General features: G+C 50.0%; 2 protein-coding genes across 5 annotated transcripts; one reads left to right on the plus strand and one right to left on the minus strand.

The window, feature by feature from the left end:
* Positions 1-9,588: 9,588 nt before the first annotated feature.
* Positions 9,589-22,730, minus strand: Gucd1 (guanylyl cyclase domain containing 1). Of its 3 annotated transcripts, none has more exons than XM_045132868.1 (6): positions 22,545-22,730; positions 18,384-18,468; positions 16,862-17,027; positions 14,621-14,712; positions 13,587-13,729; positions 9,589-12,076 (listed from the first exon to the last, which is right to left on the minus strand). In XM_045132868.1, exons 1-6 carry the CDS (start codon positions 22,585-22,587, stop codon positions 11,985-11,987), a joined length of 621 nt encoding a protein of 206 aa, XP_044988803.1. In that variant the 5' UTR covers positions 22,588-22,730; the 3' UTR covers positions 9,589-11,984. The 3 variants fall into 3 exon arrangements, with proteins under 3 accessions (XP_044988803.1, XP_044988804.1, XP_044988802.1); XM_045132869.1 differs by having other exon boundaries at positions 13,587-13,699; positions 22,545-22,729; XM_045132867.1 differs by having other exon boundaries at positions 13,587-13,828; positions 22,545-22,728.
* Positions 22,731-23,464: 734 nt separating this feature from the next.
* Positions 23,465-35,261, plus strand: Snrpd3 (small nuclear ribonucleoprotein D3 polypeptide). 2 transcript variants are annotated; one of them, XM_045132862.1, is made up of 5 exons: positions 23,521-23,603; positions 23,913-24,046; positions 26,230-26,371; positions 32,825-33,017; positions 35,066-35,261. In XM_045132862.1, the coding sequence occupies exons 3-5, from the start codon at positions 26,246-26,248 to the stop codon at positions 35,125-35,127; spliced, it is 381 nt and encodes a 126-aa protein (XP_044988797.1). In that variant the 5' UTR covers positions 23,521-23,603; positions 23,913-24,046; positions 26,230-26,245; the 3' UTR covers positions 35,128-35,261. The 2 variants fall into 2 exon arrangements, with proteins under 2 accessions (XP_004670990.1, XP_044988797.1); XM_004670933.2 differs by lacking the exon at positions 23,913-24,046 and having other exon boundaries at positions 23,465-23,603.
* The last annotated feature ends 19,052 nt before the right edge of the window (positions 35,262-54,313 follow it).

Consider the following 54,313-nt stretch of genomic DNA (forward strand, 5'->3'; position numbering starts at 1 on the left):
GTTATTTAGTTAGTAATTTATTTATTAGAGAGAGAGAGAAGCAGATAAAGAGAACGGGCACACCAGGACCTCTAGCTACTGCAAGCGAAGCCCGGATGTATGAGCCACCACGTGCATCTGGCTTGTGCGGGTTCTGGGGAATCAAACCTGCCTGGATCCTCAGGCTTTGCAGGCAAGCACCTTAACCACTAAGCCATCTTTCCATTCCTGCCTCATTCTCTTTCCTAAAATAAAATCTCTCTTAGCCTTGGCCCCTCCGCTGTGTCTACACCTGTCAGTTCTTTGTCGATCATAACGCAAGGGACTCGAGGACCAGTGGCTTGGGGAGCTCCAGCCACTGTCAAGTGCGAGTGTGCGGCTCTCCAACCCCTAAGCAAGCCCAGCCCCAGCTGAGGAAGGTCCCTTCCCTTCCCAAACCTGTAACAGTAGGAGAGAAGCTGTCCAGAGGAGAAATACAAGGGCTAAGTACATTTCAGCCCCTTTCTCCCTTGGGTGGTTAGCACTAAAATGAGTCATTAGCAAGATAATTCAAGATAAATAACAACAAAAAAATTATTTAAGATTCAGAACATACATATAAAAAATGCAAAGTCAGTGGCTGGAGAGATGGCTTAGCAGTTAAGGAGCTTGCCTGCAAAATCAAAGGACCCCGGTTCGATTCCCCAGAACCCAGGTAAAACAGACTCACATGGTGGCTCATGTGTCTGGAGTTCGTTTGCAGTGGCTGGAGGCCCTGGTGTGTCTATTCTCAATCTCTCTCTCTCATAAATAAATAATAAAACACTCCAAGACAGGAGATGGGTATTTTTTAATGATAATCTCTTTAAAAAAAAAAAAACTATAGTTAATGAAAAACAACAGGAAGTGATCTAAATAAAACCATGCTGAGCATTTCAATAGCTTCCTAACTGGGTGGGTGAGAAAAGTAGAAATTGATCATGCCGCAGTCCTAGAGGCTAGAAGTCCAAGGTCAATTCCTGCAGATGGCTTTGAGGGAGACGCTATCCCAGGCTTCTTGTTTCTAGCGCCTACTGACTGACAATTGGGTGCTCTTTTTTTGTTTTCCCCCAAGGTAGGGTCTCACTCTAGCCCAGACTGACCTGGAATTCACTATGTAGTCTCAAAGTGGCCTCGAACTCACGGCGATCCTCCTACCTCTGCCTCCCGAGTGCTGGAATTAAAGGCGTGTGCCACCACACCTGGCTCTGGGTGCTCTTTAAAAAAAAAGGTTATTGATTTATGCACAAGCAGAGAGAAAGGAGGGATGGAATGGGTCCGCCAGGCCTTCTTGTCACCGCAAACGAACTCCTCTAGATGCATGTTCCACTTTGCCCAGCTGGTTTTACGTGGGTACTGGGGAATCGAACCCAGGCCCAGTAGGCTTTGCAAGCAAGTGCCTTTAACCACTGAGTATTTCTCCAGCCCTCTTTTTTTTTTTTTTCTGATGTAGGGTCTTGCTGTAGCTCAGGCTGACTTGGAAATCACTCTATAGTCTCCTAGCAATCCTCCTACCTCAGCCTCCCAGATGCTGGGACTAGTCTTTTATTTTTTATTTACTGATTAGAGAGAGAGAGAGGAAGAGAGAGAGAGAGAGAGAGAGAGAGAATGGTCACCCCAGGGCCTCCAGCACTGCAAACGACCTCCAGATGCATGTGCCACCACACGCATCTGGCTTACGTGGGATCTGGAGAACCAAACCCGGATCCTTAGGCTTCTCAGGCAAGTGCCTTAACTGCTAAGCCGTCTCTCCAGCCCCCTTGTTCTTTGACAAATGGCAGAGTCGCTTCCCTCTCTGTCTCCATCTTTGCCCCTTCCCCGCCTGTCTGCTCTGTGTCCCAAGTCTGTGTCTTCTTGTGGTAGAAGACCAGCCGGGCTGGGAATAGAGTTCAGTCAGCTGAATGCACGCCTAACATGCACAAGGCCCTGGGTTCAATACTCAGCACCATGTAAAACGAGGCACAGTAGAGCTTGTCTGTAATCCCAGCACTCACAAGGTGGAGGCAGGAGGATCAGAAGTTAAAAGTCATCCCCAGCTACACAAGGCCAACCTGAGTGACATGAGATCCTGTCTCAAAAAAACAAGCAACAACCAATCCTAATCTAGCATGATCTCATCTCCTGTAGTTTAGCACTCTCTTTCTCTACATGTGAGCCTAGAGCTGGGGACATGGTCAGCAATTAAAGGCACTTGCTTGCAAAGCTTCATGGCCCGGGTTTGATTCCCACATAAAGCCAGATGCACAAAATGAGTGGCGCGTGTGTCTGGAGCTCATTTGCAGTGGCAGGTGGCCCTGGCATGCCCATTCATTTATTCTCCTTCTCTCTCTGTCTCTCTTTCTTTCTTCCTCAAGTAAATAAATGAAATATTTAAAAATAAATAAGCGACTCCATCTCCAACTTCTCTCTCTACTTTCTACAAAACTCCAATAGCATCTTTTTTTGTTATTTGTTTTCGAGGTAGGGTTTCACTCTACCTCAGGCAGACCTGGAATTCACTCTGTAGTCTCAAGGTGGCCTTGAACTCACAGTAATCCTCCTACCTCTGCCTCCCAAATGCCGGGATTACGGGCATGTGCCACCATGCCCAGCTTTAAATTAAAATTTTTTTTGAAGTTTTAAATATCTTTATATATTTATTTGTTTGAGAGAGAGAAAAAAGGGCTAGTGAGAGAGAGAATAGGTGCACCAGGACCTCTAGCCACTGCAAACAAACTGCAGACGCATGTGCTACCTTGTGCATCTGGCTTACATGGGACCTGAGGAATCCAACCTGGGTTCTTAGGCTTCACAGGCAAGTGTCTTAACCACTAAGCTATCTCTCTAACCCTCCTTAAAAGTTTTGTCAGCATGGGCTGGAGAGATGACTCAGTAGTTAAGGCACTTGCCTGCGAAGCCAAAGGACCCAGGTTCGATTCCCCAGGACCCACGTAAGCCAGATGCACAGGGAGGCACACGCGTCTGGAGCACATTTGCTGTGACCAGAGGCCCTGGAGCTCTCATTCATTCTCTCTCTGTCTCTTAAGATAAATAAAAATAAGATATTTTTTAAAGATTTTTTTGTTCATGTTTTTTAGGTTGGTTTTTTATCTTATTTTTATTTATTTTGCAGGTGAGCATCTTAACGATTAAACCATCCCTCCAGCTCAGGATATATTTTTTTTTAAGTTTTGTTAGCTTGGCTTAGCAACTCAGAAGTGGGGGAGGTGATAGCAAAATGAGTCCCCTCAATCAAGCCCGTGATTTTCCTTGTGTTAGACTTGTGAATCCTCCTGAGAACTGGGTTTCTGACAAGCACCCACCACCTGTTCTCTGGCTGAAACAAGGTGCATGCTGATGGAAAGGGAGACACCAAGGCATTTGCTCCTAGTCAGGCAGAACTTCCATGTGGACATTGCTTCTGCCCATCTAGAATCTTTTAAAAAATATTATATTTGGGCTGGAGAAGATGGCTTAGTGGTTAAGGCATTTGCCTGCAAAGCCAAAGAACCCTGGTTCGATTCTCCAGGACCCACGTAAGCCAGATGCACAAGGGGGCACACACATCTGGAGTTCATTTGCAGTGGCTGGAGGCCCTGGCACGCCCATTCTCTCTTTCTCTCTATGTGCCTCGTCCTCTCTCTCTCTCAAATAAATAAATAATATTAAAAAATAAATCAATAATAAAAAAGATTATCTTTATTTATTTGCACAAGGAGAAAGAGAGAGACAATGGGCGCGCCAGGGCCTCCAGGCACTGCAAACGAACTCCAGGTGTGCGCACCACTTTGTGCAGCTGGCTTTATGCTGAGTGCTGATGCCTCACCCTCCCCAGCATGGTGACCACAAGTCCACAGAGTGCCAAGCCCAGCTCTGCTCCCAGTTTCGGGTGTAGAGCACAGGCCTGAGGAGGTCAGCCGTCAGGCTGCAGCTCAGGGCTGAGCGTCCACTGAGTTTGGCTGTAAAGGCCCCCACCTGCTCTGACCCTCTCTCACAGTTAGTCCCTCGGGCTAACAGAGGCCATAAAGCTGTCGACGTTGCCAGTCACTGCTCCGCCGCCGCCAATCGATTAACTGCTCCACCGCCAATCGATCACTGTTGTGCCGCCATCAGCCCCTCTGAGTCAGGCATGTCTCTAGAGCTGGCCAAGGAAAGGAGCCCGGCTTCTGGCTTTGAGGGGACATCACACATAGCATCTTCCCACGCCTTTTGTGTTCATGCCGCAAATCCAAACCCAAGAGTCCCAGCAGGAGAAATTTACCTTGGCCTGGTACTTCTCTCTGCTTCTGTTTTACCTGATTCCCCTCCATCCCCGAGGTAGGGTCTTGCTCGAGCTCAGGCTGACCTGGAATTCACTATGAACTCTCAGGGTGACCTCGAACTCCCAGTGATCCTCCTGCCTCTGCCTCCCGAGCGCTGGGATTAAAGGCATTTGCCATCACACATCCCCGCTCCCCCCACCGCCGCCTCTTATTTTTTTTTTCAAGGTAGGGTCCCTTTCATTTTTACTAGCAGCTGTGAAACTCATCAGAGCTGAAGTACTGAAAGTTTCCCTACTAAGTCTAATTGAGTTCTGGCAACGTCGGGAAATCAGTGGTTTAATAATTCAAGGTGTGTGTGTGTGGGGGGGGTCTACCTCTGCAAGCATTGCCAACCCCAAGAACTGTGAGTGCTCTATGTCTATCTTCCCTCAGGATTATAAACTCAAAAGTCCACGTTTTCAACTCGCATGTCACATCCTCCTGGCTCCCAGAGGTGCAGCGCTGGGCGGCAGGGCATTGAGACACTTGTCCCTTGTCCAGTGAGGACAGCCCCTTCCCCCTTGGTCAGTGGCTCGGGGGTCTGGAACGGACGGTGTCGTGCTGCCCCCTAGCGGCGCCTCTTACCTTTCTCTGATTCACAGTTGCTCCTCACCTCTGGAGATGCAAAGAAAGGTAGGCGCTTGAACTTCCCAGCTCTGGACCGCATCCCCCCTTGCTGGTGGCTTCCAGTGGGCAGGGTCTGCCCAGGTCCCACCTGGCACCCAGGAGGAAAGTGGCGACTCTCCTCTGCTCTGTTGTCTGTGGTGTGGGAGTCTGGCTGTGGCTGGGATGTGTGGACCAGTCACTGGTGAGGACACTGCTCCCCAAATGGGGGATCAAATAGGAGTGGGACTGGTCTTGGGGGAGTTGATTGAGAATCAAAGACCAACACCTCTCAGGGGTGAGTTTTAGAAGTGGAGAGCCGGAGCCGGGCGTGGTGGCGCATGCCTTTAATCCCAGCACTTGGGAGGCAGAGGTAGGAGGATCGCTGTCAATTCAAGGCCACCCTGAGACTATACTGTGAATTCCAGGTCAGCCTGGGCTAGAGCAAGGCTCTACCTTGAAAAACAGAAAAAGAAAGAAGGAGAGAGAGAGAGAGAAGGAAAGGAGAGGAAAAGAAAAGAGAGAGGGAGGGAGGAAGAAAAGGATGGCTCAATGGTTAAGGCACTTGATTGCATTCAATTCCCCAACACCCATGTGAAGCGAGATGTACAAAACATCATGTGTGGAATTCCTTCTGATGTGCCAGTTTTGTCTCTGTCTCCTCTCTTTCTCCACAAGTAAACACCCAGCTAGCAGGAGGCACCCATTCCCACCCTGTCGCTCCCTGCTGAGCACAGGCCTTGGGCTCTGCCTCCCTGCGGGCCGGGGGCAGGGCGCCTTAGGTCAGGCCCTGTCCTGGCTGCAGGCCTCCCTAACTTCTCACGTTGGACTTTCATTCCAGGCGCCTTCACACAAATTCATCACAATTCCGTTTGTCCAGAGAATGCAGCCGAATGGTTTCTATAATCCTTTTTTCCTTTCTGGACATTTGCACTTGTCACATGATAAATGTGTGTGTTTCTCGTTCTGCCTGTGACCAGACCGCACAGCCCAGGCCTTGACAATAGTGGGAAACGGGTCACGTGGAGGGACTGGACTGGGGCCCGCCTCTCCCTCCACTCTGCTCAGTTCCCCTGAGCAAGCGCCTTCTGCTCCCAGGCCTTCGCAGTCCCCGTGGTGAAAGTCTTGTCTTTGAGACTAAACACCCTGTGATGTCATCAGTCTGAGAACAGTGTAGCACCCAACATGCTGGGATGAGACTGTGGGAGCCAAGGCTTGAACCCCTAGAAGGACTAATGACTGCCAGGTTGTACTCATGTTCAGCAATGTTTTCCCCATTGCAGCCTCTGTTTATCAGCAAAACATACAGAAAATGATGTGATCGGGCATGGTGGCACACGCCTATAATCCCAGCACTCGGGAGGCAGAGGCAGAAGGATCACCATGAGTTCAAGGCTACTCTGCCCCGAAAAACCAAAAAAAAAAAAAAAAAGAAAGAAAGAAAATGAATGTCCCACTGCGTGACTAAATAGCTTTGCTATGTATAAATGGGAGGAGCTCCGGGCTTGTAGATATGAGCTCTACTTCTTCCTCCCCCACTTACCTGACCATGGGCCATTGGCCATATCCCCCAGGCTAAAAATCTCAAACAGTGCATCGCCCATAAGAGGGTCTCTGAACCCCTGATTCTTTGTGGACCACTCAGATTAATACAGGATTCTACAAGTCAGAAATGGGAGCCAAGGGCTGTGGTTAAGGTGCTTGCCTGCAAAGTCCAAGAGCTCAGGCTCAATTCCCCAGGACCCACGTAAGCCAGATGCACAAGGTGGCTCATGCATCTGAAATTCATTTGCAGTGGCTGACGGCCCTGGTGTGCAAGTACTTTTAACTGCTAAACCATCTCTCAAGCCACAGCCAGCTCTTTTATTTTTATTTTTGTTTATTTTTATTTATTTGAGAGCAAGAGAGAGAAAGTGCATACTAGGGCTTCCAGCCACTGCAAATGAACTCCAGATGTATGTGACACCTTGTGCATCTGGCTTACATGGGTACAAGTCTCGAATTGGGGTCCTTAGGCTTCACAGGCAGGCGCTTAACCGCCAAGCCATCTCTCCAGCCCCACAGCCAGCTCTTTTAGCCAGTATCTCCAAGCACAGTAAGCAGAATGTCTTCTCATTCAATATTTTCTGGAAGCAAGAGCTTCCCAACTTTGATGAGTGTGAATTCATGGCCATGTTGTTAAAAAAAAAAAAAAAATCAAGCCAAGCTTAGTGGTGCGTGCCTTTAATCCCAGAATTTGGGAGGCAGAGGTAGGAGGATCACCATGAGTTCAAGGCTACTCTGAGATGGCATAGTGAATTCCAGGTCAGCCTGGGATAGAGTGAGACCCTACCCCACAAAAATAAAATCATTTTGTGTGTGTGTATGTGTGACAGAGAAAGAGAGAGAGAGAGGAAGGGAAGTATGAGCATGTCAGGGCTCCTTGCCAGTGCCAACAAACTCCAGACCCATGTGGCATATTGTGCATCTGGCTTTTCTCAAGCGTGGGCACTGGTTAACTGAATCCTGGACAGCAGGCTTTGCAAGCAAGTACCTTGAACCAGGGAGCCATCTCCCCAGTCCTCATGACCAGGTTTTTAAAACATTTATTTTATTTTTTATTTAACAGAGAAAGAGGGAGGAGGAGAGAGAGAATGAAAATGAATGGGCGCGCCAGGGCCTCCGGCCACTGCAGATGAACTCTAGACATGTGTAGCGCTGTTATGGAAATGAGGGAGGAAGGGAGGGAGAGGGAAGCGATGGAAGGACGGAGGGAAGGAGTGCGTGACAAGGAGCAGCGTGGACCAGCTTTCCCGCCTTCCCCTAATCTCCATTTGCTTCCATAGTGAGGGGCTTCATGGAGCAGACAGACCTCAAGCTCCGTCAAGAGACCTGAGTTTGAGTTCTCAGTCTTCCCTGCTCCTGGCTGGTGACCCCAAGCGCCCCTCTCCTCTCTGGGTCGAAGACTGCTCTTCTGGCCTTCTTTAGAACCACAGCACAGCTGGTGGCTCCTCCATCCTGCCTGGGAACAGACCTCGCCCCCCAGAGGGGAGGTCATAGTACACAGGGCTGGGTCGGCTGTGTGAACCACCCTGTTACCCATGAACTTCACTGGACTCAGGGCTCAGGCCATTTTTCTATTACAGTCTGAAATTATCCTGTGACCAGCATCGTGCATACATGCCTATCCCGTGGCTGCCCCCTAGTGGCGAGAGGTGGTGGTAAAGGAGTGGGACACCTTCCAGTGAGTTGTTGGCCAGGGAAGTCCCTGATGTCCCCAAAACATTATAGGCCATTGCCAAGGCTCTTGGTTGCCCATCAGAACTAGATGGTAAGACCCTACTGCTGAAGACGCCACATGCCTGGGCTGCAGGTCACTGAGAAATCAAGCTGGAGCTGAGCTGGAAGCCTCCTTCCTACTGACTAGCAGCTGTCAGGATGCTGGAAAGAGCTACGCTGCATACAGCCTTTTTTTTTTTAAATTTTTTTTTCTTTTAAAATTTCAGGGTCTTCTGAATACTTTATTTATTTATTTATTTGAGAGCGACAGACACAGAGAGAAAGACAGATAGAGGGAGAGAGAGAGAATGGGCGCGCCAGGGCTTCCAGCCTCTGCAAACGAACTCCAGACGCGTGCGCCCCCTTGTGCATCTGGCTAACGTGGGACCTGGGGAACCGGGCCTCAAGCCGGGGTCCTTAGGCTTCACAGGCCAAGCGCTTAACTGCTACGCCATCTCTCCAGCCCTGCATACAGCCTTTTAAGAGAGAAAAGTCATCAAGGGTCTTAACCAGCAGAGGACCCTGCAAGCCTACGGCTGGCCAGCCAGGCCAAATATGCCTACTGGTGCAATTGTGGCATGCCTGTCATGGGGGAAACCAACTCTCTGTTTGGACTGGAGGCGTGCTCCATGTCTGATGCTGGGAGGCCATGTGCCCTAGGGGAATAACACCTGCTGTTGTCTGGCTAAATGCATATATTATGCTCACCAAAATGCCCTGTAAGCACTTTTTAATGTCTCTGTTATGTCCATATATTAATGCTACTCCTGCTTTTGGTTAGAGGAGCTTCTCCTTTCACATGGTAGTGACCACGGGGGTGACTCAAAAAAGTCACCACAGGGCTGGAGAAATGGCCTAATGACCCAAGTTCGATTCCCCCAGCACCCACATACCAGATGCACAAAGTGGCACATGTATCTGGAGTCCTTTTGTGGTGGCTAGAGGCCTTGGAGTACCCATTCTGTCTCTCTTCTCTCTCTGCTTGCAAATAAAGTCACCATAGCGCTGAGATGTGATAGTGTTTTCAGCACTTAGTGAGACCTCTCTATCACACCTTCCAAGGCTCAGGGCCCACTGTGGAAGAGGTGGTGGAAAGAATGTAAGAGCCAAAGAAAGGGGAAGAGTGCTTACAATGATGTCATCCACACAAAGTGGCCTTTGTCACTTTGGTACAGACCTAAGTTCATGACCTCACACTGTACACCACTACATACACAGACCTTTGTAATAGGAGGAAAAAATGATAACATCAAAGTAGAAGAGAGGCTGATCTGAAGGAAGGGATTCAATGGAAAGTGGGATTTGGGAGGAGGGAAGTGGGGGTGGGCGTCAGCACGGGTTATTATCTATACTTATAGACCCCCGGTCAGTAAGATGGTTGAACAAAAGAACCTGCTCCCTCCCATGTAATCTTGCTAAAAAATCAGGGAAGGAACCAAGAGCCGGAGGCTGTCACCTTGGAGAGAATTTATTGAGAACAGCTCATTACAAACAAAATATATTTACGTACAAAATCTCTGCTATGTAAAAGATCCCTTTCATCCCCATGGCTGGAGTGGCACAACCACCTACCGTCCCGTGCGACCCACGTGTGCACCGGGCAGCAGCGTGAGGACAGGATGGACGCAGATGGGAGCCGCGTGCACGGCGCCAGTCCCTGAAGTCAAGGCTTTGTCCTGCCCATTTCAAGACTTGTGTCCTGCCTCTGTGACCCTCCTCAGGAGAAGTCTTCTTGCCACTTACAGACAGGTGGCCTCTGACCCTCGACTTGCCCTGAGAAGCTGTCGGTGTCCTGGGACCGAGTATTTCTAAATGGGTGGCTGAGAGACGAGGACGGCTGCTCAGCAGTGTGCCGCGGCTCATGGCGTCCGGCCACCCTGCAGCTGTTCTGAGTTTACCTGGGCCACTCCCGAGGACACCCACGCCCCAGAACTGCTGCGGGGCACTCCTGGGCTGGCGTTCTCTAGGACCCCGGGCCACCCAGCATTAAGGCATTGTCAATGAGACCAGTGCGAAGCCAATACCAGTCTCTGAGATCAGGGGTGGTTGCTGGCTAACAGGCTTCTAGCATTGAGGAGCTGTAAGAGCAGTGTGGGTGGGGGGGTCTGACAGCCCCTGTAGACACAGCCCACTTCTGTCCCTCACAGCTGCGGTGCTCAGGTAGGGGAGGAAGCCACCATCACGTCACACTTCAGGCACTGGGAGACCACGGCCCTGGAAGTACAGGGATTGTGGGTATTCCTGCCTCCCTACCAGAGGCAGCTCATGAGTGGGTTCCTCCTCCACTTCGGGAATGACCATTTCCTTTGTCACTTTGGTGCATATCTGAGTCAACACTTAGTTCCATCACTGTCCTGGGCAAACTGTCCCCAGAGGCCAGCCTCTTCCCCTACAGGGTGAGAGGTGTCTGCCAATAGGACTGCTGGGTAGGCAAGTCCCCTCTGTGATACAGAATTCGGGCTGGCTTACCTGCCTACGAAGAGGTGGCAGTGGTTCCAAAGTACCTGCAATCTACTCTTGCCTCCCCCGAAAGACACAGAGAATCTGTGATCTGGTCTTGTCTCCCCCGAAAGACACACAGTACCTACGATCTGGTCTTCTCTCCCCCGAAAGACAGAGAACCTGTGATCTAGTCTCGTCTCCCCCAAAAGACAGAGAACCTGCGATCTGGTCTTGTCTCCCCCGAAAGACAGAGAACCTGCGATCCGATCTTGTCTCCCCCGAAAGACACACCGTACCTACGATCTGGTCTTGTCTCCCCCGAAAGACACAGAGTACCTACGATCTGATCTTGTCTCCCCCGAAAGACAGAGTACCTGCAATCTGGTCTTGTCTCCCCCAAAAGACAGAGTACCTGCGATCTAGTCTCGTCTCCCCTGAGATGCAAACACCCTTGATACCAAGAGGAACATAAAAGTCAATGTTACTTTGTGTGACTCTGGCCTTGCTCCTGTTCAAGACTGAGAAGACATGGTACCCTGTGCAGAAGGTACTGGGGTGAAAACCAGGCTGGGTGAGAGGCTGCAGGCTGTCCCCTGCCCAGTTTCCAAAGGGCAGGCCCTAGCACCCTTCCTCCAGAGACTGGGGCTCCCACACTTAGGACAGATCCTGCTCTGGGGATTGAGGCTGGTGTCGGGAGGCCTCGGCAGCTCTTTATTCTGGAAGCATTCTCTCTGCTGGGCCCGTCTGAACTGAGGACCAGCCAACTGCCAAAGGCCCTCCTCAGAGCTGGAATACCTGGAAGGCTGAGATGACCCTAGAGCCCCAGGGACCAGGGAGCTTCAGGGCAGAGTGCCTGTGCTGTGTGGTGACAGGGCTTCACACCCAGTCACAGAAACGTCCAGTCACTGGAGGCAGGAGGGCACAGTGGTGCCACCTGCAATGGGACGGTGGTGGTGGTGGTGGGGTCTTCTCAGTGACACTGCAAGAGATCAAGGCGTGGAGTGGCCCAGCACCAGGGGCCTGTTTTGGACTACTGTCTTGATGAGCAGCATCAGGTCAAGCGACTTCTCTCCAGGACTCAGCTCCAAGGCCTGTGGGGAGGCTGGCTCCAGCCCCTCCCCTTGCCTCGGGTCTTGCTGGAAGGCAGCACTTCTGGGCACAGACAGGGTTGGACTCGAGTCTTGAGAGAGGATCCCCCTAGAGGCTCAGGTGGTGGCCCCAGCAACTAGCATGTGTGTGATGTGAGTGAACGGCATGATTGACACACAACACTGGTGGACAAAGCAGGCTTCCTAGGCTTCCTTGGGGCTAGCCAAATGGACTGAGGCGAAAGTTCTGCATGCCTTGCGCCCGGGCATCCTGAGTGGCTGGGGCCTGAGGGCCAGACACCCTAGGCTCCGGCTGTCAGCTGTCCAGGTAGACGAAGAGGATGTCCTCATCTGTCCCGTAGCTGGTCCTGGCCTCCTCAAAGTTACTGATGCTGGTGCTGCACATTCCTGCGCGGGGCCGGGGAGGCAGGGGCGGGGAGGTCGGTGGCTGAGAGAAACACCCACCTCCCAGAACGCCAGAGAGCTAAGTGAGGGCAGACTGTGCTCCACCTACCTGGCCAACCCCACTGGCTCAAGCCCTCCATCTCCAGGAAGGCCTTCCCTGCCTATTCTGGCCTTCATGAGTTTTTATCTATTTAAAAAAAATTTTTTTTTAATTTATTCCCGAGGAGATGAGAGAGAAAGGGCATGGCAGGACTTCTAGCCATTGAACTCCAGATGCATGCTCCTTTTTTGCTTTTTCTTTTCTTTGGTTTTCAGAGTTAGGGTGTCGCTCTAGCCGAGGCTGACCTGGAATTCTCTATGTAGTCTCAGGATGGCCTCGAACTCACGGTGATCCTCCTACCTCTGCCTCCCGAGTGCTGGGATTAAAGGCGTGCACCACCACGCCCAGCTCATTTCAAGTTTTAGAGAAAGGTCAGGTGTGGTGGCACAGGCCTTCAATCCCAGCACTTGAGAGGCCAAGAGGACTGCTTGGAGTTTGAGACCAGTTTGAGACTCACAGCAAATTCCAGGTCAACCTGGGCCAGAGTGAGACCCTGTCTTGAAAAAAAAAATCTATTCAATATTCAATTTTCTAGGAAAAAAAAAAGATTTTACTCTCGTGTGACTATCACCATTATTGGCTTCCACAGAACACCTTTTCTTAATTTCTAGTGCAGTTCTATTTCACAAACCAACTTTCTCCTCACCCATTAAATTCTTAAGAAAGTCTTCAACTCTCTCTCTCTCTCTCTGTATATATGTTGATCTTGAAGGTTTTCTGTAGTAATCCCTAAAAGCTCTCCTAATCCAATATATAAAATACTATTCACAGGGGCTAGAGAGAGATGGCTCATTGGTCAAGGGAGCTTACTTGTGCAAATCCTGATAACCCAGGTACCCGGTACCCACATAATGCCAGATGCACAAAGTGGTACATGCATTTGTAGTTCATTTCCAGTGGCAGGAGGCCTTGGCACACCCTTACTCACTCTGTCTCCTTCTCTCTGTCTCTCTCTTTCTCTCTCATTGTTTCTCTGTCTCTTGTAAATAAATAAACCAGCCAGCATAGGCTTTTTATTTATTTTAAAAAATATTTTAGGGCTGGAGAGATGGCTTAGTGATTAAGGCATTTGCCTGCAAAGCCAGAGGATCCGGGTTTGACTCTCCAGGACCCACGTAAACCAGATGTACAAGGGGGGGGGGGCAGGGAAACGCATGCATCTGGAGTTTGTCTGCAGTGGTTGGAGGCCCTGGTGTGCCCATTCTCTCCCTCCCACTCTCTCTCTGAAATAAATAAATAAAATATATTAAAAAAAAAAAAAAAAAAAGGAGGAGGCAGGAGGAGCAGGGACTTTGGGGAGAAGGCGGGGTGGGGGGGCGCAGGGAGAGAGATCTGGCCGTACCAGACCGAATGGGACGCTGTGGGGTCTGGGCACAGAGGACAGCGAACACAGACCCCTGCCCCTGCACTCACGGTCAGCGTAGGCTGGGTTGTTGTAGAAGATGCAGCCGGTGGCCCTGTTGTAACCACGCAGGACGATGAAGTGGCCCTGGTAGTCGGGGGTACGGCAGAAGCAGCGGTGGCCACTGGGGGTGAGGCAGCAGTACTTGACGGGCCTGGGGCACAGGTCACAGTGCAGCACCCCCGAGTTCACCAGCACAATGGCCACGTGGCCCTGCGCCAGGTGCGCCTGAATGTCCTGCACGCTAACTGCGCTGTGAGCAGGGTGGGGGTCAGTTAGTACCGCTGGGCCTGCTCCCCACCTCTCACGTGTTGGATCCCAGCTGTGCCCAGTCCCCGGGGACCGTCGTATCTGGGGACCTGGCTGGTCACCTCTGGACTCTGAGCCCCCTACAAGTAGGGGTTCGCCTGTCACCACGGCCTAGGTTCAGCCCAGCGCCGAGCCCAGAGCCAGTATGTGCTGGGGGTGGGGGCTGATGGGGGAACCCCGACAGAACATGGAGACTGGTTGGCCCGGTCAGTAAGGACAGGCAAGTCCACTCAAGGCAGACCTGTCGAGACATACACATAGAACCCTATTCCTATGAGTGGGGTCTCCTCGTAAGCCCGGGGAAGAACGCCCCTACTGGGAGGAACCCAGCCCTCCAACGTATGGGGGCGCAGGGGGGCGTTTTGTAAGGTCCCAACAGCCAGGACCAGGCTTCCCTAGATACAGAATCACCTTGACAGCACATTCCTCAGTCTGTCACTTCCAAGCGAGGGCTCCTGTCTTTTGTCACATGCTATCGTGCTATGAACAGTCCCAGAGCCAGCCAGGCTGCCTCGCTCGCCTGCTCCTCCAACCCCTGTTCGAGACCTGCTCTAGGCCACGGCCTGGGCTATACGGCTCACCGACCCCTGCCGTGTGAGTGGAAAAACAAAAACCGCCACCAAGGCTCCAGAGGGCCAAGTCCGGAGTCCCAGCCTCCTTCCAAATGCCACCCTGGGATCTCCCCCGACTGCGTCACCAGAAGGGAGCAGTCCTATGCGGGCAGCACGGGCCTCACCATTTCTCCACCAGCACGTTGTAGGTCTCGGCCTGCGCGAACAGCTGGTTCACCCGGGTCTCCTCGGTGTCGAAGTGCTTCCTATAGAAGGACTAAAGAGAGCAGCGCAAGCTGGAGCCACCCATCCCGGCGGTCCTCGCTCCACTGGGACGAGACAAAGAGCAGGTTAACTGAACAAGTGGGGCTGGAGAGATGGCTCAGCAGTTAAGGCGTTTGCCTGCAAAGCCAAAGGATCCTGGTTCGATTCTCCAGGACCCATGTAAGCCAGACGCACCAGGGGGGCACATGCATCTGGAGTTTGTTTGCAGTGGCTGGAGGCCCTGGTGCGCCCATTCTCTCCCTCTCTCTGCCTCTTTTTATCAAATAAATAAATAAATAGAAAATAGAGGAAGTGGCAGGGAAGCGCCACTACAGAGCAGGTGGCTTGCCCAACGTGCCCAGTAAGAAAGCTAGGGAAGCCAGGCATGGTGGCACACGCTTTTAATCCCAGCACTCAGGAGGTAGAGGTAGGATGATCACCGTGAGCTCAAGGCCACCCTGAGACTTCGTAGTGAATTCCAGGTCAGCCTGGGCTAGAGTGAGAACCTACCTTGAAAAACCTAAAAAACGAAAAAATGAAAAAAAAAAAAAAAAAAAAAAAAGCTACGGGCTGGAGAGATGGCTCAGTGGTTAAGGTGCTTGCCTGCAAAGCCTAAGGTCTCAGGTTTGATTCTCCAGTACCCATATAAGCCAGATGCACATCATGGCACATGCATCTGGAGTTCATCTGCAGTGGCTAGAGGCCCTGGCATGCCCATTCTCTCTTTCTCTATCTACCTCTTTCTCTCTCGGAAGTAAGTAATTTTAAAAACCAAAAAAGAAAGGAAGAAAGCCATGTCTGTGCCTGGCTGGGGTGTGGACAAGACCACACAGAGGCATGAGAGAAGATGCCCAAGGGATGGGTGGGCAATGGGGTTTGGACCAGCTTCGCTTGGTACAGGGGCCTCACATGACCATAGCCTCCCAAGGGAGGACAAAGACAGCCTGCATGCAAGCCTTAAGGCTCAGCAGCCTGCTTCCCCTGGCATGGACAGGTTAAGGGAAGGTTAGGTTGACGGGCACCAGTCACCGTGTGACAGCTTTCCCATCAAGGCGGACAGCCGAGACTCTCTTCTACCAACTTTGTTTGTTTCCCTGTTTTTTTTAAATTTTTTAATTTTTATTAACATTTTCCATGATTATAAAAAAATATCCATGGTAATCCCCTCCCTTCCCTCCCCCCGACACTTTCCCCTTTGAAATACCATTCTCCATCATATTACCTCCTCATGTTTCCCTGTTTTTTGGTTTTTTGAGGTAGGGTCTCACTCTAGCTCAGGCTGACCTGGAATTCACTATGTAGTCTCAGGGTGTCCCTGAACTCTCGGTGATCCTCCTACCTCTGCCTCCCGAGTGCTGGGATTAAAGACATGTGCCACCACGTCAGGCCCATGTTTGTTTGTTTGTTTTTTTACACAGAAACTTTAAAAAAAATTATTTTTATTTTTATTCATTTATTTGAGAGAGGGAGGGAGGGAGAATGGGCATACCAGGGCCTCTAACCACTACAAACGAACTCCAGATACATACTCCACCATGTGCATCTGGTTTATGTGGGTACTGGGGAATTGAACCTGGGTCCTTAGGCTTCACAGGCAAGTACCTTAACTGCTAAGCCATCTCTCCAGCCCTGTACCAAGTTTTAAAGCCTGAGGCAAGAGCTGCCTCAAGAGCAGATAGGACTGGCACAGGCTTCACAAGAAAGCAGAACATTCTGGTGTGTTGGCATGGCCACGTATCATAGTGTTATATGCAGGAGGAAAAAAGAAAAAAGCAAAAGGCAGTATCAGGTTTGTTTCTTTTTTCTAGAATCTATTTACCTAGCTTAATAGCTGGCTATTCTGGTGAGAAGGAAGAAAACAATGCTGGCCACATGATATCAGAGAGTGACAGGCTCTGCCTCCCTGGGCCTGCCTTGTGCCGGGGGAGGGGAGGGACGCAGAAGGGCTGACTCTCCTCTGCCGTCAAAGGTAGCAGGAACCCAGAGCTTAATGCTTAGATGTTCCAGGCAGGCTGTCCCTCAAGATCACCCACCTGTAACTTACCTGCCTCTGTCCCACTTGGGTGTCCAGACCCTGGCCATCTCTCTTCTAATGGCCACACATGGGCGGCCGATGCCTCCGTGTAGCTGCATGTAAAAAGGCCCGGTGGCTAGCTGCTCACCTGGTTCTTGTAACCCTTGTCGACACCCAGGGTCTGGGTACAGAAGCGGTGTCTCACACCAAAGTGGCGCATCAGGTAGGCCAGGTCGATGGTCCAGATGCTCTTGGTCAACTGCAGATCCTGCAGGGCATTCTCAAACTCTCCATCGTCCAGCTGGCCCAGGTACCTGTGGGCAGACAGCACAGAGATCGGCTTGCTCTCGAGGGCAGGCCGGGCCAGGTCACCCTCATCCATGGGCCCTTGATCCCTAGAAGTCTGTCTGTCGTCATCATAAAATCCTACGGCCTGCCTACTTGCTGCCTGAGAACCACTGCATGGGCACTGTCTGGAGCCCGGATTCCAGCTCCTGTATCTCTTATAGGCTGTGTAAATTTGGGCAGGTTACTGCTTTCTAGGACCCCAGTGATTGCAAATCCAAGATGAGGCCTGTGGTAATTTCAATGCTATGTGCCCCAGTAGACTCTGTTGTTTTTATTAAAACTTGGATTTTAATCCCAGCACTCAGGAGGCAGAAGTAGGTAGATCACTGTGAGTTCAAGACCACCCTGAGACTACATAGTGAATTCCAGGTCAGCCTGGTCTAGAGTGAAACCCTACCCTCAGGGGAAAAAAACAAAACAACAACAAAAAAAAAACTTGGATTTCCAGGGCTGGAGACATGGCTTAGTGGTTGAAAGTGCTTGCCTGTGAAGCCTAAGGATACAAGTTCAACTCCCCAGAACCCATGTAAGCCAGACACACAAGGTGATGCATGTGCACAAGGTGGCACACACGTCTGGAGTTCAAATACAGTGGCTAGAGGCCCTGGCACATCAATTCTCTCTCTCTCATAAAAATAATAAATAAGTAAATTAAAAACTTGGATTTCCAGCTGCCTAGCTGGATGAGATGTCATTGGGGGCGGATCCTGGGGTCCAGCTCAAAGTTGTCACTAAGGGCAGATCTGAATTCCTGCCACTTGCCAATGATGCTGGCTGGTTGTTGGTGTTTTTTTTCCTCCTGTTTCGATCTGTGAAAGGGGGCCAGTCTCTTCCACCACTATGGAACTTCCCCTGGATCTGGAAGCCTGAAATAAATCCCTTCTTCCCAGAAACAACATCGGTCTGAAAGTTCATCCCAGCCAAGTGAAGCTGACTACAGCAAGGCCCCAGGCTCAAAGGTGTGGTTTTCAAAGTTTCAGGCACTACATACATTTGTTAAACTCCATGTTTCCCAGAATTCGAGGATGCGAGACAGAGGCAGGAGACACTTGTCCGCGGCTCAGAGCGCCGACTAAAAACTCGCGTACAAGTTCACGGTTACGCTCCCAGGTGGCTGATGTTTGATGGGGGGAAGGTGCCCTGTCTGCCCGCCGGGAACCTGGGACTTCCCTGGTCATCCCAGGCACTACCACAAGTGGGTCTGGCCCACTTGGTTCATGCTTACCAGCCTCAACCCCAGACAGCCTACGTGGGAGCTCAGTGCCACCTGGGGTCACCTCCTGCATCACCCCTGACTCACAGCACGCGGTGTGGACACTTACCGCAGCACCATCCTGGAGCAGGCCAGGCCACAGTCCCAGTGGTAGAGCTGCTGGATGACGGGGACAGGCAGCTGCACGAAGTCCCCTGCGCAGAAACAGAGGGGGCGGGGGACTTTAACCCACAGCAGTGCCCACCGCTGCCACCCCCGCTGGAGATACCACTGCAGTCCACCGCCAAGACTTTCCAGGGGCTCACTGACCTTCTTACAATCCTTCATTCTAACAACCCCAGCATTCTGCCCCAGACACCAGCCAGAGCCAGTGAACCCCAGTCGACTCCCTCCCGTGGGGTGGCTGCCTTTAGGATACCACATCTGTGAGTGCCGCCCGGCACTTTTGGCTTCCTCCTCATGACCAGGCCGCCCTCACACTGCGGGTCTTGGCACATCGTTTTTCTGGATGCTTCTGGCTTTCCAGGAGCTAATGCTTGTACCTGGACCTAACTGCTGAAATGCTGCCCCTTGCAGGGGGCCAACCCACTGTGTGTAGCCATGGCTCTCTCTCTCTGGTTTGGTTTTTCGAGGTAGGGTCTCACTCTAGCCCAGGCTGACCTGGAATTCACTATGGAGTCTCAGGCTGGCCACGAACGCACGGCGATCCTCCCACCTCTGCCTCCCGAGTGCTGGGATGAAAGGCGTGCGCCACCACGCCCGACTCCCCTTTCTCTTCCTCTGGGAGGAACTCTGACAAGACAAGGATTGTTTTGCTTCCTGCCTTCAGACCAGGGCTGACACAAGAGGCACTCAGCAAATACGAGTCCACAGGACCCCTGTTGGTTTGGCTGACTCTAAAGCGCCCAGGACCACCACCATGTGAAAACCATGGCTAGGAGGAGAGGATTGTCACACAGACCACATAGGAAGCATGCTCCTGCAAGCTCCCTCCACCACTGTCCCCGGGCAACTTCTCAAACTCTGTTCCAGGCTGTGAAGTGGGACACAAAAGGCTAGCCCAGGCATCCTCCTCCCACTGACTAGTTTAGGGCAACTGACTTCTTCTCACTGGAGTGAGTCTGGCCAGCCCTGAGGTGGGGGACTTTGGTCTGATATGGTTGTTCAATAGACAAATATTTTCCCAGAGCCTAGTAAGTGCCTGGCAGGCATATTGCAGGACGATGAGTGAGTAACACGCGCGATTCTGTCCCAGCGCATAGCAGGAACAAACAAATAGGACAGACAACCACGGCTTAGATGAGGAAAATAGCGTGGGGGGGAGCGGGGATGACTCAGGGAGCAAAGCACAGAAGGGGGACAGCATGTGCTGAGGCCCTGCGGGGAACCCAAGCCAGCAAGTGGCCCACAGGAGCTAGTGTCATGAATCTGGACACACACACCACATATACACAAACAGAAAAGAAGTGAGGCCTTTGGGGAACTGACTCAGTCAAGAGAGCTCTGCCCCTGTGCGTGGGTTAGTTCCTTCCAGAAGGATCAGACAAAACTAGTTGGAGCCATTTTGCCCTTCTGATCCGCTGTGTAATTCTCTCCTTTCCCTTCCTTCGCATGTAAGTGTATTCCAGATGGCACTATCTATAAGCAGGGGGCCTTTGCCAGGCTCTGAACCACAGACACCTTGACATTAGAATTCTCACCCTCCGGATGACAAATCCCTCCGCAGTAAGTTTGCTGTGACAGCACAAATGAACTAAGATAACAGGGAACTTGGTCATCTTGTCTGCTGCTATTCCCAGTGTCTAATGCTTATTAGTAACTCACTAAGCTATTGTACTTGGGGCAGGAGATGTAGCTCAGTGACAGAGTACTTACCTAGCATTGCCAAGGCCCTGGGTTCAATCCCCAGCATTGCCACAAAACAAAAACAAAAACAAAAACTGTCTATTAGAAGAAATAAACTGTATTTCAGGCTCTGGGCGCACAAAGTTGACTAAAGACTCTAACCCTTAACTCCAGTGACTTATTCTAAAATATTTTCATAGCTGGGCGTGGTGGCACATGCCTTTAATCCCAGCACTCAGGAGGCAGAGGTAGAGGATCACCGTGAGTTCAAGGCCACCGAGACTACATAGTGACTTCCAGGTCAGCCTAGGCTCGGGTGAAACCCTAACCTCGAAAAAAACCAAACAAATAATTAATTACATAATTAAATATTTTCATTTACATATTTGAGAGAGACAGGGATAAAGAGGCAGACAGAAAACAAGTGAGTATTAGCATATCAGGGCCTCCTGCCACTGCAAATGGAACACCAGATGCATGTATCACTCTGTACATCTGGCTTTACGGGGATACTGGGGAATTGAACCTGGGCCTTCAGGCTTTGCAAGTAAGTACCTTTAACTGCTAAGCCATCTAGCTCTACAGCCTCAGATTTAATTCTAAAACTACTTCCCATGGCATGCTGTGAAGAAGGGCTCTCTGAGGGGTGTGGTGGTGCCACCGTGGCTGTTTTCCCTGTGCAAAACCCTTATTATGGCTGGAATGGCCTCGGAGCTTCTCTCCACTAAGGCCGATTACTATCCAGGCCTTGCTCTTGCCTAAGAATACTGCTTCTCATCTCTCAACATCCAAATACTCTGGTTCCACTCTTTTTTCTTTCTCCAGGTCCCCCCAACATGCAGGCCTTGAGGTGGCATCTAATGTTCCCACTGGACGGCCTAAGAATTCTGTGGTGGCAAGTGGGGACAAGGTTCCGTTGGCCTCCTCCCAGCCCTTAGCCCACAGTTGGTGTTTATATATGCTGGACAAACAAAGAGTTTTTTTCTAAAAGGGCTTTATCTCTTGAGACGCCTACCGCAACGCTCCTTGCCCCAGGCCTCTGGACTGCTACCCTCTGTTGGAGGCTTCCTCCTCCTATGTGGCCTGGGCGCTGGCGCTAACTAGTTGGGCTGCCATCTGCAGGCTGTGACCTTATCTACGTCTGCCCTTATGGCCAGTTATAAAATGTGGAACAGATCAGTTGCTCTTTACAGCCCTAATGGCCTCTCCTCTTTCACTGGGCCTTAGAACCCCTCCATCCCGAGGCCCCTCGAGTCAAACATTCCCACTTGGCCAGCCCTATCTTGGCACAGATGGTTCAGACGTTCCTGGGGGGTGGGTGATAAGGGTAGGCCAGGCCTTGGTATTTGTCCCGATAACAGTTTTGGCTTTCAGAGTCCAAGCAGATGTTGACGCCTGGAGCCAAAGGGACTACCCTACCTGAGAGCTAGCACCTGCCTGGAAGGCCCTGGCCTGCCTTCAGTTGGTGGCTGACACTAGAGAAGGGGGCAGACACTATTCCTGGGCATTTAGCTCTTCTCAGCCTCAGTCTGATCCCCTGCAAAATGCAAGTAGCAACAGCAACCCCCTTCGCTGAGTTTTATGGGGACTAAAAACAGACACTGCACATAAACAGTGCCTGCCTCTTAGATGACCGCCTTCAAATGTGAGCCGTGACTCACCCCACTGAGGCTCACAAAACACCATAGAGTTAGATAATTGCTGGAGTGGAAATGTAATTCCCAGTATAAGTCCACGTCTTGATCCATGTTGCAACCACAAGAGACCACCCACTCCTCGGGTGTGCTGACACCGGACCTTGCCCTACTGACACCATAGGGTCTGGGTCCCATGTGCTCTTGACTCCTCCTGGGAGATGGCACCTCACCTGAACAGTTTACTAATAAGGCTGTAACTTGAGCAGAACTCCAGGGTGACTTCCTCCTTTCCCTACTTCTTGGGCAAGCCAAGAGGCTCTGTGGCTTCCTCGAGGGCCAGAGGGTGAACAATACAGCAGGACAAGGTGCTAAGTGAGGGAAGGCAGACGGAAAGAGGTCTCCTGAGGCAGAGCGCCCTCGGGCAGTTCCCATTGCCCAGGGGATAGGCTGTCCCAACCTGGCTCCAGCAGGACTTTTACCTTCTGATGAGAAGGTTGGTGTCCGGGGCCAACCAACCTTTCTCACCAGATCGCAACCAGAACCGCTTGGGGGGCTTACGGGAGAAGGAAATAGCCAGTGGTAGGGGGACGGGAGCCTAGGCAGAGAGTGTCCACCTGGGCTTGGATCTGCTCGAAGCTCCAAGTCTGGACGGAAGCAGCAGTCGGCCCAAGGTCGAGTGCTCTGCGCTTAGGGTGGGGTTTTTTCCTCGATCCTTCCCCGGGGTAGGGCAGGAGGGTTGAGGGACAAGAGCCCTCCAAAAAAACAAAAACAAAACAAGAGGCACTGACCGGGCTCGAGAGGCTGCCCCGCTGCCTCTGCCTCCGTCCTCATTCCCCAGGCGGCGCAGGACGCCCATGGCCCCAGCCCGGAGCTGGCTGCAGCTTCGACTTCTGCTGGGCCGGGAGCGTGGCCAGTACGTGCAGAGTTCCTCCTCCTCCTCTTTCGCCACCGCCGCCGGGACAGCGTAAATGGGAGGAGGAGGAGGAGGAGGAGGCAGCGGCGGCGGCGGCGGAGCCACCTTAGGCCCCTCCCCGACCCTGCCAGGTCTCCCCTCTGGAAGCCCCGCCCCTCCATCAAGCCCCGCCCCCTGTTGACCCAGGCCAAATCATCGCAGGCCCTTCCCTGACGGATCCTCCGTAAGCCCCGCCCCTTGGATAAGGCCCGCCCCCACCGGAAGTCCCGTGTTTGACATTCGCCCCTCAGAAACTCAGCACTACAGCCTCGGGTTTTACAGCGTCTGGTGTTAATCTTGGTCCTTCCCTATACCTTCATCGAGTCTCCAAGCATTTTTTTTCAAAAAATAATTTCCCTTAAGGGTTGCACCGGGCCGACCTCCTCACTCTTCCATCAGTTTATGTGTACAAGGCTCAGGACGCCCCTTACCTGGTGGTGATGATGGGATCCTGAGGGCTGGCCCTGGGTCCCACTTCCGGTCACCCTCCTTCCCCGACCCCCAGCCTAAGACAAGGACCCAGGCTCTAGATCCCTTCCCAATCTGTCCGTGGTGTGAAGTGCTTAGAAGTGCCAGGTGTCCCTCCCCAGTTGTGTTGTTCTCCGTAACCCCGGGCGCAGCTCTTCGTCCTCTCCTTCATGGTCCCGGAACTATCGTGCCCGAGCCGTTGTTTCCCAGCCGGCGCAGTGAGGCGCGAGCGTCAGTCAGACCGCGCTCTGCGCTCCGGGGTGGGGGGGGGGGGGGAGAGGAAAAGGAAGCGGACCTGCGCGCGGCATTGTGGGAGCGCGTGGTGTTGTGGGAGCGGAGCGCGGGCCCCGCCATTCCCTTTGCTTAACCTTCGCGGGCGCGGCGTTTGCGGCGGAACCGGAGAGGAGGAGGGAGTCCGCACAGTTTGGTAAGGAGAGGGTGAGGATGGGAGGCCGAGGGGGGAAGGAGCGCTGCCCAGGGTCCCCGGCGGGACTTGAGAGGGAAGAGCGGGAAGCGACGGCCACCCGTGACGCGTCGCCGCCCTGGCACTGGGAAGAGGCCTTACTTTCCACCCAAAAGCGGACGGGTTGCGCCTTGTGTACCTCTCCGGGGCAGCGGGTTGGTTGTTTGTTTTGGAAACAACGCAGGGGATGATCTGGAAAGGTACCTCTGGCGAGTCCTGTCCTCGCCGCAGTCCTTCGTCCCGAGCCCCTCGGTCTCCCGCCCCCTTTCACAGCGACGCCGGTCCTCCCGTGCTTCTCGTCGCCGCTGCAGAGGCCGTGATGGGGGATGCGCTGCTTTGAAAGTGTACGAACGGTGCTAGCTGCTCATTGGGGTCCTTGCCTGTAACCCTGCAGCGACTCCCCCACGGTGTGTTCTTGTTTGTTTATTTTTTTTTATTCTTTTCCAAGGTAGGGTCTCAACTCTAGCTCGGGCTGACCAGGAATTCACTATGTGGCCTCAGGGTGGCCTCGAACTCAAGGCGATCCTCTTAACCTTGCTGGGATTAAAGGCGTGTGCTACTATGCCCGGCTTTAAATTACTATTTTTTTAAGATTTATTTTTTACTTATTTATTAGAGACTGGGCGTGCCAGGGCCTCTAGCTACTGCAAATGAAACCTCCAGATTCATGCGCCACCATGTGCATCTGGCTTATGTAGGATCTGGAGAATCAAACCTGGGTCCTTAGGCTTCGCAAGCAAACGCTTTAACTACTAAGCCATCTCTCCAGCCCCCCACTGTGTTCTTGAACACATGGGATGTACTCCAAGCTGGAGTCCTTGCGTGTCTCAAAATCAAGCCCTCTGCGTGGCTCTCATTAAAAAGAAAATTTCTATTTAGTTATTTTGAGAGAGAATGGGTGCACCAGGGCCTCCAGTCACTGTAAAGGAACTTCAGATGCATGTACCACCTTGTGCATCTGGCTTAATGTGAGTACTGGGGAATCGAACCTGTGCCCTTAAGCTTTGCGGGCAAGCACCTTAAACCTTAAGCCGTCTCTTGCCTTCTGCATGGTTCTAGTGAGAACTACTGGAGCGTTTACCCAGATTGTTTTTTTTTTTCATAATGAACATTTCCTGTTTATAAGCACATTAACATTTTGTGAGTGCTTTTGATACCTTCTTCTTTAACCTTGGCAGAGAGTGAGAAGGCTAAATTTAAAGGTACAGCCTTCTAGATTGTCTGAGTGCCTTGGTCTGTACTATCCATTATGTAGCCACTTTGTGGTTTTTGTTGTTGTTGTTTTGAGGTAGGGTCTCACTCTGGTCCAGGCTGACCTGGAATTAACTCTAGTCTCAGGGTGGCCTCAAACTCATGGCGATCCTCCTACCTCTGCCTCCCGAGTGCTGGGATTAAAGGCGCACGCCACCACACCCGGCTTGTTTTTTGTTTTTTTAAGGTAAGGTTTTGCTCTAGCTCAGGCTGACTTGGAATTCACTATGTAGTCTCAGGGTGGGCTCCAATTCAAGGTGATGTTCCTACCTACTAAAGGTGTGCATCACCACACCCCGCTTTGTTGTTTTGAGGTGGAATCTCATTACAGTCTAGCCTGACCTGGAACTCCTAAATGGTGAAGGTTGGCTTCCAACTCAAGGTGATCCTCCTGCCTCTGCTGAGATTAAGGGAGTGTGCCACCACGCCTGACTTAGCATCTTTAAACCGCCACATATGAACATTGCCTATGGCACATCAGGTCTCAAAATGGAGTCACCCACAACTGTGTTTTGCAAATATATTGTGCACATACATTCCAGATTTCCTCTACCACAGTATACACCATAACATGGTAGAGAGAAGAGAGGCCCTCTTCATTCCCATTAGCTTTCCCTGTCCAACTCACCATTCCTCCCCTTGTCATATCTTGCAAGTGTCCTCCAAGCACCAAGCTCACTTTGCATAGAAAATGTGGCTTTAGGGGCTGGAGAGATGTCTAAGCGGTTAAGGCACTTGCCTGTGAAGCTAAAGGACCCAGGTTCAATTCCCCAGTACCCCCATAAGTCAGATGCACAATAGGGGCTCGTGTGTCTGGAGTTTGTTGGCAGTGACTAGAAGCCCTGGTGCACCCATTCTCCCTCCGTCTCTCCCTCTCCCTGCAAATAAAAATTTAAAAAATGTGGCTTTAGGATTGGAGGTGGCTTAGTCATTAAGGCACTTACCTGAAAAGGCTAACAACCCTGGTTTGATTACCCAGTACCCACGTAAAGCCAGATGCACAAAGTGGTGCATGCATCTGGAATTCATTTGCAGCAGTTAAAGACCCTGGTGTGCCCATTCTCTCTCATCTCTCTCTCTGTGCTTGCAAATAATTTTTGTTTTTCAAGGTAGGGTCTCACTCTAGCTCAGGGTGGCCTTGAACTCACGGTGATCCTCCTACCCCTGCCTCCTGAGTGCTGGGATTAAAAATGTGCACCACCACACCCAGCTTGCAAATAAATTTTTTAAAAATGTTTAAAAGCACAAGAAAATGTAGCTTTAGCATCTTCACGACATTTGTGGAGTGTCAGGCCTTTGTAGGTCCCGAAAGATGACTTCTCCTGTTCTCTTACTGTAGAACTTGTCCCGCCAAGATGTCTATTGGAGTGCCAATTAAAGTCCTGCACGAGGCTGAGGGCCACATAGTGACGTGTGAGACGAACACTGGTGAGGTATACCGGGGGAAGCTCATTGAAGCGGAGGACAACATGAACTGCCAGGTAACCTGCTCTGCGCCCCAGGTTGCGGGAGGCAGCCAGAAGGGTGGCAGTTGACCTTCCTGATGAATTTATTCTTACCCAGTAACATTTGCTGGGTGCCTAATACGTGCTGGGCTGTTGACTGGCTCTCATGGTGTTTGTGTGTGAACGATCTTGTAAGATAATCAGGGTTGGTGATAATGTCGTCCATAAAGTAAGGAGAAAGGGCTCCCAGCACTTGGGAGGCAGAGGTAGGAGGATCAGGTTTGAGCTGCCCTGAGACTACATAGTGAATTGCAGGTCAGCCTGGGCTAGAGTGAGACCTTACCTCAAACAAAGAAAGTAAGGAGAAAGATTCAACTGTATGTCACTGGAATAAGTGATGGCATAGCTTCCTGATGCAGTGCCTTATAGCAGTACCTTGCCTTGTGTGTACACATACAAAGTGTTTGTGGTCTTTTTTCAAACCGTCTGCAAAGAGCTTGAGCTTTGAATTGCCCGCCTCAACTTTAAGCCCCCCCCTTTTTTTTTGAGGTAAGAGTCTCACTCCAACTCAGGCTGGCCTGGAATCCACTGTGTAATCTCAAGGTGGCCTCGAACTCATGGCAATCCTCTTACCTCTACCTCTGGAGTGCTGGGATTAAAGGCATGCGTCACACAGCAACTTTGGGCATCTTAATCACCTAGGTTTCCTCCTGTGTAAAGTAGAGATGGCGTTAACAACTTGGGTCCCCTGAAGTAAGGATGCAAAGACAGAATGGGCTGTGCAAGAGAATTATTGGGGAAGTGGCGATAAAGGATAACAGGCTGGGTGTGGTGGCACATGCTGTTAATCCCAGCACTCTGGAGGCAGAGGTGAGTTCCAGCCTAGGACTACAAAGTGACATCCAGGTCTACTTGGGCTAGAGTAAGACCCTACCTCAGAGAGAGAAAGAAAAAAACAAAACAACAAATAAAGGATACCAGAGCAAGGGAGCAGAAATCAGCAGGAGAGTGTCCATTGGGGCAGGGAAGGTGGCTGAACTGGAAGAGCTTCATGCTGCACTTTGTTATGAGGACGCTCTTGCCAGGCAGAGCTCCTGTGAGGCGTCTAGCATGAGGTGGAAATGGCTTGCCTTGAGTGTTCTTGCTTTGATCAGTCACTGGCTGGAAGCCTGTCGGGTGAGTGCTGTAGTAGATCTCTACAGTGGCAGCCCCATACAGTCCTTACAGCCTTTTGTCTCCTGAGGGGAACTAAATAAGACTTCCTCCCAAGACTTCCCAGGTATAATGTCCGCACCTAGGGTTATTATAAGATCATATGACTTATGTGTGTATGTGGGTGTAGCATTCAGCTCAGGCCCTTGTGATTACAAGAGTTCAGTTAACAGTGCCTGTGTGAACATTCCAGATGGAGTGAGCTACCCTATCCCAGATTACACTGAGGGTCAGGCATTCAGGTTCCCTTTGCAGGCACCATTCATTCATGTGTGGTGTCTGGCTGGACTGGTATACTGGGAAGCAGACATCTAGTGATTCAGGGTCATCTCCTCAGCATCAGTCTTGTAGAGATGGATGGGGGGGGTGCGTGCACCCACTAGCACTGGTGCATGTGCATGGTTACCAGGGTGGAACCCAGTGCCTTGTGTATGATAAATAAGTGTTCTACTGCTGAACTGTACCCCTTAGCCATTCGGAGGGTGCTTTTGAGACAGGGTCCTGCTGTGTAGCCCAAACTGGCTTCAAACTCTTGATCCTCTTGACTTCTCCTCAGTGCTAGGATTACCTGTTCATGTTGCCCTGCCCAGCAGGGTAGACTCTGAAGTCCTGTACTGTTTGGTTCAGCAGGATCCCCACAGAGGTGCAGCTGCCTTTGTCCTGACAAGGATCTGGCCTTAGTACTGTTTTTATGAAGTATCCCTTTCACAGCTCTAGTCTTCTGCCTTAAGGCATCTTTATCTGTTTTATGCCGTTTTACCTTGGTGAGTAGAACGAAAGACTTAGCCAGGTATGGTGGTGCATGCCTTTAATCCCATCATTTAGAAGGCAGCTCAAGTTCAAGCCCCAACACCTATGCATCAGTCGGGCATGACCACATGTCTATAACCCAGTGCTGGGGGTCAGGGAACAGAGGAGAGTGCTGCTTAGCTAGCCTCATGTGTCGGGGAGAGCAGCTCCCAGTTCAGTGAGAACACAGAAGCACGGTAGAGGAGGACACCTGACAGTTTGGGCGTCTGTAGGACTCACATCTGCACACATACACACTAACCACACCACCAAAAGCAGCCTGCCTCTTTGGGTTTCTTAAGGTTTCCTTTTGCGATGCTGGGATGGAAGTCAGGCCTTGTGCGTGCTGGACAAGCAGCATACCACAGAGCCACGGGAGTTGATGGTCTCTAACACAGCCGGCTACAGTGTCCCTTGTTCTGTTGTTTGTTACCATTTGAAAGTGGTATGGGGGCTGCAGAGATGACCTAGCCGTTAAGGCGCTTGCCTGCAAAGCCAAAGGACCCAGGTTCAGTTCCCAAAATTCATATAAGCCAGATGCACAAGGTGGTGCATGTGTCTGGAGTTAGTTTGCAGTGGCTAGAAGCCCTGACACACTGATTATGTCTCTGCCTCTCTTTCAAGTAAATAAAATATTTTTTTAAAAAGAATGTTTTTAGCCTGATATAGTGGTACACACCTTTAATCCCAGCATTCAGGGAAGGGGGACAGAGGTAGGAGGATCGTTGTGAGTTCAAGGCCACCCTGAGACTACTTAGTAAATTCCAGGTCAGCCTGGGCTAGAGTGAGACCCTACTTTGGAAATCCCCCCCCTCAACAAAAAGTGACAAGTGTCTGGTGTTTATTTTAAAAATTTTTTTGTTTATTTTTACTTATTTGTGAACAACAAGCAGGCAGAGAAAGAGGCAGAGAGAGGGAAGAGAATGGGCGTGCCAGGGCCTCCAGCCACTGCAAATGAACTCCAGATGTGTACGGCCCCTTGTGCATCTGGTTAACGTGATTCTGGGGAATCAAGCCTCGAACCGGGGTCCTTAGGCTTCACAGGCAAGTGCTTAACCACTAAGCCATCTCTCCATCCCTGGTGATCATTTTAGATAGCAAGAATATAATTTGTTTTGGTTTTGAAGCAGACTCTGTCAAGCCAAGGTTGGCCCCAAACCTTCCTGTTTCTACCTCCCAAGTGCTGTGATTACAAGTTTGCAATTCCGTGCCTGCCCAGCTTCATAATTTTTATTTTATGGTATAAGATCATGTTTATGTAGCCTTTTAAGGGAAACTTTTATGGCTGAAGATTATATTAGGATTCTAGTGTAAAGTTTACTCAGCGGTCCCTGAATGCTTGGAGCCTTCTGGTCCAAGTGTGGTAAGAATTCAAACACTTAAGACATCATATATTTTTTTTTCCACACACTTATTTTTTTTAATCCCAATTAAAAGTTGGGAGCTGTCTCAGTGAGTCATAGCACTTGCTATGCAAGTGTGAGGACCTGAATTCAGTCCCAGCATCCATGTAAAAAGCTGGGCATATCGGCACATGCCTATGATCCCAGAACTGAGGAGAGGAGGGCGGGGACAGAAGGGCCAAGTCTGAAAGGAGAGGAGTTGCACGGTGAGTGAGGATTGTCCTACGGAAGTAGAACGATAGAGGAGGTTACCTGATACTTTGGTCTGGGCACGTGCATCTGCACACACCTGTGCATACACCACACAGCCACAAACAGGCTGAAGAGATAGCTCAGTCAGTAGTGTTGGTGATACAGGCACGAAGGGCAGGGGCTGGAGAGATGGCTTAGCAGTTAAGCACTTGCCTGTGAAGCCTAAGGACCCCGGTTCTTATTTCCCCAGCTCAATTCCCTAGAACCCATGTTAGCCAGATGCACAAGGTGGTGCATGTATCTGGAGTTCGTTTGCAGTGGCTGGAGGCCCTGGTGTGCCCATTCTCTCTCTTGTCACTCTCAAATAAATAAATAAAAATAAACAAAAACTTTTTTTTTAATGGGCAAGGTTTAGAAAGTTTAGAATCCCAGCACTGGGGAGAAAGAGTGCAGTAGTTTGAATGCAAATGCATGTCCCCCATAGGCTCAGGTATTTTTGATGAGGCTTTCTACTCAGTCTTCAGTAGCTGGGTATGTGGCACACACTTTTAATCCCAGCACTCAGAAGGTAGAGGTATGAAGGTCACCATGAGTTTGAGGTCAGCTGAAGACTACATAGTGAATCCCAGGTTGGTCTGGGTTAGAGTGAGACCCTGCCTACACAACAGCCCTGCTTCGTCTTCAGCAGACAACAGGTGTGTCACTGGCCGTGGATCTTGGGTCCAGCCCAGTAGGTGTGTAGAGAACCAGCTTGAGCTCTGGCTGTTGTGTTTACTGATGTTGGTTGTCTCTGCTATGGATGTATGGTGTGAGCCAACTTTCTCCACCAAGATGAAGCTTCCTGTGGAGTCTGTAAGCCTGAGTAAACCCTTTCCTCCCATCAGCTGCCTCTGGTCAGGCGTTTGTCCCAGCAGTTAAAAGGTAACATGGTGATAGAGACGGACCCCTGGGACTCGCTGGCTGGCCACTCTAGCGTAATTGATAAGCTCCAGACCAGAAAGAGACAGCGCTCCTGAGGAATGACACCTGGGGTTAGCTTTGGTCGCCACATGTGTGTGCGTGCACACCCAACTCATAAAACAGATGATTCGCAGAGGGGAAAAAAATCTAAGTGGACATTTAATATTCAAAAATAATGGTGTTATTACTAATTACATATGCAAGTTATTAACCTGTAAGAGTCTCCAAAGTTGGAGGTAAAATTAATGCTTGATAGAGTCCTTGCTGTGTTGTCAGTAGAAGGGTAAATTAGTATATTCTTTCTGGAAGTGCATTCAGCAAATGTCAGCGTGGAAGAGGTTTTGTCCTTTGATACAGTGATTTGAACTAAAAAACAGTTCAGCCTGGTGTAGTGGAGGTGTGGTGGTATGCACCTTTAATCCCAGCACTTGGGCTGGTCAGAGGTAGGAAGATCGCTGAGTTCAAGGTCACCCTGAACTACACAGTGAGGGCTGGAGAGATGCCTTGGTGGTTAAGGAGCCTCCCTGTAAAGTCAAAAGACCCAGTTTTGACTCCCCAGGACCCATGTAACATGTAAGCCAGATGCACAAAGTGGCAAATGCATCTGGAGTTTGTTTGCAGTGGCATGCCCATTTTCTATCTGCTTCTATCTCTCTAAAGTAAATAAATAAACTGAAAAAAATGAGCTGGAGAGATGGCTTAACAGTTGAGGTGCTTGTCTACAAAGCCAAAGGACCTTGGTTTGATTTCCCAGGACCCACATAAGCCAAATGCACAAGGGGGTACATGCATCTGGAGTTCGTTTGCAGTGGCTAAAGGCCCTGGTGTGCCCATTCTCCCTCTCTCTTTCTCAAATAAATAAATAATAAAATATATTTGAAAGAAAAAAAAAAGAACTACTACATAATGAATTCCAGATCAGTTTGGGCTAAACCAAGACCCTACCTCAAAAAGACAAAAACAGAGCTGAGCGTGGTGACGCACACCTTTAATCCTTGCACTTGGGAGCAGTGGTAGGAGGATCATAGTGAGTTCAAGGCCACCCTGAGACTAAAGAGTGAATTTCAGGTCAGCCTGGGCTAGAGTGAGACCCTACCTTGGGGGGGAAAAATGAAAATTGTGGACAAAATTGTGGCCTTGTTGTCCACCACATTGCTCTTTTTAATAAACCCTGAAAGCTTCAACATATCTCCTATAGAGCTAAATATAGGCTGTGGTTAAACTAACTAGGGTAGGGACTGGGGAGGGAGCTCAGTGAAGTCATTACAGTTGGGCTGCGCCAGCCCGCATGCTCCAGGTGCCTGCTCGGGCAGCCCTCCTGACTGCAAGCTCTTGCCTTGCACCGCAGCATTGCAGGCGCTGCACCTCCGCTTCTCGGCCCCTAGTGATTTGCTTCCTAGATGTACGCTGGGGGATTCAGAACTGTATCTGGTGTCTGTGTGTGACCTTCCGAGTGCCAGGTTGGTGCCTGAGAGGGTGCGGTCTGGATGTGCAGCTCAAGCACTTCCGGTGGGTCTGTAACCACCGGGCTCATGTGCTGGCCCAGGAAGCAGAGCGGTACAGCTAGAGGTCTGCACCCAGTTGGCTGGTCCCAGCAGAGAAGCTCCCGCAGTCCAGCTGTTTGATCTGGGGTTTTTTTTTCCCCTTTGTTTTTTGAGGTAGGGTCTCCCTCTAGCCCAGGCTGGCCTCAAACTCACAGTGATCCTCCTACCTCTGCCTCCCAAATATTGGTAGAAAGGTGTGCACACCACACCTGGGTGTTGTGTTTTGTTTTTCACCTGTAAAAGTGGGAAAGCTCATAGCTACCTGCATACACGCAGCCCCTGGTGCACGCCCTTTGCCGTGGTCAGTATTGGGTTTTAGTTTCTGGACTCTCTCTAGTCCAGGCTTCTCTGCTCTTGACCCTTGCTGACAAGCTGGTGATTCCTCCCAGATGTCCAACATCACAGTCACGTACAGAGACGGCCGAGTGGCACAGCTGGAGCAAGTGTACATCCGAGGAAGCAAGATCCGCTTTCTGATTTTACCTGACATGTTGAAAAACGCGCCCATGTTAAAGAGCATGAAAAATAAAAACCAAGGCTCGGGGGCTGGCCGTGGAAAAGCTGCTATCCTGAAGGCCCAAGGTAGGTGGCCTTCCCGTACTGTTTTCAGAGTTTCGGTTGTCTGGTCTTTTAGGAAGGAGCCTTCTTGTTGCTCTGGGACAGGGGAAACTGAACTTGGCTGTCTCCATACATCCTGCGCTGCTGTGCCCTAGACTGAAGAAGTTCTCAGATGTTACAGTGTCCTTAAGCTGCTATTTTGCCTCACCTGATCCCAGTGACAGGTCTTAGTGCAGAATCCAGAGTGGCTCCTTAGAAATAATGTGTGTATCTGAAATGAGGCATGGTGGCTCACACTGTAAGCTCAGCACTTTGGAGTTGGGGCAAGATTGTACTAAGTTGGGAGTCCAGCCTGAGCTACATGGCAAGACCTTAACACGAAAGAAAAAAGGGTTCCCTCTTAAATGAAGCAGGCTTTTATATTGAAATCCTAGAAGGTCCTTTCCAAAAATCCTACGCAAGAGGCCTTGGGGTGGGGAGGGGGTCTGCCAATGACTAGTTAGCTGAGCAGGCACCCCTGTATGGATGGAGTGACTCCTGAAGCATTGGGGCAACATTCCTCTGCTGGTGATCTCCCCCCAGTCCAGCTTGGTGAACCCATGCATTTGTTGGTTTACTTACACAGGCATATGATGGTTATTGTAGCTTCTTCCCGGAAGAGCCTACCCCAACATGGGTGACTCATGAAAGCTCCTTCTCTGGAGCTGCTGGTCCCCTCCCCTTCGACTATCCTCCCAACTCCTTAGTAGTAACCCTCCACCAGACCCTGAGCGCTAGGACAGGATGGGGCAGGCCACGTGAGGAGGGAGTGGGTGGCTGTAGAATGGTGAGAGTCTCCTACAGGTAGTCACACTGCTCTGATGGCAAGTCACAGGCCTGTCGTGCCTGAAGGACTATGTTCCCTAACACTAGAGAGGTGGGGTGGTGTGTGCACGCCCACTGAGTGTCCAGATAAGAAACAAGCACCTTTGAGCCCTTCACCCACTAACAGGAGCTGGAGTTTTAAACTTTCTTAAATTTGACACTAAATCCCCCTGGCACACACTGGCAGTAGGACTCTCCTGCCTGCAGTGACTCAGGCCAGCTGCTCTTAGAGGTTAGCCCCATTTGGGTTTGGATCACAGATATTTGGGCCCCTGAAAGGATCTGCCACACTGTTACACGAGAAGGCAAGCATAATCCTGAGAAACTGCAGAGAAAGCCCTGGATCCTCCATCAGTGCCTTTAGCTGTGTTTTTTGCCCACTTTATATGTGAGTTTAAAGTTGTAGTGTAGTCCTTTAAAATGCCCTCAAAAAAAGGTGGGGTGGGGGCGGCTGCGGGGCTGATGAGAACACCTCGCCTCGGAACGTGCTGCACTCACAGTTGTTGCGAAGCTGCACCATTCCCTCCAGCCAAAGCCAGCAGTTGGCCGTGCATTACAAGGTGCCTGGCGCTGGGTTTGCCCAGACCCGCTGGTGGCTGCTGAGCCCCCTGGGCTGCTCCCGACCCCTAGCTGACATTCTCTTCGCAGGTGGGTAGGTTCTCAAGGGACAGCCCTCCGCCTCCTCTTCCTCCTCCAGGATTGCACTAGCCCCTAATATTAGAGCCACACTCCTCTTGTGCTCTGTGTGGACAGCACGGATGTGGGCTTGCTCATTTGTTCTGTTTTCTTTCAAGGGAGAGTCTCGCTCAAGCCCAAGCTTGCCTGGAACTCTATAGTTCCAGGCTGGCCTTAAACTCATGGTGCTGGGCTTAAAAGGTGTGCACCACCACACCTGGTTTGGTTTTGCTAGTAACCATTTCTTCCAGTCAGAGACATTCAAAGAATGACGCCCTTGTCCAGAGTTAACAAATGCTAGCAATGTGTTTGAGAGTTTGAAAAATGAATTGCAGGCATCTGGAGTAGTGTTCCCCTGCCCTGGACCAGCCCTGGGAATCCAGCTAGTCTGATCCTCAGACTGTTCCTCACTCTCTGCCCGGGTCACAGTGACTGCCGTTGGACCTGGTGCCCTTGTAGGGCTCCAGCTGTCCCTTGCCACAAGCCCTCTCTGACACACTGGTCTCATGGTCCTGTCTCTTCTTCCCTTGCAGTGGCCGCCAGAGGAAGAGGACGTGGAATGGGGCGTGGAAACATCTTCCAGAAAAGGAGATAATTTTCCCTCCTCCTTTTAGATGATCTTAGTTTGTTGGGGGTGGGTGGGTAACTGTGTGTCCTAGATTTTTTTTTTTTTTGCCATTTCTCAAAGAAACTGTTAATCTAAATAAATCTTTTTGGTGTTTTTTTTTTTTTCTTTGCTTGGTGTTTTTATTTTTTTTTTATTTTTATTTTTTCTTTTTGGGAAAAATAAGGACCATGTGTTCATTTTGGAGTTTGCTTTGGCAGCAGGTTAAAATTTGACACCTGAGGAGATCTGCTGGGAGAGTGCCAATACTTTGAATAGCAGTTATTGATAGGAATGCGAGCTGCTGTTGGGACCAGCTGCTGGCTCCGCCCAGAGAAGCTCCAACGACTGGGTAGTTGGTCTTTGGACGTGAGCCCTTAGTGGAAAGATGGCATCTCCACTTCCGTGACACGGCATCCTGGCCTAGGAAAATGTCTCACTCTGCCCTCTATGGTCTGGTAATTCTAGGGGCTCAGGATTTGGGAACAGTGTTCTTTAAAAAAAACAAACAAAAAAAAACAACTTGTGAGCTAGAGAGATGGCTTAGTGGTTAAGGGGCTTGCCTGCGAAGCCTATGGATGCAGGTTCAATTCCCCAGTACCCACATAAAGCCAGATGCACTTGGTGGCACATGCATTTAGAGTTACTTTGCAGTGGCTAGAGGCCCTAGCACACCCATTCTATCCCTCCCTCTTAAATAATTTTTTTTTTTTTTTTTTTTTGGTTTTTCGAGTTAGGTTCTCACTCTAGTACAGGCTGACCTGGAATTCACTATGTAGTCTCAGGGTGGCCTCACTCTCAGTGATCCTCCTACTTCTGTCTCCCAAGTACTAGAATTAAAGGGATGCACCACCATGCCTGGCAAGATACATCTTTTTTAAGAAAGTAAAAAAGCTTTTTTGGCTTATTTACTTGAGAGAATATGGGTGTGCCCGGGCCTCTTGCAGCTGTAAAAATGAATTCTGGATACATGTGCCACGTTGTGCATCTGGTTTACATGTGTACTGGGGAATCGGACCTGGGCCAGGAGGCTTTGTAAGCAAACACCTTTAATCACAGAGCCATCTGCTGCTGAAAAGTAGCCCAGAGTGTCTTCGTGGCCCGCATCTAACTGCTCTGTAGGCTTCATGTGCAGTGTTGTGGTTGAGTGGCTCAGATTGATGACACATGAACCATTAATCATTAACAAAGGGATGATCACTAGAGATAAGGCACGCAAAGTGAGTGTATGTGACAGAAACAAATTACCGCTTGAAGTGTTGCCAAGAGCTCGTTCAGTATACAGTGAGGCAGGGCCCAGCCCTCTAGAGGAAAAGGGATCAGTTACTGCCCTTAGAATAGTCTTCAGGGGCTGGAGAGATGGCTTAGCAGTTAAGGTGATTTCCTGCAAAGCCTAAGGACCTGAGTTCAATTCCTCAGCTCCCACATGACTCCAGATGTACAAAGTGGCCATGCGTCTGGAGTTTGCAGTGGATAGATGCCCTGGTGCATCCATTCTCACTTTAAACCTATCTCAAATATATATTTTTTTAAGAGAACAGCTAGAAGGCTGGAGGGATGGTTTAGCAGCTAAGGCATTTCCCTACAAAGCTAAAGGACCCAGGATCTATTTCCCATGACCCACATTAGCCAGATACACAAGGAGGTGCACACATCTGGAGTTCATTTGCAATGGCTGGAGGCCCTGGTGCACCCATTCTCTCCCTCTATCTCTGCCAAATAAATAAAATACTTAAATGAATAAAAGAATAGCTGGAGCCAGGCATTGTGGTGCACACCTTTAATCCCAGTACTCAGGAGGCAGAGATAGGATCATCACAATGTGTTCCAGGTTGGCAAGTCCCTACCTCGAAGCTGTCTCCTCCCCAAACAATAATCGTCTCCTCGCCTTTTTTTCTGAAGCAGGGTTCCCCCTTTAGCCCAAGCTAATCCGGAACTCACTATACTCCAGGCTGGCCTTCCATTCATGGCAATTCTCTTACCTCAGCCTCCTGAGTGCGGGGATTATAGGTGTGAGCCGCTGTTGCAGTCAGGTTCCAGAGCCACATAGGTGTCTTGCAGCAATCCCACTCGGTATCAACATTACTGTTGCAGTCAGGTTTGCATTGCTGGCAGAAATCACCCAAGCAAGAGCAGCTTGTGGGAAAAAAGGTTTATTTTGGCTTAAAGACTCAAGGGGAAGCTTCACGATGGCATGAGCAGAGGATGGACATCACCTCCTGGCCAACATCAAATGGGAAAACAGGAACAACAGAGTGTGTCAAACACTAGCAAGGAGGAGCTGGCTATAACACCCATAAGCCGGCCCCCAACAGTACACTGCTTCTAGGAGGCGTTAATTCCCAAATCTCCAGCTGGGAACCTAGCATTCCGTTTCTGGGGAACACCTGAATCAAACCACCACAACCAGTTTAGAATTTCTACTTTTTTTTAATTTATTTTTTAGCTGGGCGTGGTGATGCACGCCTTTAATCTCAGCACTTGGGAGGCAGGGGTAGGAGGATTGCCGAGTTCGAGGCCATCCTGAGACTACATAGTACATTCCAGGTCAGCCTTGGCTAGAATGAGACCCTACCTCAAAAAAAAAAAAAAAAATTTGCCAGAGAAAGAGGGAGAGAGAGAATGGGTGTGCCAGGCACTCCAGCCACTGCAAACTCCAGCTGCATGTGCCCCCTTGTGCATCTAGCTAACATGGGTCCTGGGGAATTGAACCTGGATCCTTTGAGTTTGCAGGAAAACGCCTTAACTATTAAGCCAGCCCTCTTATTTTCTTTTCCATGGGTGCGTGCAGATGCATGTGGAGGTTAGGACAACTTTTAGGTCCTTCTCTCCCTCCTTTCTCATTGGAGCCATACTGGATTTATAAAAGCCCTCCACATCTCCCTAGCCTGAAATGTTCATTTTTTAACTTGTTCGTTTCTTGCATTTGAAGTACTGATATCCTTGGCCTGGGTTTCTGTCCATAGTCCTTGACCACTGCACATCTGACACCAAGTACCCGTGGAGTCCTGTGTCGCAGAGACCTGGCCCTTCCTGCCAGCAAAGGGCCTCCACCAGCTGGACACACGCTCTTTTACAGTTGACACAAACATGGCCTTGGCATTTGTTGAATACTGGGACAGTTTCTCAAATGGCCTGGTCTCATCGTGGATGAGGAGTCATTAGCAGCTGCGACAGTGGTGCCTTCCTCGCCTTGGCTGTGTTGTGCCGGCAAAGCGTCTTGTCTCCAGGTGGAGGCAGAGGAAAGAGCCAGTCTTCGTTTCCAAGATGGTCAGCAGCTTTTGTTGAAGACCCACTGCCCACCAGGCGTGGTGGCGCACGTAGGAGGATGACTGTGGAATTCACAGGAAGTGCACTTAACCACAGACCCATAAGAATGGACTCTATAGGTTTTGCTTGCTTTGGGGGGTCTTTCTAAATAGGGTTTCACTCTAGCCCAGGCTGACCTGGAATTTACTACGTCGCCTCAGGGTGGCTTCAAAGTCAGCCATCCTCCTTCCTCTGCCTCCCAAGTGCAGGGATTAAAGGCATGTGCCACCATGCCCAGCTTCCTTGACGCCTGGTTTTCGGCATTATCTTGAATTCTTTCTCTCCCTCTTGCCTGCCGTGTATGTACTTCTCAGCAGTGAGCAGCTTCCTGATTGTTAAATGCCTGGTTACATTCTCATGCTGAATCACGTACATTGCTACAGAGCTTCTCCTGGGATGTAACCATACTCTTGCAGATTTTTTTTTGGGGGGGGGGGGTTTTGAGGTAGGGTCTCACTAGCCCAGGCTGACCTGGAATTCACTATGTAGTCTCAGGGTGGCCTCATACTCACAGGGATCCTCCTACTTCTGCCTCCTGAGTGCTGGGATTAAAGGTGTGTGCCACCACGCCCGGCTCTTGCTTAGTTTTCTATATGCCCCTAATTCATTACCAGTCTTATCTTAAAGACTTTGATCCATCCTGTTATAAATAACTCTTGACCTGTCTCAGTCTGAACTTGTTTGCCCCATGCCTAATATGTTGCTGTCTTCGGTTTAGCTCCCTTTATGTTTTGTTTTTTGGTTTTTTTAGAGGTAGGGTCCCACCCTAGCTTAGGCTGACCTAAAATTCACTATGTGGTCTCAGGGTGGCCATAGCATACAAAAGAGCAGACCTCAGGGGCTGGAGAAATGGCTTACCAGTTAAGGCATTTGCTTGCGAAGCTAAAGGACCCAGGTTCAATTCCTCAGGACCCACATAAGTCAGATGCACAAGGGGCACATGCATCTGGTATTCGTTTGCAGTTGTTAGAAGTCCTGGCGTGCCTGTTTTCTGTTTCCTCTCTCTCTCTCTCTCTCCCTCTCTCTCTCTCTCTCCTTGCAAATAAATAATAAGAGCGGACCTAAGAATAGTTTTGGGCTAGCCTCTAGCAAGGTTGGGTGCTAGATGACAACACAAAGTGCCTTCAGTTTTCTGAAGGAAAACTACAACGTAGAACTTCACACCTAACCAAACAAACCGGGAAAGAAACTTCCAGGCAGACAGTCTCAGAAAAGCTTTTCTCACTTGCACTTGCACAGAACAAGGTGATAGACTAAGAGAGGAAGAGACTACACAGAGGCTGGGCATGGTGGTGCACGCTTTTAATCCCAGCATTCAGGAGGCAGAGGTAGGAGGATCACCTTGAATTGGAGCCATCCTGGGACTCTAGAGAGAGTTCCAGAATAGCCTGGGCTAGCGTGAGATCCTAGCTTGAAGACAAAATATTGGGCTGGAGAAATGGCTGCTCGGTTAAAGCACTTGCCTGTAAACACTAGCAGCCTGAGTTCGATTCCCCAGCACTCATGTAAAGCCAGATATGTAAAGGGACACATGCATCTGGAATTCATTTGCAGTGGCTGAAGGCCCTATCTCTCTCCTTGCAAATAAATAAAAAGGAATTTAACAATAATAAAATAAGCAAGGTGTGGTGCACGCATTTAATCCCAGCACTGGGGAGGCAGAGGTAGGAAGATCGCCATAAGTTTGAGGCCACCCTGAGAATACATAGTGAATTGTAGGTCAGCCTGGGCCAGAGTGAGACCCTACCTCAAAAAAACAAACAAAGAAAATAATAATAATAAAAAGCCCAGTATGGTAGCATGTGCCTTTAATGCCACCTCTTGGGAGGCAGAAGTAGAAGGATCACCATGAGTTGAAGGCCACCCTGAGACTACATAGTGAATTCCAGGTCAGCCTGAGCTACCTTGAAAAACAGAAAAGCAAAAAGAAAGGAATAGGACTGGAGAGATGGTTCAATGGTTAAAGCACTTGCCTGCAAAGCCTAACGACCCGGCTTTGATTCCCCAGTACCCACGTAAAGCCAGATGCACAAAGTGGCACATCCATTTTCTCTCTGCTAGCAAATAAATAGAATAGAAAGCTAGAAACGTTGCACAACTGCCTAGCTTACTGCCTTAACAGAGTTTCCACAGAGTGGCATCTGAAGGGGGACGGGGGTGACGCTGTGCCTGCATGGAGGAGATCAAAGCTGAAAATATCAGGAGGCTGAAGAGCCCAGGAGATGTGCAGGAGATCTTTCTGGAATATTCACCAGACTATGGGTCAGCACATGGCTAGGCTAAGAAAACGGGCGAGGGGCGGAACCATAAAAAGAACTCATCATAGCTGCAGGTATAAATCAGTGCTACAGGGCTGGAGAGATGGCTTAGCGGTTAAGTGCTTACCTGTGAAGGCTAAGGACCCTGGTTCGAGGCTCGATTCCCCAGGACCCACGTTAGCCAGATGCACAAGGTGGTGCATGCATCTGGAGTTCGTTTGCAGTGGCTGGAGACCTTGGCACGCCCATTCCCTCTCTCTCTCTTTGCCTCTTTCTCTCTCTGTCGCTCTCAAATAAATAAAAATAAACAACAACAAAAAAAAACCTTTAAATCAGTGCTACAGTACTTGCCTGGCCTGCATGAGGTCCTGGGTTCAATCCTCAGGAATATAAAAACAAGCAAGAAGCAGCAAGCGTATTCACACACACACGCACAATCATCTCTGCTCTATCTGATGCCATTCTCAGGTTGGGTCAATCAAGGCTAGTGAGCTGTTAATAAATTTCAGAATGTTTTCCTTGGAAAGTCACAAGGGTGTTAAATAAGACTTGGAGGTGGGAACTAATGACAGTTAGGACTAAAGCCAGGTGTGGCTAGAGTGAGACCTTACCTTGAAAAAAAAAAAAACAACTAAAGATAGTTCTAGAAAATTTGGCTCTGAATCTAACTGCACTGCCAGCCTCGCTAAATCTTTTCCGTAGGTGTTACCAGAAGTGTGGGGTTTTTCTGGGGTCTTCAGCTCACAAAAGTTACCTGGATTAACCACAGGTTGAGTCGGGAGGCAAAAGGAGCAAGGCCTTGATGGTTTCGGCGGGAAGGCGTGGAAGAGATGGGGCAGACAAATTTGAGTCGCGTCAGTGGGTCACGGGAGTGGTGCAGGGTTCACAGCCCCAGGCTGATCTGGGGCAGGAGAAGTACTGGCTTAGAGTAGAAGTTAGAAAAGAAAGGGGAAAGGACATTAGATTGATTTTTTTTTTTTTTTTTTTTTTTTTTGTATATGAAAGGTGTGTTGGCAGGGAAAGTTGTTTTCATTCTTTAGAAAGTACCTAATCCTGGAGCTGGCGTGGTGAGTTCGAGACCACCCTGAGACTGCATAGTGAATTCCAGGTCAGCCTGGACTAAAGAGGAGACCCTACCTTGAAAAACCAAAATAAATAAATAAAAGAAAAAGAAAAGAAAAGAACCCAGCTATAGCACTCCTAGGCATATATCCGAAGGAATCATCTCATTTCCTTAGAAGAACGTGCTCAACCATGTTTATTGCTGCTCAATTTATAATAGCTGGGAAATGGAACCAGCCTAGATGTCCTTCAACAGATGAGTGGATCATAAAGATGTGGCACATTTATACAATGGAGTTCTACTCAGCGGTAAAGAAAAATGAAGTTATGAAATTTACAGAAAAATGGATGGACCTGGAAAGGATTATACTAAGTGAGGTAACCCAGGCCCAGAAAGCCAAGTGCCACATGTTCTCTCTCATATGTGGATCCTAACTACAGATGACTGGGCTTCTGCGTGAGAAGGAAAATACTTAGTAGCAGAGGCCAGTAAGTTAAAAAGGAGACATAAAGGGAAGAGAAAGGAAGGGAGGAGGGTACTTACTAGTTTGATATTGTATATATGTAAGTACAATGATTGAGATGGGGAGGTAATATGATGGTGAATGGAATTTCAAAGGAGGAAGTGTAGGGGGGGAGGGAGGGAATTAACATGGGATATTTTTTATAATCATGGAAAATGCTAATAAAAATTAAAAAAAAAAAAAAGAAAAGAAAGCACTTAATCCTAAAAGGAACACTCACTGGGATTATCAAGGCTCCAAAACGTCAAAGCAGAAATTCATAAAGTAGGGCTGGAGAGATGGCTTAGCAGTTAAGACACTTGCCCGAGAAGCCTAGGGACCCAGGTTTGCTTCCCTAGAACCCATGTAAGCCAGATGCACATGGTGGCATATATGTCTGGAATTGGTTTGCAGTGCCTGAAACCTTTGGTGTGTCCAGTCTCTCTCCCTCCCTCTCTCTCTTTCTCTCTTAAATAAATAAATAAATTGAAAGTTCATGAAGTAAAAGTAATACTTAAGCCAGTCGTGGAGGCACCTGCTGGTAAGAGTCATACTTAAGCCCCGCATACTTAATTACAATAAAACCTCATCAAAGTTCTTCATGGACAGTAAGTAAGCAGAAGTAAGAAAGGAAGCACTTTGTCTTTCCTTTTTCAAGCAAAACGTAATGGCGCTACATGTAGTTTATATGAATAAGTAATACTTATTTAATGTTTGTTTTAAATAACTGTAAAAAATAAAGGTGTTGCATTTGGGGGGGGGACCTACCTGGCCAGAGGGGGGGAAGCCAGGCATAGTGGCAGAGGTAGGTAGGAGGATCACTGAGTTCAAGGCCACCCTGAGACTGCCTAGTGAAGTCCAAGTCAGCCTGGGCTAAAGCAAGACCCTACCTTAGGGGGAAAAAAAAAAAATCAAGGCTGGAGAGATGGCTTAGCGGTTAAGGTGCTTGCTCGCAAAAGCCAAAGAAAGGACCCAGGTTAGAGACCCCCCAGAACCCACATACACCAGATGCATAAAGTGGCACATGGGTCTGGAGTTTATTTGCAGCAGCTGGAGGCCCTGGTGTGCCCATTCTCTCCCTCCCTCCCTCCCTCTCTCTCTCTCTCTCTCTCTCTCTCTCTCTCTCTCTCTCTCTCTCTCGTGAATAAATAAATAAAACATTAAAACAACAATAACACAAAAGATTAGTTCCAGGTAACCAGGAAGATCTTGTACCCTGAGGACAATTAGTCGTAGGCTACCACTGCTGTAGACCTGCCTGACAACTTTAAAAACAAGATTTGAGCTGGACTTGGTGGCGCCCATCTTTAATCCCAGCACTCAGGAGGCAGAGGTAGGAGGATCACCATGAGTTCGAGGCCAGCCTGAGACTACATAGTGAATTCCAGGTCAGCCTGGACTACAGTGAGACCCTACCTCCGGGGGGGGGGGGGGAGGGGAAGAAAAGAAAGAAAGAAAAACAGTTATATCCTCAATTCTGCTAAGATTTGAGCTCCTGCCGCAGCCACCCTGAGCGCGTGAGTGGAGACCCCACCCATACTGAGGTGTCCCTTCCCTTCCCTCAAGGCTCAGTCCTGGGAGGGACTATATTTCCATAGGGATGCAAAGGACTCCCCAGACCAGTGAACCCCAACTTTGGGTCCTTGAACAATTATCAAAGAATTGAAAACATGGACTCAGAGAAGGGTGAATTCTGCGATTTCTCTTAGGGAGAGCTGAGAGGAAGGACAGCGAAGCGGAGGAAGAGGGGCAGACTGGGAGAGCCTCCCTCCTGAGCGAGGGCAAGCCTCCTCTCTCTCGGGGAGGAAGCCTTCGGGGAAGGGAAGAAAGGAAGAAGAGGAGGCGAAGGACCAAAGTGGGGAGAAGGGGCTTATTACATAGGTGTGTCTCAGGAAGGGTCCACCCATGGGGACTGAGCCCTGGAAACTGAGGAAGAGGCAGGAAGCTGTTGCTGGAGTCATTAGGAAGCTGTTGCTTTGGACCATCTTGGGTGAGACTGGATCAGATTGCAGTTCTAGTCCCGCCAGGGAAGACGAGGTGGTGTCCATGCTTCTGTGGGCCAGCCTAGCTAACTACCTATCAGGACAAAGCTACCTTGGTCCCAACCCGTATCACCTTTCCAACCTCTCGTCATCCTCTCACTTCAGCAGGACAAGGAGGATTTTTTGGTTGTTGTTGTTTTCGAGGTAGGGTCTCGCTCTAGCCCAAGCTGACCTGGAATTTACTTTGTGTCTCAGAGCGGTCTGGAACTCACAGTGATCCTCCTGCCTCTCTGCCTCCCAAGTGCTAGGATTAAAGGCATGTGCCACCACGACCAGCCTTTTTTTTTTTTTTTTTTTTTTTTTAATTTGAGAGCCCATAGAGATTGGGCACACCAGGGCCTCTAGTCTAGTCATTGCAAATGAACTCCAGACACACGTGCCACCTTGTGCATCTGACTTATGTGGATCCTGGGCAATTGAACCTGGGTCCTTAACCTTTGCAGGCAAGCACCTTAACTGCTAAGCCATCTCTCCAGCCCGCCCGGCCCCCATTTATTTATTTATTTTTGTTTTTCGAGGTAGGGTTTCACTCTAGCCCAGGCTGACCTGGAATTCACTATGTAGTCTCAGGGTGGCCTCGAACTCACGGCGATCCTCCTACCTCTGCCTCCAGAGTGCTGGGATTAAAGGCGCGCGCCACCACGCCCGGCTGTTTTTTGTTTTTTGTTTTTGTGGTAGGGTCTCACTCTGGCCCAGGCTGATCTGGAATTCACTATGTAGTCTCAGGGTGGCCTCGAACTCACAGCCATGCCACCGAGTGCTGGGATCACAAGAGTGCGCCACCCGGGCCCCAGCTCAAGAATTCTCGTACCAAGTTCCCAAGAGGAGGGAGGCAGCCCAAACAGGACCGTATTGCTAAGGAACGGGAGTGGGTCGGAACCAAGGGTATTCATGGGTGCCTCCAAGTCTGGGCTTGAAGGAGACCCACGTGACTGGAACTTTCCTGACCAGCCCTGTGCCTCACCAAGCGGCAGGAGGCAATATACTGTGGTCTGAATGCATTCCTGGAAGGTCATGTGTCAGAAAGCCAGTCCCCGTTGCAGTCGTCCCCAGCGCCATCCCATTTGAGACGTGCAGAGCTGACTATGTCAGAAAGGCTCTGCTCTTTTGAATAGAAGTAAGTCCTCATGGGCCGCGGTGGGCCCTCTTGTGTGCTCTCGCCATGTGATGTCTGTTACAATGACACAGCAAGAGGCCCTCCCAGATGTAGTCCTTCCATTTGACTTCCAAACCTTCAGCACCATGTGACAAACTTCTGTTGTTTATAAACGGCCCAGGCTGCGGTATGCTGTTATAGCAGCATAAAACAGAGACGAGGCACAGCCTCTTACTTCCTGGAGCTCCGCGTCCCTTCCCACGGAGCTGCCTTGCTGACGGTCATAGGGACTCCGTGAAGGGCTGGGCACACTCCCACGGCAACAAGGCCAAGTTGCCCACATCTCTTGAGCGGTCGCTGGCTTTGGCTCAGCGTCACGTGCCTCCATCCAAGAGGCAGAGGGACTGAGACCATCTGCTGCCACCTGGATTCTCCTGGAGCCCACCTGGACGCCTGGCTCTGGTCCTCTGGCACGGTCGGGGTAGGAGTCTCTCTGAACAGTAACATCTGAAGGCTCGGGGGTGGCTTGGGCAGGGAGCAAGACGGGCAGAAGGGACTCAGAGCTTGGCTTTTGTCCAACAAGGAGTTACAGGGAGAACTCAGCTGCCTGCACATGTGACGGGTTTATCAGCCTGCTGGGCTCAATCAAGGCGAGCCTCCTTTTCCTCTGTCTGCTGGCCCACACACGCCACCTCACTTTACTTGGCTCTGGGGAGCCCAGATCTCTGTCCTGGGTGGGAAACAGGGAAATTCTTCCATGGCTCTAAGCTATTGGGTAGACCCATGTTTTTGAAATAAGGAGGTGGTTAGATCTCAAGATGGAGAGCTGAGATCTGAGAAGGATTGGGGACAGCAAACCTTGTTCAAAAGAGAGGAGGGAGCACATGGTGGCACATGCCTTTAATCTCAGCATTCAGGAGGCAGAGGTAGGAGGATGGTTGTGAGTTTGAGGCCAGCCTTAGACTACTTAGTGAATCCTAGGTCAGCCTTGGCTAGAGGCAGACCTTACCTCCAAAAACCATACTAACTAACTAAATAAAATAAAATAAAAGAGAGGGGGCAGGCCAGGCATGGTGGCACATGCCTTAATCCCAGGCAGAAGTAAGATGATGGCTGTGAGTTCGAGGCCAGCCTACCTCAAAAAACTAAAAATAAATAAATAAATAAATAAATAAATAAACAAAACAATAAATAAGCCTGGCATGGTGGCACATGCCTTTAATCCCAGCACTCAGGAGGCAGAGGTAAGAGATTCTCCATGAGTTCGAGGCCAGCCTGAGACTACATAGTGAATTCCAGATCAGCCTGGGCTAGAGTGAGACCCTACCTTGAAAAACAAAATCAAACAAAAAATACAATAAAATAAGCAACAAGTAAATAAAACGAGAGGAGGAAGTTGAGGTCCAAGGCCTGGCTCTTTCTGCAGCAAGCAGAGCTGGGCCGGACCCGGGCTCCGCCCACAGCGTTCTCAAAAGAAGTCACAAGAAGCAGTGAGGCGTGAGGGGAAATCCTCTGCCTCGCCACCTCCCTCCCAGCCCTAGGGCCTGACATGACCCTGTCCTCTCCTTTCTTGGCTAACCCTCCCCCTAACCTCACCCCCTGTGAAGATTTTGTGCAGCTAGCTGGGTTGGCAATACGTTGGAACCCATGTTCCGTGGAGTCAGAGATGGGGGAGGGTCAGAGCTGGGGTTACCCAGTCCCGGCTGACCCCTGCCTTGTCCTTGACCATAGGGCTTCCCTCCAAGCCCGTCCACAGCCATCAGGCCTTATGTCTTGGCTCGGCCTTAGGCCACTGGCTCCTTCATGCTGGGCTTCTCTAATCCCCTTTCTCACTTGCCCTCCCTGTCTGCTGGTTGGGTTAAACTCTACTTCCCTATGTGGGGCGGTGGGTGTGAACAAGGCATTAGGCTTCTGGCTGGGACCTTAAGGAAGAGACAATAACCCCTTCTAGAGGGGTCCTTGGGACTGTCCTGTCCTGGACACTCCTGTTGCTGGCTGTGCCAATGCTCCATCTCCCCTACACCATGTCCTGTCTGAGTGGGGACCCAGGATCTGCAGGGAACAGAACACACCGCTTCTTGTCGCTGGCCAGACGTATCTCCCATGCTGAGCTGCCCACTTTCCCAGTCCCCAGGGGGCCTGGGGTCTAGGGCTGGAGGTGGTGGGAGGCACTGTGCTCTGCAGAAGATAAGCGCAGAGTTGACTCACTCAAGTCTGCTGTGGCCTTGCCTCTCACCCTAGTGGGGCCCTGATGTATTAGCTGTGATCTCCATGCCAAACCCTGCCCTGTCCCAGGATCCCAAACCTGCTTCCCTGCAGCTCCTGCTGAGCCCAAACTGCCCAGACAGACATCAGGCCTCCTCTAACTCCCCAGCCTACACCGCTGGACCTGTGCCTCTCACACCTTGGTTTCTTTGTTTGCTTTAAAAAAAAATTATTTATTTATTTATTTGAAAGGGAGAGGAGGAAGAGGCAGAGAGAAAGACAGGATGGGTGCATCAGGGCCTCCAGCCACTGCAAACGGACTCCAGGTGCATGCGCCCCCTTGTGCATCTGGCTTACATGGGTCCTGGGGAATGGAACCAGGGTCTTTAGGCTTCATAGTCAAATGCCTTAACCGCTAAGCCATTTGCCCAGCCCCCGCCGTTTGGTTTCTATGGTTTCTTCCAGGTGACATGGGTGGGGAGGGGGAGAGTTAGCATGACCTCCCTTGTGGGCAGGTGCTGTGGATTACTACCACGGCAACAGGGCTGGCACTCAGTAAGCCTGAGGTCTTTCTGGGCATGGTGGTGCGCCTTTAGTCTCAGCACATGGGAGGCAGAAGTAGAAGGATCGCTGTGAGTTCAAGACCAGCCTGGGATGACAGAATGAATTCCAGGTCAGCCTGGGCTAGAGTGAGACCCTACCTCAGGGGGAAAAAAAAGGAGTAGGGGGCAGGAGAGATGGCTTAGTGGTTAATGTGTTTGCCTGCAAAGCCAAAGGACCCAGGTTCAATTCCCCAGGACCCATATAAGCCAGATGCACAGGGTGGCACATGTGTCTGGAGTTCATTTGCAATTGCTGAAGGTCCTGGCACACCCATTCTTTCTCTATCTGCCTCTCTCTCAAGTAAATATATATATATATATATATATATATATATATATATATTTTTTTTTTTTTTTTTTTTTTTGGTTTTTCGAGGTAGGGTCTCACTCTAGCCCAGGCTGACCTGGAATTCACTATGGAGTCTCAGGGTGGCCTTGAACTCATGGCAATCCTCCTACCTCTGCCTCCTGAGTGCTGAGATTAAAGGCGTGCGCCACCATGCCTGGCTAAATTTTTTAAAAAGGCTTAGGGGCTGGAGAGATTGCTCAGTGGTTAAGGCACTTGCCTACAAAGCCTAATGACCTGGGCTCGACTCCCCAGTACCCATATAAGGCCAAATGCACAAAGTGGCATGTGCATCGAGTTCATTTGCAGTAGCTAGAGGCCCTGGGGTGCCCATACTCTCTCTTTATCTATCTATCTATCTATCTATCATCTACCTCTCTCTGCTCGAAATTAAATAAATGCTTTTTTTTTATTTATTCATTTGAGAGAGAGAGTCAGGGAGATAGAGAGAGAGTGGGTGCGCCAGGGCCTCTAGTCACTGCAAATGAACTCCAGACACATGCATCACTTTGTGCACCTGGCTTACATGGGTACTGGGGAATGGAACCTAGGTCCTTAGGCTTCGCAGGCAGGTGCCTTAACTACAAAGGCATCTCTCCAGCCTAAATATTAAAAAAGAAGAAGAAGAAGGAAGAGGAGGAGGAAGAGAAGGAAAAGGAGAGAGAAGGAGAAGAAGAAGGGCTAGAGAGATGGTTTAGCAGTTAAGGCACTCGCCTGCAGGGTCTATTGGCCCAGGTTCAATTCCCCAAACCAGATGCACAAAGTGGCACATGCACCTGGAGTTCCCTTGCAGAGGCTGAAGGCCCTGGCATGCCCATTCTCTTTCTCCCTCTCTTCTCTCTATTGCTCTCTGCTTGCAAATAAAAATAATTAAAAATAGGGCTGGGCATGGTGGTGCATGTCTTTAATCCCAGCACTTGGGAGGCAGAGTTAGGAGGATCACCATGAGTTCAAGGTTACCCTGAAACTACATAGTGAATTCCAGGTCAGCCTGGGCTACAGCGAGACCCTACCTCAAAAAAACAAAAACAAAAAAAAACAAAAAACAGACCAGCACTCGGGAGGTAGAGGTAGGAGGATTGCCATGAGTTCAAGGCCACCTGAGATGACAGAGTAAATTCCAGGTCAGCCTGGACCAGAGTGAGACCCTACCTCGAAAAACCAAAAATAAATAAATAAATAAAAAAAGAATAAAAATATTTTTAAAAAAGAAAAGAAAAAGGGCTTAGGTGAGAGGCACCACACTTTTTTAATTTTTAATTTTTTTATTGACAACTTCCATAATTGTAAACAATATCCCATGGTAATACCCTCCCTTCCCCCCCCCACTTTCCCCTTTGAAACTCCACTCTCTATCATATCCCCTCCCCCTCTCAGTCAGTCTCTCTTTTGCTTTTGATGTCATGATCTTTTCCTCCTCTTATGATGGTCTTGTGTAGGAAGTGTCAGGCACTGTGAGGTCATGGATATCCAGGCCATTTTGTGTCTGGAGGGAGCATGATATCAGGAGTCCTACCCTTCCTTTGGCTCTTACATTCTTTCCGCCACCTCTTCCGCAATGGATCCTGAGCCTTGGAAGGTGTGATAGAGATGTTTCAGTGCTGAGCACTCCTCTGTCACTTCTCAGCACCATGAGAGAGACACCACTCTTTACTGGGGGAACTGGGCTATGAACGCGGGGGGGGGGGGGGCTCATCTGACTTCCTGCAAAACCCTTCTCCTTCCATCCCCTCCGCCCCAGGCTGAGCATGTTCATTGGCTCCGGACCTCCTGGGCCTCCACCACCCGTTCTTGAGAGCATGTGGGCCAGCAGTAATGAGCCAGGCCAGTAGTGAGTCACTTGGCGCCGCAGGCCTCGGGCTAGGGCCCTGGCCTGGCAGCCGCAGAACCGCAGATGGTGACAGCACCGTGATCCCAGCCACCTCACCCCCAGGACGGAGCTGTAGGGCTCTCGCAGCTGGTGTTGAGCACGGTTCTGCTGGCTCAGTCAACCTACGCAGGCTGACCCGCCCCCAGGAGCGGAGGCGGCCAGGCCAGAGCCACACCACGGTGTTGCCCAGGACCACTCAAGCCAGCACCCCTGGGGATTTAGTAGTGTCCTTGATAGCCTCAGGGAGCTGCCAGGAGGCGGCTTGTGTCAGTCAGTTTTTACTGATCGGCAGCTGGCTGAGGTGGGGCGGCACCCACTCATTGCTCAGCTCTAACCCCTGCCAACCTGCCACCGTGGCTGCCCAGGTAGCGCATTTATGTGCCACCAACAGTCGGTTGCCCAAAAAGCCTGCCGTCTGCCCAGCTAACAGAGTCCTCTGGAGGTCATCTTGAGTCTGTGAAGGGGAGGGAATTGAACAGGCACTCCATCAGCTTTTTGCAATGACCCGCCTAGGGAAAACACGGGGTCAACTACCACTTTCTCAGTGGGAGGGGGTCATGGGAAATGCCGTGAACCCCTCTGAATTTGGTTTCCCTTCCGTTGAGAACAGGATAGGATTGTTTTGAGGATTAAGTACTCATGCACTAAATTCTACACATGAACTATTATTTTTTAAATATTTGGCCAGGCGTGGTAGCTCACGCCTTTAATCCCAGCACTTGGGAGGCAGAGGTAGGAGGATCACCGTGAGTTCAAGACCACCCTGAGACTCATAGTAAATTCCAGGTCAGCTTGAGCTAGAGTGAGACCTTACCTCAGAAAAAAAAAAAAAATATATATATATATATATATTTATTTATTTATTTATTTATTTATGAGAGCCAGAGAGGCAGATAAAGAGAAACTGGGTGTGCCAGGGCCTCTAGCCACTGCAAATGAACTCTAGATGCATGGGCCACCTTGTACATCAGGCTTTATGTGTGTACTGGGGAATCGAACCTGGGTCCTTTGGTTTTGTTGGGAAGCACCTTAGTTGCTAAGTCATCTCTCCAACCCATGAATTATTATTTGAAATTTTAAATTTATTTACAAGGAGAGACAGAATGTGTGTGCCAGGACCTTTAGCCACTGCAAATGAACTCCATATGCATAAACTACTTTGTGCATCTCGCTTTACATGGGTACTGAGGAATCAAACCTGGGCCATTAGACATTGCAGGCAAGCACCTTAACTGCTGAGCTATCTCTCCAGACCTTAAATGTTTATGGATTTATTTATTAAAGATAAAGAAGCAGACACAGAAAGTGAGTGTGGGTACACCAGGGCCTCCTGCCACTGTAAATGAACTCCAGATGCATGTGCCACTTTGTGCATCTGGCTTTCCTTGGGTACTATGGAATTAAACCCAGGCCATCAGGTTTTGTAAGCAAGCATCTTTGACTGCTGAGCCATTCCCCCAGCCCTTTATTATTATGTTTTTGAGAGAGAAGGAGAGTGAGTTAGTGAGTATGGATGTACCATGACCTCCTGCCACTGTAAACGAGCTCCAAATGCATGTACCACTTTGTGCATCTGGCTTTACATGGGTACTGGGGCTTCGAACTGAAGCCATAAGGCTTTGCAAGCAAGCACTTTTGACTGCTGAGCCACCTGCCCAGCCCTGCACTATTATTGTAAAACCTTATCATCTGTCCAGCATCACCACACCTGTTACATCTGTTGGCTACATATGTTTATGATAGCCTGCGGGTGGGTCCAAGTGGTGACTCACCCTTCAGATGAGCAAACTGAAGTTCAGGAAAGCACTTCACCAAAGAGGACCAGGTCTCCAAGTCAAGATGCTTTGGCTGGGTGTGGCGACCCACACCTTTAACCCCAGCACTCAGGAGGCCGAAGTAAGAGGATTACTGTGAGTTCGAGGTCAGCCTGAAACTATATAGTGAATTCCGGTTCAGCCAGGGCTAGAGTGAGACCCTACTTCCAAAAACAACAACAAACAAACAAACAAGCAAATAAAGATGCTCTGGTTCCTGGGCTGAAGAGATGGCTTAGTGGTTAAGGCGTTTACCTGCAAAGCCAAAGGATCCCAGTTCAATTCTCCAGGACCTACGTAAGCCAAACGCATAAGAGAGGCCCATGCATCTGGAGTTCATTTGCAGTGACTGGAGGCCCTTGCATGCCCTCTCTCTCTCTCCCTCTTTCTCTCTCAGATAAGTAAATAAATGTTTTTTTAAAAGATGCTCTGATTCCTGAGCCTACATTTTCCCCCTGCTCCTTTGGGAGTCATATCATTCAGGAGAAGGAAAATCTTTACTATGAGAGGATGGCATATCAGACTGATTCCCTCAACATTTGGGGGCGGGAGAGTAGACAGGTTCAGGTAGTAAAAGGGGAGGAGCTTGGAAATTTCTGGACTTGCCAGAAATTTTGTCTGGACTTGCCAGGGGGAGAACTCCTTGTGTTAAGTTGGAGGGTGTGTGCCCCTGGCACATCTTTCTCTCTCTCTCTCCCTCTCTCTCTCTCTCTCCCTCTCTCTCTCTCTCTCCTGTCATTTGAACACAGCCCACTGAGCAGATAGGCCTGCCTAAGCGGAACAATGGGGACTGAGCAGTGAACAAGACCCGCCAGGACCCGCCTGCTATGACAGGAACAGTCCCATGGGCACTGGGGTCAGCTTGGACCGTCAGGCCTCAGGCTGGGGCAGCGGTGAGGACGAGCAGGGGACAGGTGCTAGAATCGGCTCCCAGCTGTGGCTCTGGGCTCCTGGGCCTGGTGCCCGCAGTCAGTTCTGAGCTGGGTCTGTGTCACGAGGCTGTGTTATAGTGACAGAGTGGGGAACCCCCAGCACAGTAAGCCATCAGAAGGCTGTGGAGGCCTCGGCTTCCGGCAGACTGGTGTTGATGATGAATTCCCAAAGTGCAATCAAGGATGCTAGGCCTGTTCAAGCCGCGTGAGCTCTCCCCTCTCAGCTTCCCTGTGAAATGGGAATTGCGACCCAGAAATCTGCACTTCTTACTACCTGCTATGGAAACTTATCTGCTATACCTGGGGCCTATGAGTCCAGGGATTGAGGGGCAGACGAGTGAGTGAGTAAATGGCAGGAAGCGTCACTGGGCTGGAGAGATGGCTCACTGCTTAAAGGCACTTGCTGGCAAAGCCTAATGGCCTAGGATCAATTCCCCAGTCCCCACCTAAAGCCAGATGCACAAAGTAGCACATGCATCTGGAGTGCATTTGCAGTGGCAAGAGGCCCTAGCGAGCCAATTCTCTCTCTCTCTCCCTGTCTGCAAATAAGCAAATGAAAATACTTTAAGGGCTGGAGAGATGGCTTAGCAGTTAAGCGCTTGCCTGTGAAGCCTAAGGACCCCGGTTCAAGGCTTGATTCTCCAGGACCCACTTTAGCCAGATGCACAAGGGGGCGCACACGTCTGGAGTTCGTTTGCAGTGGCTGGAAGCCCTGGCACTCCCTTTCTCTCTCTCTCTCTCTCTCTATCTATCTATCTATCTACCTCTTTCTGTCTCTGTCACTCTCAAATAAATAAATAAAAATGAACAAAAAAAATTTTTAAAAATATTTTAAAATATTTTTATTTACTTGAGAGAGAGAGAGAGAGAGAATAGAGAGAATGTGCCAGGGCCCCTAGCCACTGTAAATGACGCATGCACCACCTTGTGCATTTGGCTTTATGTGGGTATTGTGGAATTTAACCTGGGTCCTTTGGCTTTTTGCCAGGAAGCACCTTAACCACTAAGCCTTCTCTCCAGCCCCCTATAATTTTTTAAAAGATTTATTTATTTGTAAGCAGGGAGAGACAGGGAGAAGGGAGACAGACAAAGAGAATGCGAATGGGTATGCCAGGGCCTGCAGCCTGTGCAAATAAAC

This window comes from Jaculus jaculus, chromosome 13, assembly GCF_020740685.1.
Source record: "Jaculus jaculus isolate mJacJac1 chromosome 13, mJacJac1.mat.Y.cur, whole genome shotgun sequence".
NCBI classification, from domain to species: domain Eukaryota; kingdom Metazoa; phylum Chordata; class Mammalia; order Rodentia; family Dipodidae; genus Jaculus; species Jaculus jaculus.

Coding starts and splice junctions, on each gene's coding strand:
- Gucd1 (XM_045132867.1), bottom strand. CDS start 22,587: ATGAGGACGGAGGCAGAGGCAGCGGGGCAGCCTCTCGAGCCCG. Junction 14,713..16,861: donor ACAAGGGTTACAAGAACCAG/GTGAGCAGCTAG, acceptor TGCTCTCTTTAG/TCCTTCTATAGGAAGCACTT. Junction 13,829..14,620: donor AACGTGCTGGTGGAGAAATG/GTGAGGCCCGTG, acceptor CCCTGCTCACAG/CGCAGTTAGCGTGCAGGACA.
- Snrpd3 (XM_004670933.2), top strand. CDS start 26,246: ATGTCTATTGGAGTGCCAATTAAAGTCCTGCACGAGGCTGAGGGCCAC. Junction 26,372..32,824: donor AGGACAACATGAACTGCCAG/GTAACCTGCTCT, acceptor GATTCCTCCCAG/ATGTCCAACATCACAGTCAC. Junction 33,018..35,065: donor TGCTATCCTGAAGGCCCAAG/GTAGGTGGCCTT, acceptor CTTCCCTTGCAG/TGGCCGCCAGAGGAAGAGGA.